Raw genomic sequence first — 72,089 nt, forward strand, 5'->3', positions numbered from 1 at the left:
GGTTTATATAGAAAGTATTAAAAATGAAAAGCTCCCTTCATCCCTGACTCAAGGTTTAATCACACTGATTCCAAAACAACCATAGAAGGACACTTCGTTATTGGACAACTGGAGGCCAATATCACTTTTTAATAACGATTATAAAATGTTTGCAATTTGTTTAACTAAAAAATAAAAGGTAACACTAAATGATATCATTGAGGAAACTCAGTCTGTTTTTGTGGCTGGCAGACATATCACAAATAATATTAGATTGGTACTTGATATTTTAGATTATTCAGATTTGATCGAAGACGAGTTTTATTCTTTTCTTAGATTTTTACAAAGCTTTTGATTCTATTGAGCACAAATTTATCTTTGCAATGTTGGATATATTTGGATTTGGTGACAATTTTTAAAAAATCCATTAAAACATTATATGCAAATGCAAATAGCGCCATAAAGCTTCCATTTGGTACAACTAAAAGGTTTGATATCAGCAGAGGGATCCGTCAGGGGTGTCCAATATCAGCATACCTTTTTCTTCTTCCTATGCAATTACTTTCTGTTCATTTAAAAAAATAGTAATATACAAGGCCTCACGATAACAAACAGGACATTATTAATTACTCAATTTGCCGATGATACAACACTTTTTTTGAAAGACAGATTGCAGATAGATAAGGCAATAAAAGTAATTAATGTTTTCTCTAGAGCCTCTGGTCTTAAATTGAACATGAAAAAATGTGAGCTTCTTCCAGTTAAGGAATGCTCTGATCAGAGTTTTTGGGGATCAAAATTAAGCATAAGGTAAAATATCTTGGTGTCATAATTGAAAAAGACCAAGGAGAAAGAATAACTAACATTTTTGTCCCATTATAAGTGCGGTCCAACAAAGATTCAATCTTTCGCTTCAAAGGGATTTAGCTATAAATGGTAGGATTTCAGTTGCAAAGGTTGAAGGCCTTTCTAGATTAATATACACAGCTATGGCTCTTAACGTACCAAATGGCGTACGTGTCAAGATAGACAAAACTTTGTTTAATTTCATCTGGAAGACCAAGGTGCATTATATAAAGAAAAATGTCATGATAAATACCTTATCTTATCTAATGCTCTAGACTTTTCTTCTTTAAATGCAACTTTTAAACTCAAATGGATCAAACTGTACTTTAAAACCCCAACTCAATATGGAACTTCATCAACATATTTATTTTCAAGCCAGTAGGAGGTTTAGAATTTTTGTTGAGATGCAACTATAATATTTCAAAATTACCAGTCAAATTGGCAAATTTCCACAGTCAACTTCTTTCTTATTGGTCAATGATATACAAACACAACTTCTCCCAACACAAATATTATATTTGGAATAATCAAGATATTCAATTCAAATCCAAAACTCTTTATGTTGAGAGATGGGTTCATAACAATATAATTTTAATTAGTCAATTATTTACTTATTATTTACGTATGAAGAATTTTGTTCAATTTATGGCGTTCCGGTTACACCTCGTGAATATTCTATTGTATTTGATGCAGTCCCAGAAGGTTATAGAAGGTTACTCATTTCTGCTCCAAAGGGTAGAAATTGTAACAGTCCAAACTTGGATCCAAATCAGTTGTTTATTGGTAATAGATGCTCACTTCTAAGTGATAAAGCCACAAATTGTTGTATAAGGGGAGTTTTTCAAAGGGATATGGTTTCTAAACCTGCAGCAGTTTTTTACTGGAATAATGCTTTTGCCTAGGAAATATCTAGCTAAAAACAAAGTGAGAGAAGTTTCTTTCAAAATACTTCACAGATGTTATCCTGTAAAAATCAAGGTGCAGAAATATAATATAAGTATTGACTCATTGTGTTCATTCTGTTCTGCTGAAGATGAAACAATATCCCATTTATTTTGGAACTGTGCTTACACTCATACTTTCTGGATTGATCTAAATAATTTTGTCAATTCTAAAATTGAACCCTCAATGAAAATACAATTTAGACATGTTCTTTTTGGATTATCGGATTCTGATAAACTGGCCTCAGATAAATTATATGTTATCAACCTGCTCTTAATCTTGGCGAAGTTTCATGTTCACTGTGTAAAAGTTATTAATCAAAGACCAAATGTTGATGTCTTTAAAGTTTTACTGTTGATGTATCTGAATGATATACAATTTTCTTTAAACCCCAAAGCTATTCGGACTCGAGGACTATGCAGAGACTGTGGCTTGTTCTGAGGAGATGACCTTGAGCTGTTTTCATTTGTATAATTTTATTTTTCTTTCTTCTCTTTATAATATTTATTTCTGTGGTTTAGTTGTTTTGCAACCCTTCATTACTTTTTTGCTACCTTATGTTCGTATATGTTTTTATGTTGTATTTCTGATAGACTTTACTTCCATGTTTTGTAATGTTTTGTACATTGTTGATGTTAATTAAAGTTTACAAAAAAGATAACGTAAAAAAAGAAACAGAAATGCAACACGACCTGACAAATTAAAAGCATGCATTTCAAAATAAGATAACAAACATCACGAACTCTAACGCTTGAAGAATTCTTAACATAGTTATTAACTAATATTACTTTGTTATTTGATGAATACAGTACTGTATAATGTACTTTTTTGCTTTTTTCATTTTTTTTCCCTTTTTGTACATTTTATGAATTATTTTTTATTTTGAATTTTTTTTAATTTTTCCTGGAAAAACTTGCGAAGTACCGAAACCGCGATATCTGAGACCGCGAAGTAGGAGTGATCGCTGTGTATATTGTTACGGGTGGGTTCACTCAGGCTCTCCAGTACCGGCCTGCTTTGTTTCTTTTTCCCTTGTTTGCTTGCATTTTTTTAGGTGTGCCCCAGCAACGCCAGGATTGGTCGGATCCAGGAAGGCCCATGATTTGCTGCTCTGGATCACACACCTGCTATATATTGAGCCGAGATGGCAGACAGCTCTCTCGTCCTCCTTCGCTCCCAACCAGCCACACATTTGTCCTGATATTTGTGGAAATCAAGCAGTAGGGGTGAACCGCCGTTTTTGTTGTGCATTTTCTTTCCTCCTGTTTTTGGAGCTAGGGAGGTAAGCCTATCGTCTTTTTTGTTTGTTAGGTTAGTTTGGTTATTGCACAGACAGATTTTTTTGTTTGTTGTTTTGGCCTTGGTTCACCCTGAGTTAATTGCTCCTATCTTTCAGTAACCCTTTTTTCATGTAAATAAATATATCTTTTGTTTTCCAAACACCTGGTTCGTCGGCTGGCTGCTTGGGAGTTGGGGAAGGCGGGGCCCTTTGCCCATGTTGTGTCCTATATATATATATATATATATATATATATATATATATATATATATATATATATATATATAATTTACACACATACATACATATACACACGTACATCCATGTACATTTGACCCCTCAGAAGCACACATACACAACATACACATTACTAGGCGGTCCATGCATTTCCGCATTTCACACTTAGGCCTTCAGTGATTCGACCTCGCAGAAGCACACCTACATATTACTGGGCAACACAGGCCATTTTGCGGAGCATTTTAACATTGATAAACTCGAATCAGCAATTAATCATTATGTATACAAAAAATGTAAAATAATAATTTTAAATTATTTGTCCACAAAATTTTATGAAGTCAACCAAGCACAGGCAAGCTTTAACAAGATTGTACATTATATTACAAATCGCAATGTAAAATAAGTGTCACTTCTGGGCATGAAGAGTTGGGAGGAAGGAGGGGATCCCCAATATTCAGGAACATTGAGAAATATGTGGCTCAAAAAATGAACTTTAAATACGGAAACGAGGCAGGACTGAACCAAGAACAAACCTGGACAAAGTATTAGTATAAATTTGAAACTAAAATTAACTCATGGGTAAGACAGGGAGACAGTGACGGGTGACTCGGAAATACGAGGAAGCCAGAGAGGTAAGATAATGACCCTTCAACTAAAATGGAACTTAAATACAATACTCACACCTACTTAGGAGAACACGAAACAGGTGCTAGCCTCATTCAAAAGAAATTATAAAAATCCCATTCAATAAATATACTGTGCTCTGTCCAATGTCATGGGTTGTCCAAAGCATGTATTTTGGGAGACATACAAGCTTTTCACTGGAAGGCAATGCCAAAAAAACAAGCTTTTAGCTGTATCTCAAGATATAGTTTAAATCTTGACACAAAATGTCCCTTAACCTATGCTATACTATAAAAAATTAACAGTGTGTCTCCCCGAAAGGACATGGAGCGTATGGTGAATTTTTGCTACAATTCCTGCTGATCTGCCAATCAAAGCCCATTGTTTCTGCTTTGTTCTAGCTTCAAATGGAATACTGGTCAATCTGACTGATCTGGACATGTAGAATCACGCTCTGCAGTTTGCCAAATGGCTGTGAGGTAGGTTTTCATCGCTCTGTTGTTTAATCTTTATCTAAATCCTGTGGAAACATGTGCTTGGGAACAAACAAAACATTGGTCAAGTTCCCCAGGTGAGTCAATCTGAAAGCTTTGGCTTGCCATGGATGTCTGCTGTGATCCAAAAGAAGATTACTGGAATCGTTTTTGTCTGCATTATCCAACGAAAAATATAATTTACCAGAGAATGCAGCAGTAAAGGAAGTTGTGATGATGTAATTGGCTCATGTTTAGTTTTATTTTCTTTTAAGTTTTTGAGTAGGCACATTTGGATTGGCCGCTGATTATCCAGTATTTCAAGTTTAAGAAGGATCACATTTTTTTATCATTTAGATGAATATTGAAGATGTATTTTAAAGTGTTCACAGGTGCTCATTTGAAACATAACACAGAAAAAAATTAACCATTTTAACCCCAGGCTGAATCATTGAATGTCACATGTATATTAAAGGCAGAAACAATGATTATTTATTAAGATTGAATGCATGACGCATATGTACCTGTCAGTTAAAGGCGTGATGACTAGGTGTGGCGTGTTGCCTAGATACTCATAGGAGTAATGGAAGTGGGCATCACAGATATTTGCAAAACAATGCCTTTCTTTATCATCTCATGAGTGTCTCAGCTGTGAAAGCCACAAAATGCCTGTGAATTCTCAACCTGAAAATCAAGTGAAGAGAAGGTGCTAATGTTCATGAAAATATCCTGAATAGTATTTCATATTCACTCTTCACTCTAACTGTCTCTAATGACATACTGTAACTTGCATAGATATTTTGGGTGCATTTTTCACTACTAACAGTTTGTTTATACACAGTGTAAGTAGGGGAAGAGTAGTGTCTCAATTTTGCTTTAACTCTTTCCTGGGCACAACTGCCGCTTTCGGCCGATAGTGTCACGTTCTGTTGTGGTTCTCTTCTGTTGTGGGTTAATTTTTTAAGTTAAGTTACAGTTCATTTGAGTATTGGGTTCATGTTGTGTTTCCCTTGCGTCTGTCGTAAGTGTAATTTTTTTGCACCTGTCATCCATCCGCGTGTTCCAGCCCCCGTGTCTCAGTCAGTCAGCCTGCCCTGCCTTTCGTTCCCATCCAGGTATTGCGTGTTTCTTGAATATTGTGCGTGTATTTAAGCCCTAGTGTTTGTCCAGCTATTTGTCAGGTCATTGTCCTATTTCGATGTCTACGCCACATATGTTCTGTCTTGAGGGGTCCATCATCCCCCAGTCTGCTGTTCTCCCGTGAATTTGGTTTCTGTTTTTAGTTTGTTACTTTACCCTCTTTTTTACTCTTGCTGGATTTTGCACATAATCGCCCCATAGTAGAGATAATTACACAAGCCAAAATCAGCACTGGTGGAAAACCAGCCAAAAAAGATCAAGAGGGAGAAACTTGAAATGACCTCCACTTGTAAAACCAGTCCTGTTTTGAGGGTTTTCTAATTGTTGCCACTGAACTGCAGATGGTTGTTAATTCCATGAATACCAATACAGCTGAAATGGATTAACCAGGCCCTCAGCTGCTTAACCAACCAGAACATTATCAGACAGGTATAAATCAATTCATCCCAGGCCCAATAAAAAAAAAAAAAAGTGTTGCTTTAATTTTTGTGAGCAGTGTATTTCCACAGTACTGGGTGGTTAATCAATGATCAATCAGTGGTTAACAATATTGTCATGTTTCTGTTGTGGTTACCAGTTGGGTTTTCTGTTTTGGGGGATTTTGTTATTTTCAAGCTGTGGATTTTCTGTTTAACACCGTTGATGTTTTCAAGTTGTGGATTTTTCTCAATTTTTGTCTTGTTGTTGTGCGTCTTTGGTCCCACCTGTTGCCCGTGTGTGTGTGTGTTCCAGCCCCATGTGCCTGCCAATCAGCGTTCCCCATCTCTCGTTCTGTCCAGCTGTTTCGGATTTGTTTAATTATCGTCCTGTCTATTTTAGTCTCAGCAAGTTATCGTTTTGTATTTGAATCATTGAGTTATAGCTCACACACTCACGTCTCATCTTGTCCCCTTGCCAGCCTGCCCGCTAATGTTTTTTCTGTTTCGCCAGCCCGCTTGTGTTTTTGCCATTCTGTTTTCCACTTTTGTTCCTGCCTGCCTTTCGAAAAATAAATATAGATCATTACATGGATTCCCGTCTCGGAGCCTCCCTCTGTTTGGGTCCACCACTCCAGTTATCACACCTGCTATCCTCCCTGCCATGCTGCGCCATGACAGAATGATCCAACCAAGCCAGAACCCAGCGGGAAGCTCGTGGCGGTGGACAAGGCGCCGCCCGCTTTTGCACTCAGCCTGCCGGCCAGCCCTGTTCCCCCCACGTAAGACCTCTTGTTTTTTCCTCCTTATTCTTTCTCTCTGAGCCCCCCCAGCCAGTTGGTCATCTCCCTCAGTCCCCCCAGCCTGTCGCCCCTCTGCCTCGTTCCCTCAGCCTGTCGCAAGTCTGCCTCGGTCCTCCCAGCCAGTCGCCAGGCTGTGTCCCTCATCCAAGCTTGCAACTGCCGTCTGGTGGCCTGCCTTCAAGGCTCCAGCCGGGGTTCCGCGGCCGGCTTCCAAGCTCTATGTCGGCCTCCAACGTCCATTTCCATCCCAGGTCAGTTCCCTCAAATCACCTCTGTCTCTGGTCAGTTCCCAGTGGCCGTGTCAGTCCAGCCTCCCACGACCGCCTCCACCAAGTCTCCGGCGGCCATTTCCCAAGCTGCCAGTCACGGCGCTGCCGCAGTCCCCAGAGACACGAGCCACGGTACTGCCGCAGTCCCCAGAGCCGCCTTCCACGGCGTTGCCGCAGTCTCCAGAACCACCAGCCATGGCGCTGCCGCAGTCCCCAGAGCCGCCAGCCACGTCGCTGCCGCAGTCCCCAGAGCCTCCAGGCTCGTCGCTGCCACAGTCCCCAGAACTGCCAGCCATGTCGCTGTTCCCAGAGCCACCTGTCAACCACCAATGACCTTTGTCCCAGGTCAGTCTCACAATGTCACTACTGTCTGTGGCATGCTCCCAATGGCCATTTCCTGAAGGCATCCAGCCGACACCTCTGCCTGCTGGCGTCCAGCCAACGCCTCCGCCTGACAACGTCCAGCCGACACCTCTGCCTGACGGCGTCAAGTCGACTCCTCTGCCTGATGGCGTCCTGCCGATTTCTCCGCCGGACGGCATCCTGACGACGCCTCCGCCTCTGCCTGATGGCGTCCTGCCGACGCCTCTGCCGTCACCGGCCGCCTGCACCCAATTTGTCATCAGGGGCTTTTTAAGATTCAGATTCAAATTCTTTAATCACTATTTATGTTAAATAACGTAGAGGAAAGTGTTCTGGCATTACCACACACACACACACACACACACAGATACACAAAAAAGTCAAATAAAATAACAACAGCGGATGGGATGGAAAGTGCAATAATGGTGCTGAAAAACTATAATAATTCTAATAACTCTCATAAAAGTCAATTTCATTATAAATGTATTTTTTTACTATATATATATATATATATATATATATATATATTGTCATGCTGTTACCTTCCACGTGTGATGGCGAAGCGTGGGTGGACAGAGTCACACGACAAAAGTTCTTCCTTTGTGCACTTTACTTGCCTCCAATACGCACACAAGTTACAATCACGAGTGAACGTTCTTTAAGTTATACTCTACGTTGTTCTTGGCCTCTAGCCCGGGCACAGACAGCGCTTAGCAGTATCCGTGCAGTGAGCCGTAAGTACCAAACAACAACCATAGAAGAACAACTCGTCTCGCGATGACAATTGCTAACTGGATACGAATGTTGCATTCAGTGACCAAACTTGGCTCGGAAAACTAAAACAAGAAATTGATACACAACTATAGATCGTCAACATCTTAACTGCCTTACACTATATATATATATATATATATATATATATATATATATATATATATATATATATATATATATATATATATATATGCTAGATGTAAAATTATTCTCCATATTGTTTTTTCGTGTCATATTATATCCATCTGGTTACACTCAGAAGTGCTGCAGTTTTAGTTTAGACTGTAGACCCCTGGTTTAGAGTTTTTAGCCATTGAATTTAGCTAACGTGTGTCGCCTGAGCCCTGAGGTGCCGGGCATTTGCTAGAATGAAGGCTTCTGTGCAGTGTGCAATGACATATTGTGTACGGGTCCATAGGTGTGCACGCAGCATTACGGTTAAATAAGTAATTAAAAAAAATGTTGCTCAACCACCTAACATTAGCATTAGCATACATCGAAGCCAGAGACGAAGACGCTTTTTTTTTAAACCCATAACGGCTGAAGAAGAGCAAAATGAAAATTAGACCGACGTGACTTTCAGCATTGGCGTCCATGTCAATTGAAAAAGATTTACAATTGGAAATGAAACGCGAAGACAAACTCTACAAGCAAGTCACGTCTTGTTGTCACGAGTCACGAATATTGTTTTTTCGTGTCATATTATATCCATCTGGTTACACTCAGAAGTGCTGCAGTTTTAGTTTAGACTGTAGACCCCTGGTTTAGAGTTTTTAGCCATTGAATTTAGCTAACGTGTGTCGCCTGAGCCCTGAGGTGCCGGGCATTTGCTAGAATGAAGGCTTCTGTGCAGTGTGCAATGACATATTGTGTACGGGTCCATAGGTGTGCACGCAGCATTACGGTTAAATAAGTAATTAAAAAAAATGTTGCTCAACCACCTAACATTAGCATTAGCATACATCGAAGCCAGAGACGAAGACGCTTTTTTTTTAAACCCATAACGGCTGAAGAAGAGCAAAATGAAAATTAGACCGACGTGACTTTCAGCATTGGCGTCCATGTCAATTGAAAAAGATTTACAATTGGAAATGAAACGCGAAGACAAACTCTACAAGCAAGTCACTTCTTTCTGAGTTAAAAAAATATGAATGGAGTTTGTACTGAAATAACTTCGGGACAGACGTTTTGGGTGAGTTCATGTTTTTGTCATTCATATCCAATTCATTCATGTTTGGTTGTTCTAAGTTTGTTGGGTTTTGTTCATGTTTCTGTTCCACTCGCGTCTGCCTTATTGGCTGCGTTCTCGTTAGTTTGATTTGGTCCACCTGTCTGGTGATACTTTGCCCAGTTTTGCACAAATTGTTGTGTGCTCCTATCAAATAGCTCAACTTTGTTTACTTCTCCTCATAAAAGTTTTCAGTAGCACTGTGGAAGAAAAGACTTATAGATAATTTTACATTTTCAAGGCTATTGTAGATAACCCAAGATCACATTTTACAACCTATTTATTAGGGGTGGGAATCTTTGGCTGTCTTACGATTCGATTCAATTTCGATTTTGGGGTCTCCGATTTGATGCAGAATCGATTTTCGATTCTCAACGATTTTCGATTCTAAACAATTTGATTCAATTACTTAAAAATGATTTCTGTTTCAATCTATACAAGTGCAAAGAATCATATTAATCACATTAAGTAAGGCGCACACACATGCATATTACCTCAATTGTTTTTATGTAAAGGACAAAAAAAAACTAGTAAGAAAACAAAGTACTTTTATTTTTCTAATAGCAAAAAAATATATACAGTATATGTTGTCCTTTCAACATTAAAGACCGATTCTTGCCCTGAAAAGATTGCCACCCAGAGTGTTTATTGTGTAATTTGTTCTAAATCTAAAGTTAAACTTTGTGCATCGTATAGTAATTTGTGGATTTGAAATTTAATCGATTCTTTATGCCCTTGTGGCAATCTTTTCAAGGCAGGAACCAAGCTTCTCATGAAGAGCTCATCTTCATCATTGGATGGCGGAGGAGATGAAGCTGTAGGAAAATTAACTCTTTGCTTCAAATGTTGAAGCATTGTGTCATTAATTTCTTTTTCAGTTCTTGTGGTGGATCGTTTCCTTTTCTTTCCAGAATACAATCAAAATAGGTTTGTAAAATTTGTATCAAATTACAAAAATTATCCAAGCATAAAATGTGCTGTAGTCACAATGACAAGAAAAAACAATTGTGTACAGTATACACAAATATTATATACAGTAGCTTTACTTTGTGGATGTGTACATATGTTGCACCTGCTTCATAAAATGCATCAAACACATTAGGATAAAAAAAAAAAAAACAATTGTGTACAGTGTACACGAATACTATATAGAGTAGCTTTATTTTGCGAATGTGTACATATGTTTCACCTGCTTCATAAAATGCATCAAACACATTAGGATATTTGGAAGAAAGAGTGGAAAATATGCCTGTGCACGTCCGCATCTTGTGGAAGATAATTACTGTACATACTTCCTGGCCGAACCTCTTGAGTACAGGGAGGAGAGCCAGAAGTTCCATCCTGTCCCAACTATTGCTGTGGATCATCTGTAAAAGTTAGAGATAGGAAAAATGCAGTGTGCGTGTTTAAAATCGTGGTTGTGTCGTCATGTTGACCTACCTGCCCTCCTACTTGATGCCGGCCGGCGGGCAATGGTGCAGCGGTATTGGAATCACTTGTTTCAATACCGCTGTATTCTACGATTCTGACTTGCTCCATGTTAGTACTGGTCTCCCTCAGGGACACGTAGGGCTCGAGAAAAGACAGACTCGCAGAGTAAGAGGATTTTTTGTCAGTCGCTGCAGCTCTGATTTTTTTTTTTTTGACATTTCTTTCCTTATCTCATGTAAACATGTGTCCCGTAAAGATTTCCATTTCTTGCGGCATTGGTCTGCTGATGAGAAAAACTATTTCAACATCGCAAATTAAGTTGCCGACACTGTCTACTGAACTAGAGCTACCGTGCTAAAAGCTACGATATGTGCTAAAATTGTGCTAATTCAGTACATACCAGGTATGCCAATCTCCTCACTGAGCACACGCTCCCGCTGGTTTCGGTCTCGGTAACCCTGGCAAAATGTATTATATAGCTCTGGGAGCTCAGAGACGGCTAATATTACTACCTTCTCCCCCATGTTGCTCTATCTCGACTAATAGAGGACGCTGCATGACGTAGAGCTATCCCGAAGCTGATTGGCTGTCGCAACGCAACAACGGCAAAAGTTTACATTTTTTAACTTCAACACAGAGGCGAAATTACGCGCCGCCCTGCGTCTCTCCATAGCGTCATCGCGCAAACTCCATTGACTACGATACAAAACCGTCCGCTCATCGCACTCCATCTGAGGAGCACGCTTTTTCCACAAAAATAGCACGTTCGCAACTGCTAATTTTTAAGTTAACTATAAAGTACTTACAGTATATAGTATAAAATAAGATGAAACAAAAAAGTAGAACAAGATACAGTCATTTCATATTCGGAAATATGATTTTATTAAAATATTAATTCATATATTTATATTTTTAAACTTTTGCCCAAATGAAAATTATTGACATTTATCAGTACTTTTATGATAAACAAGATATAAATATCAGTAGCCGGGGATTGGAGCGCCAAGGCTCCCGCCTCTGGCTGCCGCCAAGCTCGCACAGCACCCGACCCCTATGGCCCCTCCCACAGGTGGTGAGCAAATAGGAAGGGGGACCAATGTAAGCTCTTCAGGCTGAGCCCCATGGGTGCGAGCCCGGCCACCAGGCGCTCGCCAGCGAGCCCCACCTGAAGGCCTGGCTCCAGAGGGGGGCCCCAGTATCCCGCATCTGGGCAGGAAACTGTACTCCATTTATTTTACTCGTCATTAGGGGTTGATGGACCGTGCTTAGTCTGGTCCCACACCTAGGACCTGTTTGCCATGGGTGACCCTGCCAGGGACATGAAGCCCCAAACAACTTAGCACCTCGGATCATTGGGACGCGCAAACCCCTCCACCACGATAAGGTGACAGTCCACAGAGAAGACTCCTGGGGATCCCCCCCGGCGGAGGTGGAAAAGGAGAGGGAGAGGGAGAGGGAAATCTGGGCTTCCCTGGTAAGGTTGCTGCTCACGCAACCTGACACCAGATAAGCGGAAGAAAATGGATGGATGGATGGATGGATGGATGGATGGATGGATGGAAGCTATAAATATGAACTTTTTCAATTGATAGTACAGGTAAAGGTAAGGGGAACACTTCTGGAGCTTTATCAGTTGTTTGTAACATATTATTTAGTACAGTAGACACAGTATTTTTATTTGCATGTATGTGATTAATATGTGTTTGTCAAATAATTTGAAGTTTGCATACATTGTTTTGTAATTGTTAAGTATTGTAATGTTAAGCGTTTGCTTTATTTTCTGTATGAATATTTTTCCTTGGTTAGCTCATTTATTTCAATGGTTCATTCCTTGACAGCAAAGTGAAACTATATCGTCCTCACTGTGACCAAGCTGGACAGCAAGCTAAACCCTGAAGTGATGATGCGAAAGGTCCTCATAGTAGTTTGTAGCTTTTATTGCACATCTTGGCATCATCATCGGCAGTGAAACTAAAAATAAAGAAGATAACTCAAATCAGCCATGTTTTTTGATAGCACACATTCACAGCAAGTGTAAAAGAAAAACTTAAATTAGCTGACAATTCAACAATAACCTAAAACTAACATCATATGTCACTTAAGCTTTTAAATATGACCTTAAAAATTTACACAAACAATAGTGTGGATAGAAGCGTTGCACGTGTAGGAGTTCAATACGGGTTTTGATTGGCATGTATTCGATCATGTACTTTTTCCGAACACGCTCAAAAGTGCACCAAGCTTCCTGTTTGCACAATTTACGGCAAAATAAAAGTATAGCAAGAGTCGTCTGGAACAAATCAACTGAAAGGCAGAACTGAAACATTTAAACTTCGCGACCGTGGGAACCAGACAAGACTGCGTGAAACAGTGCAAATTTGACAATCTCTGAGAAGGCTGAGGTGACGTCATTGCAGCGCTTAGGACGGAAGTTGACAGGAAGCGTATCATTTTAAGTTTTATTTAAATATTGATTTATTCACCTTATATATCGATTTAAATCGTAGTAAATGAGAATCGTGATTCCGATTAAAATCGTTTTTTTGCACATCTCTACTATTTAAATTGATATCCAAGGGTTGACATTCCTTTTCTCACAATTGCAAGTGCAGTCCAGTACACGATGTGTGTACAGTGAACCCTCGCAATTCCGCGGTTCCACTATCGCGGATTTGCTACATTGCCGATTTTTCTTCGATGACGCAGATTCACAATATCGTTGCTGCTTCCCTTGTGTCTTGTGTTGAACTTTTGCAGTGGCTCCCGAGCCTGCTGCTCCTGCGAAGGCTTGTACTGAGTCTAAACGCCAACGAAAAATGATGACAATTGCTGAGGTGACACAGTGATCCCCCCTACTTCGCGGTTAATGGGAAGGGATCACTGTACTTCTCAATATGTTGAAGGAAGAGAGAAGTTACGTGGCCCTGGCCCACCATTTGTGAGTGAACAAATCCACCCCTTCGCTACATTACGAAGGACATGACGAACATTAGGAAGACAGCTCCCATCACCTTTGGCAATTCAGCGAAGCCAATTGTTACGGCTCATAATAAAACGATCTTCCGTTTTTAAGGTGCTATAGCAATCTGGATTGCCAACTGCCGGAAGAAGAACATAGTGAACCCCATTCCTTTGAAGTCTATTAGTAGCAGCCCAGACATTGAATTAAAGTCTCATCTGTACATGATCAAAGATGATTACAATGGAGAGTTTACACTTGAAATACCATTTTATTATAAAAGAAAACTCTGTAAGAGATTTCCAACGGTCTGGTGAACATCACCTGTGCATTTTAATCTACTCTGGCCCCCATTCCACCCCACCCCATAACAAGTACAGCATGAAGACTTTTCACAAAAAAAAGAATATATATATATATATATATATATATATATATATATATATATATATATATATATATATATATATATATATATATATATATATAATTTTTTTTTTAATGTGAAAAGTGGGGGCGCTACTTTCGGATTTTCAGCTATCGCTGGCGGAGCCGGAACCTAACTACCACGATAAACGAGTGTTCATGGCGTAGAAGAATTCCGATATAACTGCAGAATCGAACTTCAATGAAGGGTAGAAGCCATTTATAAGACATGAAGAAAATAGCATAAGTTGATTTTACCTTGCCAGAGCAGTCACAAGACTGTTTATAAGGAACATACTCCTCTTTGCTATACATGCCAGTCTTTGAGGGATTCCCATTTTCTTCTGGTTCAAATTGCATTTTAACCATGTTGTCAAATAGTTTCGACAGATGCCTCTGGACCTGCGAAAATGCAGAAAAAGTAAGCCAAGGTTCAAAGTAAAGAAGTAAAGTAGTTAATTGCAAAGCTATTTTAAACAGATGTTTTGTTAAATTAAAAAACAAAACAAAGAATGATCTGTTGACTTTGCCCTCTTTGACCCGTTTGATGGACAATATTGTTTAACAGAGTTTAATTTCTCCTGGGCAGGAATTCGTGTAAAAATTCAAGTCTTGTAGAATAGAGTACACGTTTGTAAACTATGAGCAACATTGCCAAAAACGTGGAAGCTTGTGGTACTGCAACAGGTTGACTGATTTCAACCTTGTGTTGGTTTTCATGCAGTTCTGCTATGATGTGGACAAGTACAGTGTGAATGTGGACAAGTACAGTATATTCACGCAGACTGACGCTGAGTAAGGCAAAAAAAAAAGTCGAATGTCACATAGCATAGTATTCACATTTAATAAACACTCATATTAGTAATGTAAACAAATCCAACAAAGTACAAAAAATACAGTAAAATACAAGAGCAGCCTTGAAGAGTTGCAAGAGGGCATGTCCTAAGTAGGGATGAATGAGTATTCATTCCAGGTATTGGTCCCAGACCGATACAATGCCAATACAAGCCAATTATACTTAAGAAAAATAAAAAAATCTGACTGAGTCTGTCCTTGCCAGCAGTTGGTACTGTAATGCAGGACATCAGAAAAATATAATGTTCATCGAAATAATTATTTGCCATTGTATGAATTTAAATTGTTAGTCAAATGGTATAGGTGAGAATAGCGCTCCACGATTATGGCCAAAATAATAATCGTGATTATTTTGGTCAATATTGCGATCACGATCATTAATCACAAGTATTCATCATGTTTAGTCCAACATGTCTATTTATTTCACCTTTTTAAAACAAGCAGTATACATTGTATAAACAAGGCTTGATACTTAAAAATAATAATAATAAACTAAAATAATAATAGTAAATAATAATTATGGCAAAAACTTGCTGGGTGCAAACCTTACAAAAAAAAAGAGGCCTACTTAGATCCAAGCACATAGCTACTAGAGCAGACCTGTAAGCTACAACAGCCTTAAACACAGCCTTAAACACAGAAAAAAAAACATTACAAAAGTACCAGAATCACTAGAAGTGAGGATGGACTTAGAAGTCAAAATGGGTTTTTTGGTAATTTCAAACCCAATTTTTTTTTATTTTTGCCAAGCAGATTTTCCAAAAAGGCTCTCAATCTAGTATGGTATAACAGGGGCTGAGAAAGGCCGAGGGTTTTGGCATGCAAACATGTGGTAAACATTATCATCTAAAGGCTTTTAGGGTGGAATGGAAACCTGATAGCTCTGGAGCACCAGTGAAACCAACTTGAGTGAGCGTTGTCATTGCGTCCCACTCTTGACATGTGAAAGAAGACATGTGGAATTTTGCCGGTTAGTAGATTCAAATGATCAAAATTTTTCCAAGCTTTTTTTGAATTGTTTTTTTTTTTTTTTTTTTTTTAATCAGACTCCTCGCCTCTGTGTACTTGCTCGCCGGTATTCACCCGTGAACACCAATAAGCAATATTTCATCTGAAATGTTTTCTGTCTGGTGTTTTCTGTCCAGTAAAATAATTCCAGAAGGTATATGCGTTACGGAAAATCTGACCAGCACTGACACCACGCAAAGTGGCATGGTTGCCAAAAAGACGTCATTTTGACGCGTGGAACCTCGTCAAACTTACGGGGCGCCTCGAGCATAAACCAAGCTGCAGACGTTCTTGCAGGATTTGCTCATTTGCTATTTCTTTGCTATGTCTTAACCTTGTGTTTGCCCCCTGGTGGTAGGATGACCGAAAGTGCTTGATTTGACATGTACTGATAGCCGGCTTTTAAAATGTTAATATCGCTGATTTTCATCTTAATCGTCGCAGACGATATCGAGATTAACATTTAAATAATCATGCAGCTTAAGGTTAGAATTTGTCAAAATACTTTTTTTGTTACAGATCACCCAACACATTTAATGCATGATTGGCGGTTGTTAGAGAAATCTCTAAAAGACTAGGACAAGCTTAGCTGCTAAGCAGCAAAAAGAGTATCTCAGACCAGCCAAGATTGACTTTTCTATACCATGGCATAGGGAAAACGCTTCGGCGAACAATCTCGTGGGTTCCTGGCACTAATTCAACTGCTCAAGCGCCCCTGCCTGGTTTTTTATTCATTCAGCAAAGCTTTGCGCATTTCAAGACATAACCAAAAAGAGCCAGTCGGGCGCCATCAACAGCTGGGCCAAGGTCCCAGCTCACACTTTCCTGCGTCAACAGCTTTATCTATGGACTGGGGCGAGATGAACTAGGACTGAATACATAGATAGCAATGCAGGTTATTCTAGACAAGAAATAAGCACATAATAACAACCTAATATATGATTTCCTTCACAGAGATGGAGAAAGACTGTCATCTACTCAAGCAAGGGAGAGTGTGTACCTTCTTTACCATTCTTCCACACTCTCCCTTGCTTGAGTAGATGACAGTCTTTCTGCACCTTCAATCTTTGTTACATTATCATTATACTGGCATGCCGTGACAAGTTGCTGTCTTGGGCAGGACAGCTTTGACCAGCCTGCTCAAGCTGAACCGCATACAGATATAACTTCACTTGTTGTCTACAAAATATTTTCCTGAGTGTCTTGATAAACAGAGTGCTTTGCCACACATATACTAATCATACACACATACTGTATAGAAGGACGAGTCCAGTGTGTCCGGCCATATAATAATACATCTTCAGAGAAGTTTATGTATGCAGAGAAAAGTTTGTGAGCTCAAGAGTGTTGTCCCCATGTGGTTCGGGGAGAAGATCACAATATACATTCCTGGCGTTTGCTGACAGCAAGTAAATGTTTTACTGTCCATTGAATGTACTAGTTAAAAGTGGGCAATGCCGTGTCTCCACTGCAGTCACTAAAATGACAATGATGATAATGAGAGCATCTGCGTGTCAGCTGTGTAACCCGGCAACAGCTCAATGTATTGTCTCACAAGCTGTGTCTCTGGCAGAATGGGGGCTGTATACAGTGATCATGACAGTAGAAAATTCCAATGGTGGGTGATATCGACATATTTGTACATCTAACAGCTCAATGTACAGAGGTATTCCAAATGGTAAGACGTCTGAGATTGCACCACCGTGCACAAACACAGCAATCCTGCCTCTCTTCTTTTGACTGCTTAGAGACAAATCTTTGTCTGACCACTGTGTTAAAGTCAGGTAATGTCACGCTAACACCTGTGCATTTTCATCACAGTATCTTTGGCTAGGTTTACATTGGAGCCTGAAGTGACACAATTCAGATTTTTTTTCGACCCAATCCAACCTTTTTTTGGATATTTTGATGTCAGTGTGAAAGACACATTAGATTTTTTAAAATGCACACCTGGTCACTTGGTACTAAATCCGTATCCGATCATTTTGCATGTGATTTCAATCTAAACGGCCAGGTCAAATTCATCTGATGCACACATAACAAACAAGTGACAAACATCACAATACTGCTCCTAAAAGGGCACAGGCAGGTTGGAAAAACCAAAACAACAATAATGGATGAGTTGAAGACAACTCAATGAAGGCCGTTTGTCTCTGCTCGCTAGGAGTGAGTGAGCCGCTCTCTCGATGCAAGCGAGTGAGACATTGCTGGCACTGCACATAATTCCATAACAAAAAATCTCACCCCCAACCCCTGCCCAAAAAATTTAAATGAATTTCACAAAAAAAATTGTAACTGAGTATCAAACCTTGCAGAGTAAACCGAGCCTTAGAAACATCATAAAAACATTTACTAAGAAAAATGCATACAAAGTAGTCTGGAAGTTCAAAATTATTTGGGAAACAGCTGTTGAACAATGTGCTGTTGTTAGTGTTTTTAAGTGTTAATTCAATTTCATGCAAATATCAAGTATTAATTCCAATGAAAAAGAGGCATCGAGGAGAAAAAACAGCATTAAGAACGGAAGCCATTTACAGAGATCCCTTGCTACTTCGCGGCTTCACTTTTTTTTTTTGGGGGGGGGGGGACTATAATGTATTGCAGAGAGATATGCTGTGACGGTTTCTTGCATGCCAGACAGACGAAGTAACTATAAATGCACTTGCCACGGGCCCTCCTCGGACGTGAAATTACTGCAGTACAGATACAGTGCGCCCCCAGTTTACGAACTCCGTTTTCTGAATTTTTCATCTTGCGAACGTGGACCGCGGCGTTTTTTTGTCCCCCTCTTACGCACAAACCTGTCGTCTTATAACAATCCAACATGCCGGTCAGTGTGTCCGCACTATTTTTATCGCTTTGCTGCGTCAACAATATTAACTATTCTCGCATGACACAGAAATGCTGATATGCTATTGGTCTTATAAAGTCACAGTCACGGTCTCAGTCACGGAGATGCCGATATGCTATTGGTCGATTAATGTCACAGTCCCGATCTCAGTCACGGAGATGCCGATATGCTATTGGCTGAACGCCCTCATCGAGCTGGTCGGTGTGTTGTGAAGACTTTGCAAACTTTATCTGTTAGACATGGCTTCTAAAATTGCAAGTGGCGGTAAAGGAAGAAGTAAGAGGATGATGACAACAGAAACCAAGCAGGAGATAATAAAAAAAATACGAAGGAGGCGCACGCATAGTTAACCTTGCTAGTGAGTATGGTCGTAACCGCTCAGCAATCTACTAAGGGCAAGACTTTCCTTGCCAGGGGACGGACCTCGGTCAACAACAAAATGGAGAGGCTTCTTCTATTATGGATTAAAGAGAAGGAAATCGCCGGTGATATGTTCTGCGGGTTCGTCTCTGCTCCCCTCCGCTTCCACCCAGCTCAAGTCACGTCGCCCCAAAGGTAAATGTCATTTTTCCTTTGTATATTTATGTTATTTAATTTAACTGTACAGTAGATTATGTTACTAATTTCTAATATGTGTATAAAGTCGTGATGTTTTTACCTAAGGTTTTTGCACGGGTTGCACGCATTCACTAATTAACATAGGTTTGGATTGCCCGTCATACGAGCAATTCGAGTTACGAGCATAGCCGCTGAACTGATTAAGTTCGTAACACAGGGGCCCACTGTGTGTGTGTGTGTGTGTACATATATATATATATATATATATATATATATATATATATATATATATATACATACATACATACACATATATATATATACAGTCGGCCCCCGGCTTACGAGCACCCTGATTTACGAACAATTCGCCTTACGAGCGTGGATCAGGGAGATTTTTGTCCTCCGCTTACGAACAAACCTCTCGCCTTGCGAGCATTCCGACAATCCAGCCATTGAGTATTTAAAATTGTTCTCGCATAACTGCGTCAACAAATTCAGCAGGTACGTCATCTAAAATCATCAGAAGATACTTATGGCGGTAACGTGAACGCTATTGGTCTTACAACGTCACACTGACTGTCTCACTCACGGTGTCTAAATATAATTACCATTTAAGTGTAGTGTTTGTACAGCTAAAGGGAAAAACAGCTGACATGAAATTAAATGTGCCGATTGCAGGACAAAGAATTGTCATTGGTTTAAATGTGTGTTTTTTTTTAAATTAATTGTCAATACATTCCAACCGTTTAAAAAAAAAAGTGCGAATAATTATCAGTCAGTCAAGGAGACACCAATATGCTATTGGTCGATTAAGGTCACCCGGTCTCACTCACGGAGATGCTATTGGCCGGCGTCACACGTCAATCACAGAAATGCCGATATGCTATTGGCCGAACGCCTTTATCTAGCTTGATGGGACAGGATGGAAGGAAGTAGACAAAATGAGTGAAAAACGGAATGTTTTGAAGACTTTGCAAACTTTATCTGTTAGACATAGCTTCTAAAATTACTAGCAGCGGTAAAGGAAGAAATAAGAGGATGATGTTTTAGTATCTCTGTGATTTGCACCCTGACTGAAAGAGTTACTGTAACACTGTAAGAACAATAGCATTTCTGCGTCGCCGCGATGAGTTCGAGCGTTGGTCCGCTCGCAATTACGGGTGGTATCATGGTACCATCTAATAGATGATTGACATATCTGCAAGTCATGTTAGTCGAACAATCTCCCAACATGTTTGGGGCAGCGCCACTTTTGCAAATCTGTTGACCTGGACCGAACAGTAAATTGTTGCTCGAGCAAGCTGTAAGTGTGGTGCCTTGTGGTGCCTCTCCCCTCCGCCACCACCCAGCTCAATTGACGTCGGGAAAAACCGCTGACATGAAATTAAGTGTGCCGATTGCAGGACAAAGAATCGTCACAAATTTAAATGTGTTTTAATCAATAAGATGTCAATACATTCCAACCGTTTAAAAAAAACGTGCCAATAAGTATCAGTCAGTCAAGGAGACGCCAATATGCTATTGGTCGATTAAGGTCACCCGGTCTCACTCACGGAGATGCTATTGGCCGGCGTTACACGTCAATCACAGAAATGCCGATATGCTATTGGCCGAACGCCTTTATCTAGCTTGATGGCACAGCTGGTTGGGATGGAAGGAAGTAGAGAAAACCCTGACTGAAAAAGTTACTGTGACACTGTAAGACCAATAGCATATCTGCTCAATAGTGTTGACTTCTGCTTATCTCAGCTCAAATCACATCTTTCCAAAAGGTAAGAGTCATTTTTTCCTTTGTATTTCAAATTAAAAGCATCTGTACAGTAGACTATGTCACTCAATATCATTATATGCATACAGCGTAATATGTTACCTAAGGCTTCTGCGCGCGTTGCACGCATTCACGAATTAACATGGGTTTGGATTGCCCGCTATACGAGCAATTCGAGATACGAGCGTAGCCGCTGAACGGATTAAGTTCGTAACCCGGGGGCCCACTGTATATAACATACATACATACACACACATATATATATATATATATATATATATATATATATATATATATATATATATATATATATATATATATATATACAAATAAAGAGAGAAGGCGAGTATTTGCTCATGCATGAAGAGAACGAGTCAGGACCACAGAAGCTGCAGTGATGCCGTGCTTTGAGGCCCTTCTCTCTCGTCCCCCCCACTTATCTTAATCCCTAGGTTACATGAAGGTTCCAGTCCTAAAAGATAAAAATGCATGGGGGAGCGATGTGTGAGGCTGAAACCGAAAGCTTTGAAATACACATTAGTGAAAGATAAGCACATGTAAGTGTGACAAAACATAATATGCAGTAACATGTTCCAGTAAGTTGAACGCTCAGGTCCACAGCACTTCCTCAAACGGCTTCCCCTTTCAGAGGAGTCTTCAGGTGGCTCTGGGCACTGGATCTGAGGCTGTTTCTCAACAGCGCTGATGACTGCCCTCTGAAAAGACCTCGACAACCATTATTACGAACACAACCTATAACGTATATGAAATATATGAAACATGTAACTGCTGCAAAGTCTTATGGTCTGAAAGGTGTCAAATGTATAATCGCCATATGGATCAACTATGAATCAACAGACACAAATAAGAAATATCAATAGATCAATAGCAAATAATTAACATATGTGAATGGTGTGATTGTCTAACACGATTGATTAACACGTGATATATCTGACTATTTATTATTGATTAACATAACATCGATTAACATGTTATTATTGATTGACATACCATTAATTAATTGATTAATTGGAATGATTAAGAGTTGATTAAAGAAGTGGCTAATGTTCTTTCTCCAACACCTTCTGACAGAGGACTTTGCCAGGCATTCCCAGTAGATCCTTACAAAATATTTGGGTCTGCCAGGTCTGACCGGCATCCTCCTCACCATTGAAGCCAACACACCACCAGGTGTGAATAGTTGACAGCTCTGCCCCTCTCTTCACCCGATTGTCCAAAACATGCGGCTGCAAATCCAATGAAATGACCACAAGGTAGATCATCAAACTACGGCCTGGGGTGTCCTGGTGGCAAGTGTACATACTGAATGGACACCCCTGTGTTTGAACATGGTGTTTATTATTGACAATCAAGTGACGAGCACAGAAGCCCAATAACAAATCACAGCTCGGGTTCAGATCGGGTCTAGGTCTCATTGTCATTGCCAAGTGAGCATTGAAGTCCCCTAGCAGGACGAGGGAGTCCCTGGAGGGAACTCTCTCCAGCACAACCTCCAAGAATTCGAAAAGAGTGGGTCCTCTGAAGTGTTGTTTGATCCATCAGCACAAACCACAGTCAGGACCCGTCTGCCCACCCAAAGGCGGAGAGAAGCTACCCTCTCGTCCAATGGGGTAAACCCCAACATAAAGATGCTAAGCCAGGGGGCAATCAGTATGCCCATACCTGCTCTGCCCCTCCCACCGCAGGCAACTCCAAAGTGGTATAGAGTCCAACCTCTCAGTCCAATGATCTGCAATCAATCACGCATACTTGAAAAGTCTCTCAGCACACATTGTGTTTGAGTATCTTTTTGAGTCGCAGAGATTGGGCAGTCGCAGAGATGTTCACATCCAATTTTGGGGCTGATTTATCCCTGTTTTGTTTTTTCTCTTTTCTTTTAAGCAATGTATGTCTAATAATTCTTAAGAGACAATGTGTGTCCAGTTGCTGTGTTGGAAAGCGGCAGGATGCCATTGCCATAATGCTCCAGTGGGCGTTTTGGAAGTTGCTATTTCCTCATTTCTCCAAAACAAATTAAAAAATTCAAATTGCAACAGAATATCATATTCCTGATTTAAAAATATATGTAGTGATCTTGTTAGTAAAAAATAGACCCTCATGTCTCAATAGTTCATTAAGGATCAACTCCAGAATCGATGGAATCATATTCTATTGCTAAATGTTTTCATAATCTGTACACATTGGTTGGCCACTAGCTACTATTATGAAAAAATGCATTGATAATGCTATATTGTCCTCAAGCAGAACTTGGAATTATTCTGAATGTGGTACAAAGTTTGAAGGAATGGAAAAGTTTAACGAGAAAAAGAATTGGTTCAGGTGTGTACAGGGTCAGTCAAATTTTTTGGGTTGTCTATTATTGGTAAGCTAAATATTATTTCACTTATGTAGCGTTTTCCTGCCTGAGGTGATCAAGGTGCTTTATACTAACTACTCATTTGCCTCATGATGATGCAGCAGAGAGCAACTGGTTGTGCAGTGTCTTGCTGAAGAACACCAATAGCCGGGGACTGAGCCTATATGGTAAGTCAAATAAATAACACACTAAACAACCCAAACATGGTTGTTTCATGCATAAAACAAACAAATAAAATGAATAGGTTATACATTCGATTAACCACTTTGGGTTAGAAAGTAGCAAAAAAAAAAAAGAGAGAAAGAAATCAGCTGGTCCCTTTCTTTAGATACCCAATTTGAGTTAATAGTTTTTTGAAGGGGGTGCTGTAAATAACCATTAATTTCAAAGTAACAGTTGCATTTTATTTTGATATTTTATGCCTTAATTGTAACTTCCAGTTTTATGATTATCTCTTTTATTTTTTCTTTGCATTTCCGGTGTTGTGATGTGGATATAATCAATCAATCAAATTTTATTTGTATAGCCCTGAATCACCGAAGTCTCAAAGGGCTTCACAGAAAAAAAGAGGTCATGTCGAGACTTCTTTTGAAAAAAAAATCATACAGAGACATCTTTTCGGTGTAAGGTACACAACAGCATACCCTGTCAAAGCTCCCAGAAAGGGAATGAAAAACTCAAAAACCCCAATTAGGGGAAAATCAGAAACCTTCAGAAGGGACCACAGGTGGGTGGAGCCCCCTTCCAGGCCCACAGGTTGAAGTGGATGCTGCATGTACCAAATAGAGACAAAATGGATACACATTACAGACAAATACAGGTACACAATATATATTACAGAAAACATATTGTGCTATATAGTGCAATGATGACTTGACAGCAGGCAAAGCCATTGGGCAGGAACCTTCCCACAGTCCAACCAAGTGGACTGCAGACGGTCTATCTCCTAACCCGGTAGGTCGATGAGCGCAGGGCCAAATGGGGGCGGTCAAGTCAACCTTCAGCATCTAGCTAGCCCCCTCTCTGAGCCGGCAGAGGGGGGCTGGGAAAAAAAAAATGAGAAGAAAGCTGCAGACAGGCCCATTAACTAAATTCTTTTGAGTATAAATGTGTTTTTAGTCGGGATTTAAAGATTTCTACTGAGGTGGCTGCGTGAACTTCCAAAAGTAGGGCATTCCATAGTACTGGCGCGCAAATGGAAAAAAGTCCTTCATCGCGCGGACTTCTTTTTAGCCCATGGAGTCGATAACAAACCAACATTTTGTGACCAAAGTTGTTGGGACGGAACATATAGTGATGCTAAGTCGACAAGATAGGAAGGAGCTAAACTGTGGAAAATTTTACAATTAACAACACCTTAAAATCACATCTCATGTGTATTGAAAGCCAATGCAGGTCAGTTAGAATCGGAGTAATATGATCAAACTTTCTTGTCCTTGTCAATAGTCTTGCTGCTGCATTTTGTACAGACTGCAGGCTTTTGACGCTGGACATGGGAAGCCCAGAAAAACAAAACGTTACAATAGTCTAGGCGCGACGTAACAAAAGCATGAATTAATGTTTCAGCATCGCTAGGAGAAATAATAGGGTGAATTTTAGCTATATTGCGAAGGTGAAAAAATGCCGTTCTTGTCGTGTTATTAATATGTGTCCGAAAAGAGAGAGTTGAGTCAAATATCACGCAGAGGATTTTTTGCAAAACTACTTTGAGAAATAGTAGTTATCCAGGCTCAATGCGGTATTCTAAATCAAGTGCTGATGACGATCAGGGCCAATAATTAACATCTCTGTTTTACAAGGGTTAAGGAGCAGAACATCGGAAGACATCCATTGTTTAATCTTGGCAAGGCAGGCCTCCAGTTTACTGCACTTGCACGGATCTCTTATTTCTAAAGGCATGTACAGATGGGTATCATCAGCATAGCAATGAAAACTAATAGCATTTTTACGTATAATATCGCCAAGAGGAATCATGTAGATGTTGAACAGTAAGGGCTTGGTCCCTTACTGTTTAACATCTAAATGTTTCCTCTTGGCAGCACTAAGGTCAAGCAATAATAATATTGATGTGATGTTGGAATCCATGGCTAAGAAAAGATCATTCGTCACTTTTACTAGGGCTGTCTCAGTTGAGTGGTTTGCCCTAAAACCTGTCTGAAGGAATTGAAATCTATTATCTATCATGAAATCGCTAAACTTTTGTGCTACAACTTTCTCAAGCATTTTGGCAATAAACGGGAGATGTGACACTGTTCTATAGTTAGAGCGATTTTCTATCTATATCCTAAGTTTCTTAAGTAATGGTTGAATGACGGCCATCTTAAAAGCTTCAGGGACAATACCAAAGGAGAGCGACAGATTGATAATATTCAAGTCTAATGACCCTAAGCTCGGGAATAAGTCTTTAACGAGTTTGCCCGGAAGCGGGTCGAGCATGCAGGATGTCGGTTTTGCTGCATTAACCAGGTGTGTAAGACACTCCAGGGATACCAAATCAAACTGGGACAGGGTTACCAGACTTTCATGAACCTGATTGTCCGAACAGGCATCAGCAATCACAGCCGAGGGGGTAAGTGGTGCTGCCTTTATTATTTCGTCTCTTATTAGCTGAATCCACTGAGTAAAGAATCGCATGAAATCGTGTGCTGAATGGAGGGAACTATGATTAATCTGCTGCTGATGCGTTAGCTTAGCTACCGTATCAAATACTGTAAATATTTTGGGTTGTTTTTATTAAGGCCAATCATTTTGGAAGTAATTTGTTTTTGCTCACCTATGAGCCTCTTTATATTTCAGCAAGCTATTGCACCAGGACTTAGGGAAAACCTCGAGTTTAGTTGTTCGCCATTTACGCTCAAGTTGTCTACTTAACAATTTAAACGTACGCGTTTCATCCGTAAACCACGGAGTGTACTGCTTCGGACGAGTTTTAAGTCTCAACGGCGCGATAGAGTTTAGGGAATATAAAAGAACTGTATTAACTGTTTTGTGAGCTTATTGACTGAATCAATGAAAAACGGAAAGCCAGCTGTTGAGAAAGGCAGTAGTTCAGAAAGTGCAGATGTGGTTGATGTAAATATCATGACTCTTAAAGCCTTGGTTGTGGTCAATAAGACCACACTGAGCTAGGACTTCGAATGTTATAAGATAATGATCAGACATAGCGTTAGTATACGGCAAAATTGTCACATTAGAGGCAGTGAGGCCACAGGTTAACACTCAATCTAAGACATTACCATTCCGGTGTGTTGCTGCTTCTTTTTTTTGTGTAAAACCAAATGCATCGATTATTGCTTGAAATTCCACAGTAAGTGGCTCAAATGGGGAGTTCATATGAATATTGAAGTCACCCAGAATTAACATATTATCTGCATAAGTTATGAAATCAGCCATAAATTCAGGTAATTCATCTAAGAATCCAGAGTATGGAACAGGAGGACAGTAAATAATTACCACATAGAATGGTGGTGAGGAGCACAACGAGAGCCTCAAATGTCTTCGAGGTGTAATTAGTGCTCGTGCTCAGTTTAAGATCAGATTCTGAAATTAGGGCGACACCTCCCCCTTTTTTGCAAGGACGGGAAATGTGTGAACCCACAAAGTTTGGGTGTGAGGCCTCATTTAATGTAAAAAAATCATTTGGTTTTAAACAGGTTTTGCAGAGACCAAGCACTTTAAGATTGTGAGCTGTAATAAGATCATTTACAAGAATGGCTTCCAAGGGGAGTGACTTATTGTTTCTGAAGCCGAATTTAAACTGGGAAATTTTTCCTGAACTATTCTGAGTCTTAATGTTGGTAGTACTAATGCTCACAAGATTTTAATGGCTGGGGCTTAGTTTGTATTTTGAGTAATTAAAACCTCGTCACAATGTTAGTCAGAATAGTATGTCAGAATTTGATTGTTGACGGCTACAACGCACGTATTAATATTAATATTCCGCCTAGTTACTATGTCACTAATCGGACCAGTTAAGGAGGCATGGCTTCTTTCCTTAATCAACACCACCTCACCTCAGCTGATTTCTTATCACTAAGGGATTCAGCTTTAGGTAATGAAACTGTGTGTGGATTGCAGTGACCTAGACTAAGTATATTATGTGTGTTGTTGCAGTACAGCTTAATGCCAGTTAACTCTAGCCTTATTTACTCCACACCCATTGTAGCAGGCTCGCTACTTGCCTGCGACCCGATATGCTCTAATGTGAGAAGTCATGAAAGGCTCAAACAGTAATTTATGTTTATAGAAAGAGTGATGGCGCCTTCCCAGTTAGGGTGGAGGCCATCCATTTTTAGAAGGTCAGAACGGCCCCAGGAAGAGGGCCATTTATCTACAAACTGGAAACCCAGCTCTCTACAGAAACTAGCCATCGTTGGAGCCGACATATATATAACTATATCTGAGTAACTAGTGTTGTTTGCTGAGAGGAATTGTAATTAGTGATGCTTCCCATAGCCGTTGAAAACCCAAATATATTGTGCAACCATGGTTAGATATGCTGTTTTTCACTAACTTGTTTTTGGTCAGGACGATTTGACCGCTTTACTATCTTGTTTCCATAACAAAGAAGAACATTGTCGTGGGAAGTTGACAGGTATTATTGTACAAGATGTTTTTGAGCAAGATGTTTTTCAGAGCCTGAATGACACACTTAAGTGTCAATATCAAATCGGGAAACAGGTGTTGCGGCGCCAGGGCGGACGGGTAGGCCACCTGTCCTTCCTCGCGCACGCAACTAAAAAGTACAAAAGAGAGATGCAGAGTACAAACAAGTAGAGTCTGCTGCGGGTTGCTACGAACGCCCAGCCGGTTGACAAGCGGAGCTCTACTTGGGTGTTGGCTCTCCACCTTCTCGGCATAGGTAAGAGGCTCATATGATGATTTCACGCAATGTCAACTGTATTTGAGAACTTGCATTTGGTCAAAATAAATATGCCAGTTATTTGGGCTAAATAGAATTTGGGAACGTTGATCTTTTGTTGAGTGTTGTCTTTGTCTCCTGAGCGCCGACCGGCACCGATCCTTTCAACAAAACATTTGCAATAAGCTGGTGTCTAGTAGAGGTAAGATTTTAAGCCCAAATCCGACCCGACCCGAATTTTGGGCTGGGTTTATTGCTGGTTCTCGGAACGGCACAGCACTAGCAAAAGCTAACATAAACACCGCTGTGCATGACTCTCTCCCTCTGATGTCATCCCGTAGCCCAGACGCTAACGAGTAAGCCATCTCACAAGAGGAATCCTTGTTATAAAATAAATCATTTGGATAAAACAGAGAAGGCACTGTAAGGTAATTGCTATTTAACTACTATAAGAGCCTAGTGAGCTGCAGTATTTCTAGGCGCAATAAAGTGCGCAATTAAGTAATTAAGTGACGGCCTTAAAATTTTCCCGTCAACTCTTAAAGAAATCCATTAATGATGGGAAATTGTCGGTTAATGTAACCTCTGCACAGAAACATAAAAGATGTAAATGTTTATACAGTCTTTTCAAACTTAGATTTTGTTACAAAAGGCTTTAAATTGTACTATAACTAATGTGCCGGACTAGCGGGTAGGCTACTATCACTATCAGATGTGTCCGTCTGATCGACGATTATCAAACTAGCTCTAGCTGACGGACACGGCCCTCTAGGAGAGAAAGCCTATCCATGAGAATGGTGCAGGTGTTGCAAGTGACCGATGCGGTGGAGGTGCACGAAGCCATGCTTACCTTAGTACAGCTGAGCGAATACTTACTCTAGCAGAGCAGCACGAAAACGAGGACAGACGGAGCTAGGAGCTGTTCAGAGAAACGGCGAATCACCAGCTAACGAAGAATGGAAACAGTCCTCAAAATTAAAGAAAAACGCCGGACACAGGTCCAACGGGTGGTCGTAAAATAGAAAAAGAAAAATATTGTTCGTTTCTCCAGCTATGGCTAAAACAGCGTCAGCAACAAACGCCCGCTATATCAACCTATAAGGTAGCTTGATGAAGGATTTGGCACGGAGCTTTTGAGTTTGCACATGGGTACAAGCAAATCTATTCAAAGAGGCAAAAGGTATGTTTTTAATGCATACTTCATTTCATATATGTTTTGTTTCTAATCGGAACGATTACAAACAAACGAAATATTACGTTCATATTTGTATGCGTTTAAACGTTATGTTACAGCCCTTACGGTGATCAAGGTGATGGTGATTGAGTTGAATACAGTGATGTATGTACAAAGTTGCTCATAAAAAGAAAGAAAAATCATCAGTAAAAGCGTCAACCTTGGTTGGGGGGTCTGCAACAGGGGATATCTGATAAAAACATTTAAACTTTTAGAGACACTGGACAAAATATAAGTCAAAAATGAGCATCGTAGCATCTCATTTTATGAGATCACCTTTGTTTATAATGTAGTCTAATAATAATTGCATGTGGATCTCAATGGATATGAGGTTATAATAATACATGTGATACTTGGCAGTACTGTATTCTATTTTGCTACCTTCAAAGTAAAAAGAAACACCAGGCAGGTGCCTGTCCCCTGGATTCTAGAGTAGCCATCTCAGAAGTTTAGTAACAGTACCAATCATTTATACAGACTCTCTGACATAAATAAGTATAAAACACCTAATCAACCATGCAATATAAAAGAATAAGATCATGAGATGTATCCAGCCATTTGTGTCCAGATCCTTGTTTTGATGTACAATTTGAAATGATGATGACAAAAAAATGGGGATTTTCTTTTGCATATGTCATTGAATGTAAATATCATTGAATGTAAATATTTGCAGCCCAACATACCTATTCAAACCGTGCTACTCATACAATGAACCAGTGAAGTAAACTATACACAAATATATACATATTTGTATATACATATATACAAATACCAATGAATGAAAATTCTACAAAAGTATCATTCATTTGGAAAGAAAAGGGTCACAAACCTGTCTATAAATATCTGTGTGAATGGCAAAAAATAAATAAATAACTTTTGAAATTGTAATACAGTGGGTCCCCGGTTTACGAACTCCCTCTTTTGCAAACTTTTCGACTTACGAGCGTTGACCGCGGCATTTTTTGTCCCCCTCTTACGCACAAACCTTTCGCCTAACGAACAATCCGACATGCCGGTCAATGTCCGTACTATTTTTTTGGCTTTGCTGCATCAACGAAATCAACTGTTCACGCATGTCACTGTAACGCCGATATGCTATTGCTCTTACAATGTCACAGTCACTGTCTCGGTCACGGGTTCAGTCACGGAGATGCCAATATCCTATTGGTCGATTAAGGTCACAAGAGATGCGGATATGCTATTGGCCGGCGTCACGTCAATCACAGAAATGCCGATATGCTATTGGCCGAACGCCTTTATCTAGCTTGATGGCACAGCTGGTTGGGATGGAAGGAAGGAGAGAAAATGAGTGAAAAACGGAAGGAAGGAATGTTGTGAATCCTTTGCAAACTTTATCTGTTAGATATGGCTTCTAAAATTGCAAGTGGCGGTAAAGGAAGAAGTAAGAGGATGATGACAATAGAAACCAAGCAGGAGATAATAAAAAAATACGGAGGCGCACGCATAGTTAACCTTGCTTGTGGCCGTAACCACTCGGCAATCTTCTAAGGGCAAGACTTTCCTTGCCGGGGGACGGACCTCGGTCGACATCAAAATGGAGAGGCTTCTTCTATTATGGATTAAAGAGAAGGAAATCGCCGGTGATATGTTCTAGTTTGAGAAAAGTTCTTGTTTAAGAAAATAAATCAATAAATTCTACGGGTTGGTCTCTGCTCCCCTCTGCCTCCACTTAGCTCAAGTCACGTTGCCCCAGAGGTAAATGTCATTTTTCCTTTGTATATTTATGTTATTTATTTAACTGTACAGTAGATTATGTTACTAATTTTTAATATGTGTATAAAGTCGTGATGTTTTTACCTAAGGTTTTTGCACGGGTTGCACGCATTCACTAATTAACATAGGTTTGGATTGCCCGTCATACGAGCAATTCGAGTTACGAGCGTAGCCGCTGAACGGATTAAGTTCGTAACACGGGGGCCCACTGTTTTCAAGGCGGAGAGCAAATGAATTCTATCAGTAGTGACAGGTCATGTATCTTTCCATGTTTATAGTAGTTGTTCTTTCATAATTTTTCACATGAATGGTTTAGGTGATGAGTAACATTTTGGGCAGTACTGCCAAGGATGTGATTAGTACACCTGCTTCATAGTCAAAAGCGGCTAAGTTCATATCTTGCTGACTTCTCTTTGGCTCCTGCATTTCAAAAGCATGACATGTTAGGTTAGGTGAAGGTGCTCTTACTGCTATGTGCCAATTTTATTAGTTGCACTATGGATTACTTAGTAGTGATTGACTTGTTCACTGCCAATGACAAATAGAAATGTCTAAGATCTATTTTCTGAGCTTGTGGTCAATACACTCATTCACTGCCATTGACATTTATATAAGGATAGCAGTGAAGTGGCAGCACAAATTTGAAGTAACCAGGAAAAAAAGTCCAAGATTGCACCTGTTCGATGATTGATCACAGAAGAAAAAGATGTGTAGTGTCAGTGCGTGAATGGTTCGTCTCTTGTGTGCCCTGCAACTGGCTGGCAACCAATTCAGGGTATCCCCTGACTCCTGCCCAAAGCCAGTTGGGATAGGCACCAGTAATATTTTATATATAAGGTAGTATTTTACTCTGCGCAAATTACAGTAATTCACGTTAATATACATTATGATATATAGCGCCCCCCCCCCCCAGATAAAAAATACCTGAACCCTTAAAATTTATAATGTTATTTAAAGCAGTTAATAGTATGAATGTTGTTTATTTGGTTGCCTTAAGATGGTGCTGATATATTGTTGGTATGCAAAGTTAAGTTGTTTTGTTTGTATGTTTTTGATAATCTTTTCCAGCGAACTAGGCATCATTTACAAGTCCACCGGGGCAATAATATTTATTTTGGGATCAATTTGAGCATGTAGATTTACTCAAGTTTGGGGTAAGGTCATTCCACTGGATGTGAAATGAGCGTAATGAGCTATTTAGAAAGGCAAATCTATATTTCCAGTTATGTTGGTGAGAGTAATGTAAAACTAATGCAAAAGTAGTGTAATGCCTTACCTTTCAAACACAGTAATATTATAATGTAACAATATACTTTAGATTCACTGTAACAGGTAATAAATAATGCATTGCATTTTGAAGTGACTTATTCAACACTGATGCCATATGTTTATTTTCATTTTAATCCTCACATCCTAATATTATTTTGTAGCCAGAAATTCAGAAGAAATGGAAACCAATTTAGCAACTTTTGTTACTGTAAGCACCAGGGGATAACAATATGCTTGCCTTTCATGCTGAGGAGGATATCTTACAAAAGGCTCATAACCATTGTTTTGCGGTAACTGCATCATTGGGAATGGAAGCCATTTCTTCTCATCTCCTATTATCACACATTAAACACATTACCCATGTGATTAGTCTCAGAGTCTTATTGCCGCTCTTTCCAAGTGCCTCACCTCCTTATCCAGCCCTCGAATATCTTTTGAGAAGCATTTGCACTTAAATTCCATGTCCTCCACATGAATTTCCCTCCAGGGAGTCACTTTCCATTCCGCCATGCTGGATTCAACTACAGTGATCATGTCCCACAGCTCCTTAAGCAGGCCCACCTCACGCCTAAGGGATGAATGACAGGAGATAAAATGAATCCAACCATATTGAGTCTGAATATAAATAAGGGTCACAGATTTAATTGCTCATTAGTGTGACATTTGGAATCAATTGTGCATTTTATTTTCCTTAGGCTCTCTTACCTGCATTGGAGAAGCTGTTTGTATTCAGGGACGGTCACCTCAAACAAGCTGTTCCTGAATCTTCCGGTGAAACGTATCCAACATCTGGTGAGTATTCTTGCTGTCAAATCTGAATGAAAGTAAACAGGTTAACATTAACTCTGGTGGAGGTCTTTTTGTTTTGTTTAGTTTAGTTTTGTTATTTTACTATGTGTGCAGCATAACATATCATCACAAATTGCAAACTACAATTAAACATGACTTCCAAGAAATAAATCAAAAGTAATCACTGTGCTATTAGGAGACCAATTACACACATAACTAATGTGACAATTAGATATGACTAAGAACCCCAGAAGCGACCACAGAGTTAAGGATCACAATTTTAAGATTCAATTAGCCTTGTCAGATGTGGGATTAGCAAGATAACCGTTGTAAGAGCCTCCGTCCTTTACGGAGCTCTCAAAGATTGAGCCTTGGATGGACCCGGTTGACGCGCCTTTCCTCCCTGACTGGTGTTGTGTATCAAACAATTTGACACTTGACAGGTGCACTGTTGTGTCCAAGAATTTATTTCAGCGGTGGTGAGTAATGATGTGACATGGAAGAATCTGCATTCTGCGTGTTCAAAACATAAACCAAATTTGAATATTGTGCAAATAAAACAATTCACCCCAAATGTTTGAAAGTGAAACGTCCCTGCGGTCAAAACCATTTGCCCTTCCGGTCCAATCCTCCCTCCCCTCACCCGTGACCTGGCATTTATATAGGCTATAGCGCCACCCCATGGATGCAGGTTGTATTTGGCCCTTACAACCGTTCTTTATGAATGAGAACTCAGAGAAAGGTGACATTCCTGCGGAAATACTGTAGGTAATAAACTAAAGCAAAAGTATATTGACTTCATGTATGGTATTACTCAGATTATTATTGTCTCTGTTATGCAGTCAGTGGGAAGCCTTTCTCCAGTAATTGTGCCGCCCACAGAAGCAGGTTAGCCTTGCAAAAGTCAGGGACAATGAGTGGTGTAATTTCCATAGTGGTTACGCAATATTTGTCTGAAATCCAATTTTTTGGTGAGGTTGTTCACATTTCCAAATAAACGCAACATGTACGTGACCTGGGTTTGGCCGCTTATTACCCCAAAACTGTCCAACATGCACATTGAGAATAGAATAATTTAGAAGAACATTTCTTTTCTTTTTTTTTTTTTTAATGAAACTGTGCCTGTGCATTCCATCCCTTACTGAGGTGTTGTGACTCAATGGCTTAACATGAACAATTGTTGCTATGACTGGCTTGACTGTATTCCTGACATAACCCTACTCCATCTACTCAAGGACTATATTCACTTCCTATAGTACAAAACATTGACCCATATATTTCCTATAGGTCTTGTCATCATCAGGGTCATCTGTGAGGTTGTGCCTATTCTAGTTGAAACTTTACCCTGGACAGATAGTGAAATAAACCATAGTTGTAATCGGTTAAAAAAAAAAAAAAAAAAAAAAAGTAAAATCATAACCACAGCTTCAAATTCATTTTTTTTCTAATTGTAATAATAAAATGATATGAATAAATGAAATGATGAAAATGAACTCCATGTAAAATGGAGGTCCGGTATAAATGCAATTACTGTATTTTCCGCACTATATGGCTCACCGGATTATAAGGTGCACCCTCAATGACATATTTTAAATCTTTTTCAATCACAATATAATAATACTCAAAGTAATAACAATAATAACTCAAATAATAACTCTAAACTCTCAATAGCATAATAACTCAATGTCAATATGACCAACCTTGTTCAACCGTAAACACACAAAAGAAACAGGTAAAGTTTACTTTATCAGTTCATTACCCATCTACGAATCCCAATCTCTATATTCATCATATAAGGCACACCTGATTATAAGGCGCACCATCAGCTATTTAAAAAACATAAGGCTTTTAGGTGTGCCTTATAGTGCGGAAAATTTGGTAGTCAAAATCATAATGTGAAATACTATACAGCCCATCAAATGCATAGATGCTATGGCAAGGAAGGTACGAAGGGAAGTGGGCTCTGCTTTCGCCACATGTAGTGTAATTGCACATTTGCAGCACCAGGTGGTGCTGTGGCATTCTTATAGTCAAAGTCTGTGCAGGGTTTTAAAACTTTAAAGTGCTGTCAACATTACACATTGAATGAATGAATGAATGCTTTATTTCGAACACGCAATTATACAAAACAAAACAAAAAACAACAAATGAAAAATGAAAACAGTTGAAACAACATTGACTTATCATGTTCGAAAAGGAGTAGGAGGAAGCATAAACTTATTTAATCCTACCCCTTCTCCACTTGATAGTTAATGTATCTTTCCTGTGTATCCTGTTTTTTTTTTAATCACATATTCATTCTACGAATGTTCCCAAAATAAGGAGCAAATAAATAAATAAATAAATAAACAAATAAATAAATAAACATGTAGACAGACAATATATTAGAACACTAGAACATTAGTGATCAAGGTGATTTTTAAAAAATTGAACAATACTTTATACCTTTTTCTTCACGTAAATATATTTAGGATTTTGGTGTTAATTTTCCAGATGAATTTACATGTATCAGTATTCATTTATTTTTACAACATATCATATGCTCGGAGCAAGCAAGAGAGACATAACTTATCTTTTTTTAGCATCAAATGTTTCAGTTGGTCAAAAATGTTCCTAGTTTGAATAAGGGTTTAATATTTGTTTTTTTTCAGGCACTTAGGGTGCACTTTAAATCTGCAATGTGTAGAATGAAGTAATGCCGTTTACTGGTGTTACATGAATGCAGCACCGCACACTACGGTGTCTCAGAGAGACCATACTTTGCAAGCCTACACCAAGTCAGTATTGATTTCAGTGCACAATAGCATGAAATATACAACATTTGGGCAATTATATGTCAACAATGGTTTAGTTACCGTGGACATAAATAAGGAAGCCACAGCCAGAGGCTGGCAAGACAGCAAGACCTCTGACAGAAATGCTGAACACTATATACTCTGAAACAAAAATTCCATACTTTTTTCTATACGCAATCTTAAATGCACTCTTACCAAGAAAGTAGAATGCAGTATGATCCAGGCACACAAGGATTAACAAAGGTCAAAAACATGGTGGATGTTACTGCCCGTTCGCAACCCAAGGGAGCCACAACCGCTCCTCTTGCCAGGGCGTTTTATGAAAGGTCTGGTATTATGCAATTTGCAAAAAGATTTATTCAAGCTTCATCCACTAGTACATATGGCACTGTCATGAGGGGTCACTGCAGTTGTAGAACACTATTATGTTCAGTGGATATGCTGTATTTTGAGGCTGTTGGCAACAGGAAATTGGCATGTGCGGCAAAGCTTAGGTTTGGGCACTGGGAGTGTCAGGTGGTACCAGGACTAGCACATCACTTCTGGAACTGTTCAGATTTGAAAATGTCAGTTTTTCATAACATAAACATAACATAAATGCAGGAAACGGTTGTACAGCCACGATGACAAACTTAGCATGTTGTGTAAAATTGAGGATAGGATCAGACTAGGTCTGCACAATTATGGCCAAAATAATAAAATAAATCATGATTATTAATCACGATTATTCATCGTTTGGTTGAACATGTCTATTTAGTGCCCTTTTTTTTTAACAAGCAGTATATAAACAAGGCTTAAAGGCTTGGTACTAATCTTACTACTAATCATTATAAAATAAATAAAGTAAATAAATAAACAAACAAATCCACAAGACATGGCAAAAACTTGGCACACAGGGCAACACAGCTCGCTTACTTGCTGAGAGCAAACCAGTGGTAGACCGTGGGGGCCAGCTAGGCTTTCTCTGCTGGCCGAACATAAACTGACATCATTGTCAGGAATACAGTCAAGCCAGTCATAGCAACAATTGTTCATGTTAAGCCATTGAGTCACAACACCTCAGTAAGGGATGGAATGCACAGGCACAGTTTCATTAAAAAAAAAAAAAAAGAAAAGAAATGTTCTTCTAAATTTATATGTAAAAATATTATTTAAATAACTGCCAAACTATCAACATTTTCAATTGTTGAATATAATTTTTAGTATAACTGAATATCAAAAGATTTCACAGCTTTAGCCCTCCTTTATATTTGTCAAAATTATTTTCAGCTCGTCAATAATAATAACTTCATATACAGTACCAATATAGACCGACATGCTTTTTTTATACGGGCAATACCGATTAACGGTAGTTCAAGGAGGCCGATAACTGATATTTAAAGCCCATATTCTTTTCAAGAACTCAAGGAAAGTTTGTTGCAGTAAAATTATAAAAAGTAAAATTGTTCAGTGAGCACTCGCACATTCAAAGCAAGTGGACCTTTCGCTTGGCGCAAGCCATAGAGATGTTGCTGGCACAGCCCAAAATTCTATGAGGAAAAACTTCAATCAATCAATCGATCAAATTTTATTTGTATAGCCCTAAATCACTGAAGTCTCAAGGGGCTTCACAGATGCCTTTCAGTGTAAGGTACACAACAGCATCCCCTGTCAAAGCTCCCAGAAGGGGAAGGAAAAACTCAAAAACCCCAATTAGGGGAAAATCAGAAACCTCCAGAAGGGACCACAGGTGGGAGCAGCCCCCTTCCAGTCCCACAGGTTGAAGTGGATGCTGCATGTACCAAACACAGACATACACATAAACAATATAAATTACAGAAAACATATTGTGCTATATAGTGCAGTGATGTCTTGACAGCAGACAAAGCCATTGGGCAGGAACCATCCCACATTCCAACCAGGTGGGCCACAGACTTCACCCTTCTTCTCCTTAATTTACTCCTTAAATATAACATTTGGCTTCACTATGACAGCCATTTTAACATCACCAGGTACTTCTGGAAACACATCAAGCACGCACAAATGATGGGGCGTGAGCTAGACTGCCATTTTTTCTGTCTCAGCTGCCAGGGGCACTTGGGACACCCAAGTGGATATACAGTATTGTACATCTAAGTTCGAAGGTAACAAGAGCTCCTCACTGCACTATGGTGCTTTTAAAAAAACTTTTGGCAAGACCCGAGCGGTTACACTACATCTCAGTGTGAAGAGAAAAAGACCATGAAGAGGTCGAGAAAAATCATAAGCCTTTTCTTTATTTATTCTTTCATTTTTAATATGTTTGTGTTATTTTATTTCATTCACATTCAATTAATAGTAAATATATAAAATTCTATAAAATAAATAAATAATTAATAACATAAATTAATAATTAATAATTTGGACTCCATACAATTTCATGGATATACACACTCGCATGAGGGGTATTTATTCGAGAATCTGACATCACAGAAGGTGTATGTGTTATACTCACGGACTGCCACTGGAGCAAACCATTGAAGAACATAAGCCTACTTAGAACCAAGCACATTATTTACTTTTAAGCAAATTTTAATCACTTAGTAGTCAAAATGTCATTTTTGACCCGAATTTAATCAATTTTTTTGACAATAGGATTTTTCAAAATGCGTCTCATTTGTCAGCTAACATGTTAATATTAGGAATTACGTAAACTCTGTTAATTCACAAAGATAAATAATATATTGGGAGAGTCTAGCTTTTGTTATGTAAACATATGGGAAACATTGCCCCTGGTGGTAGGATGACAAAGTACTTGATTTGACTGGTATTCATAAAAAAAAGTGTTCAACTTTTTAAATGTTGATATCACAGAGGATCAGCCTAATTAATCGTGGCAGCCAATATTGTGATCGCAATTAAAATTTGATTAAATGTGCAGCCCTAGCTCAGACTGGTTCTAATAAAAACGAAACAGACATTTTCGCCTGGATTGGGGTCGATCTCAATAACTTGAATCAAATCATCATTCAGCATAAGTTCAAAATGACTAGAAAAACAGGACTGTCATTTTTGCATCATTAAAGAGGGATTCACATTGATAAAAGAGCTTGCAAGATTTGAACATGAATAATTACCCCACAATGGCCAAAGACATGCACCCCACAAATGTGCACAACCATGAATGTCTAGGCCTGCATCTCATTGAGTCGTAAATGGTCGTGGATAGTCAATGTTGTTTTCGCTAACTTTTATAACGATTGGTTTGGGGTCACCACTGTCATTACCCACATAGCTGCCTCTCTGTCATTATTGACTGTGCAATATATGTCCATGTTTATTCCTTAATTACCAGTTGAATCTCCAAACAGGACACGACACATTCCTACTTCCCTTAAAGCATAGACATCAAACTTAAGTCCTTAAGGGCCATTATTCTAAATGTGCTATGTTTCGCTCTAAAATACACCTGATTAAAAAGATAAGGATCATTTAAAGCACCTGCTGAGCTTGCTGATGAGGTAAATTTTAATGAAGAGTGTGTGTGTGTGTGTGTGTGTGTGTGTGTGTGCGTGTGTGTGTGCGTGTGTGTGTGTGACTGTGTGGGGGAAGGTGAAAAACATACAGCATACTGGCTGAGTATGAGAAATATGCCATACCCCTGGATTCCACATACTGCTGTGCTCTCCTGCGCAGCGCCATAGCAAAGACGCCGCACACCCCTGCCCACTACATGCGTCTCCACTCCACCGCACCACGTCACAAGAGTCCCTGGAAGGTCATACTGCGCTTAGGTGGTGACTACCAACTCGTGAGAATAAATAAAATGAATAGTTTTCCAAACTTCCAGAAACAAACCAAGCTCCATTTTTGATAGGTCTGCATGCATAACACGTCATTACATGTTTCATTTACAATGGGTGAGTACAAATGATGGGAATTCTGTCTCTTTTTAAAGAGCCGGCTCTTTCGGCTCCCAAATGGCTCCTCAGTTTTTTTTGTTGCTTAAATTTATTTACCACCAAAAATAATGTAAAATTATGTGACAAATTAATTACTAATGTAAAACATCATACAGTATATCAAATATTTATTAATCATATGGCTTTATTTATATTCTCTACATGGAGTACAACATGGAGTGCTGCAAAAAATAAATTATAAAGTACAAAAACAAAGACCCATCTCAAAACAAGGTCAACAAGAAGTTGCGATCTCTGATAAGCTTTTAACTATTTACAGTAAAACAACATAAGTAAGCTTTGATTACAACACAACAAATTATAAATTTAAATTTAAAAGAAAAGAGCAGCATCCAGGTAAAAGTTTTGGCTGGTCTTTAGCTCTCTGTCTCTATCGAGCTCTCTGTTGTCTCACTGTTCGTGTGCTGCTCACTAGTGATGGGAATTCTGGTTCTTTTTAGAGAGCCAGTTCTTTTAGCTCGGCTCACTAAGAAGAGAGGTCTCTTTCGGGTCCCAAATGGCTACTCAGTTTTCTGTTGCTTAAATTAATTTACTCCCAAAAATAAGGTAAAATTACGTGTAAAACAGATTATGTAAAAAATATACAGTATATCAAATATTTGTTATTTATATAGCTTTGATTATATTCTTCTGAACATACTCAACGTGAAGTACAACATGGAGTGCTACAAAAAAAAAAAATAAAGTACAAAAACAAAGACCCATCTCAAAACAAGGTCAACAAAAAGTTCAAATCTCTGATTGTGTATAAGCTTATAAGCTTTTAACTATTTACAGTAAAACAACATAAGTAAAGCTTTGATTACCACACAACAAACTATAAATTAAAAATTGTAAAACAAAAAGAAAAAAGCAACATCCAGGTAAAAGTTTTAGCTAGTCTTTTGTGAAGATTGGCATTAAGAAAAAAAAAGTGCCTCAGCTTTGAAGGTGTTGGAAGGCAAGCCTTTGGGGTCCTTCCACGTGTTCGACCAATTCCAGGTTCGGTCAATGACTGGATTCCAGAGGCATAAAATATGATAAACGCTTCGACGTTTGAATGCAAAATATTCTGGGCACAAATGTGATGCAGGCAAAGGCTGCGATCGAGCAGTTTGTGCCAAGAGCACATTCAAGGCAAGTTCTTTTGTACTCTTAGCAGGGAGGTACCGAAACTTATCAAAACAAAACTGAAACTTAACAACTGCTTGGGTGTTTTTCCACCTGGACATAAATCAGAGCAAAACTGAATGCAGCTGGTTTGAGCAGAGTACATTCTGTTCCGAAGTCAAGGTCATACAGCACACAAGCATGGCTAAATATGTTATGATGCAGTCTTCACTATATATGTTATAATTGCAGTCTTCAAAGGGTTGATCCTGTTTCTCCTCTCTGTTCATATCTGCCCTGTTTTGGAGAAGATTCTCTCTGAGGCGACAGATACACAGCCTTTGAACTAGCAATTAAGTTGGAATGAGTCCTAATTTCACTGCGTTTCCTATTCATTTTGTCACCTTTCCACTTTCCACTGTGTTGTTTTTTTCTCTGTAGTGCTATCGAGCTCTCTCTCTCCCTGTCTCTCCTAGTGATGGGAATTCTGGCTTTTTTAAGAGAGATGGTTCTTTTGGCTCGGCTCACTAAAAAGAGCCGGCTCTTTCGGGTCCCAAATGGCTCATCAGTTATTTGTTGTTTACATTTGTTTACTTCGAAAATAATGTCAAATTATATGTAAAACGAATTACTAATGTCAAAAAACAATACAGTACAGCTATTAGAGCTGGCTCATTGAAGTGAACAAAGGGAGCCGGCTCCTAATATATGGAATAAGATCGCTGTCAAAAAGGGGATCCATGTTTTCAAATAGACGTATGCATGTTTTAAGATTTGTTTCCATGTTTTCAGATATGTATTTGTGTTTTCAGATTTGTACCCGTGTTTTACTACTCATATGAGTACGACTCTCGCGAGACACGTACGTGAATCTTCTTTCGGACGCATGGAACTGCCTTTGCACGCATGGATCTTTGGAATAAGATCGCTGTCAAAAAGGCGTATCCATGTTTTCAAATAGACATATGCGTGTTTTCAGATTTGTATCTGTGTTTTCAAATTTGTATCCGTGTTTTCAAATTTGTATTCGTGTTTTCAAATTTGTATCCGTGTTTTCAGATTTGTATCCGTGTTTTACCACTTGTATGAGTACGACTCTTGCGAGACACATGCGAGAATATCTCCTTTGGATGCACAAATCTTCCTTTGCACGCATGGATCTGCCTTTGGGTTTGAGTTGGATATGCAAATTGAGATGACGTCACTTCAACAAACCAGACAATGTCAGTCGATCTATGAGCCATCCAATGCCCCTGCAACAATCACAGAACGGAGCTTAATGCTACGCTACGGAAATGGACGGAGGTATGGGCAATTCAGGTGAAGAGCACAGTTGATTACACAACTATGCCACAGGGTTATTTGCCATTTGTTATTTGTTATTTAGCTTTTCTTGTAACAATTTCTTCAAAGAAGAAAAGGGGACCTGGAGGTATCAATGCCCAGATTGCTGCATTAAATTATGCGATTTATTGCTCGATATTGGCCACCTGAATTGTTGCAGAATCGTTGGATGGCTCGCAGTTCGACTGACATAGTGTGGTTTCTTGAGATAACATCTCAATTTGCATACCCAACTAAACCCAAAAGCAGATCCATGCGTGCAAAGGCAGATCAATGCGTCAAGGGAAGATTTGTGCATCCAAAGGAGAGATTCTCGCACGTGTCTCGCGAGAGTCGTACTCATAGAGTGGTAAAACACGGATACAAATCTGAAAACATGAATACGAATCTGAAAACACGGATACAAATCTAAAACCATGCATACGTCTATTTGAAAACACGGATACGCCTTTTTGACAGCGATTTTACTCCACACTAATAGGGAGCCACTCCTAATAGGAGCCGACTTTTTTTTTTCTCCTGTTTTTTTTCCCCCCTTCGTTAAAGCTCGGGTTACTCAAGCACGCTGCACTGAGGAAAAGAGGGAGGGGTTAGAGACACACACAGCAGCACACTGTGAGCAGCATACAAACAGGAGAGACTCATATTGTGTCATTCGCGAACGAAACGGCTCTTAGAGCCAGCTCTTTGAAGTGAACGACGGGAGCCGGCTCCTAATAGGGAGCTGCTCCTTTCGACGTTATTTGTCCATATTCTGGCTTTTATTCATTTTTTTTCTGTGTTTCATCAAAGAAAAAGCATTGGAAAAAAATACACTTGGGAGCGAATATTTCTCTAGGACAGTAAAAACATGTGGAAGTTCAAAATGCCACTTTGCTGCAATTTCTAACTTATTGCAAACAGGTTGGGGAGATTACACTAAATTCTTGTAATAATGCCATTTTCTGGCTCATTGACTCCCATGATAAATCATCATTTTTGATATGCTGTAAACCTGATGTGTTATAATGCATTTTCCGTAATTACTGATGCAATCCCTTCTTTGGTGAGTCAACAATATGGAAATAGAGGAAATTGTGTGTTGAGCGTCTTAACACTCAAAAGTCACAGGAGGGCGCCATAGGCCAAATACACGAATTTGCTTGCAAAGCCTGCTGCAGAAAATAAATGCGATAAAAACAGTTGGCATTACAAACAATTTAGTGTGGATGTGTATAAGCTCACTTTCAGCCTCTTTGTGCATGCATATTTGCAATTTTGCACGTGTGCACAAGACAATAAAAAGGTACTGCCCGCAAAAAAAACAAAACAAAAACAAAACACTTGTTTATTGTTATTGTTTGAATGTCAACTCTTACAGGGTGGGTGTTTGAACTTCTTTACTCTCATTGGCTCTGGGCATTTTGGGGTCTTTGTTCTTGCGACGATCACTATTTTTCATTTTTACATACCATCACAAAACTGTACAACACTGTCCAAATCAACAAATACAAAGCCAACAGGTTCAAAGAATCAGCAAGAATCAACATGCCTACTAGGTGAGTACTGCTACTATTGTCCACAGGGGGCACCATAACAAAAACAAAATAAACAAACTATACATGTATAGATAGGTCTGATGCTACGGAACATTTTGAGTGGTAGAAAGTGAACACATATTCAGAAATGACTTATCACACTTAAAAGGTAAGCCATACTTTGGACAAAATCACAAGAATTTAGTTTGATTCAGAAAACCGCCATTGTGTAAAAGTTGGTCATGCATAAAAATTGTTGTTATGACTTATGGAGTTATTTGGGCCTCTAACTATGTCAAATATATATATATATATATATATATATATATATATATATATATATATATATATATATATATATATATATATATATATATATATATATATAACACATATATATATATATATATATATATATATATATATATATATATATATATATATATATACAGCAGCGTGAGTTCTGCTGTTATTGCCCATAGGGGGCATTATAATATATTTATAATATATTTAAAAAAATAAAAAACTAAAAAACTATATATGTATATAATAAAAACTATATATAATAAAAACTATATATGTATAGATAGGCCTGATGCCAATGAATATTTTGAGTGGTTAAAAGTGAAAAAGTATTTAGAAATGACTTAGTTATCACACTTCAAAGGAAAAGCCATACTTTGGACAAAATCACAAGAATTTAGTTTGATTCAGAAAACTGCCATTGTGTAAAAGCTGGTCATGCATAAAAACATTCTTTTATTATGCCTTACGGACTTAATTGGGCCTCTAGCTATGTCAAATAAATTATTTCAATTAGACTTATTTATATATATATATATATATATATATATATATATATATATATATATATATATATATATATATATATATATATATATTGGGGGGCGTTGGAAAAAAAAAACACTATATATGTATAGATAGGTCTGATGCCACTGAACATTTTGGGTGGTTGAAAGGGGAAAATAATTTTCAGAAATGACTTAGTTAACACACGTCAAAGGAAAAGCCATACTTTGGACAAAATTACAAGAATTTTGTCAAAATAAAATAACGTCCAAGGGTTAATGGGAGCCGACTTATTTTTTCCTCCTGTTTTTTACTGTAGAAGAGGGAGGGGAGGGTTACACACGCAAGCTGCCATTTGCATTTTTCACTAGTTCAGTCTTTGCCAGCACTAATTGGACATTCAGCCACACTAGTTGTGCTTTTTGTCACACGAGTTGCACAGAAACTCTCCCTAGCCACTCATTTTCAGCCACATGTTAACAAGTCAAATTCGGCTTATTCTAATATTTAACTTGTGACCTGTGATTTGGAGCACAAGCTCACTAATGAGAGCTGGAACACTCACTAGTGACTCTAGTGACAGACAAAATACCGACAAGTTAACTAGTGTACGCCCCTACACGCTTCAATATCTAACTAGTGAGTGTCAAATGTTTCACTAGTTAAACTAGTGATGCGCCAAATACCCAGCAGCTACACTCGTGTGACAGTTTGACCTCACTAGTTCAACTAGTGAGATCCAAAAGGCTCACTAGTACAACTCGTGGATGCCAATCTGCTCACATGTTAACTGGTTACACAAAAAATAATGAGGAGGTGGGACAGACATGTGCATCCAGGAATTCCATTGGCTCCACAATTACACCCAGTCAGGATTCGAATTTGTGATTAGCCCACCCACTTTATTTGCATGTTGGACACTAGCTTACAAGTTGTCCTGAAGAATTGCAGCTAGGTAACTAGGCTGCCTCTTACAGTTTACAGTTAACTTGTGAATGCTGAAACACAGATTGCTTGACTACTTGCAACCTATTTTGGCCATACATGCTATCTAGAAAGGCTCAAAATGTGAAATAGTTCACTAGTAAATCTTAATGTATCCACTAGTTGCACTAGTTTGTTGCATTTTGACCTTACTTGTTTTCTAGTGAAACATGTTTTCTTACTAGTAACACTAGGTAAGGTCAGAGTTACTCACTAGTTTACTAGTGACACAGATTTTCATCTCACTAGCTAACTAGTGGAATGTGTTTTGTCTCACTTGTCAGGCTCAATACTGAACTTGTATGAACTTTGATTGAGCATGTTTGACGACATTTTGCACAATATATAGTTTCTGGTGTGATAATTGAGTGATTTATTAGCTGTTTAAAACTTAGGTTCATTTTACAATTTGTCATTCTTACAGTAAAACAAAAAGACCAACTAATGGATTTTCTTAGAGAATGACTTTTAATTTTTTTATGCCGCTGCTCATGGAGTCTCCTATATGCCTAAGGTAGGTGCCCGTTTTGGTTTCGGTCGGTAGCTGCTTTGGTTTGGAAACTATTTAAATTTTAAGTTTTTGAAAATAGGCCCACTACAGATCTGCCCTGGGCAGTAATATTGAAGTCTGTGACTAGGCATTTAAAATGAAAAAAAACTAGTGGTCTTCTTTTTTTCTTCCCCCATGCCTGTTACCATACCGTACAGTACAGACAAATTCTGACCACACGATGGCAGTAGACACCACTATTGCAAGTTCTTTGAGCATATTTTTGATATCAGGCTTTGCATATGCTAGTGGCTTGATATCAAGTTAGTGACGCTCGTAGTGCTTACAAGTTAACAAGTAAGCTCCACTTTTTATGGAATGAGATCGCTGTCAAAAAGGCGTATCCTTGTTTTCAAATAGACGTATGCGTGTTTTCAGATTTGTATTCGTTTTTTTCAGATTTGTATCCGTGTTTTCAGATTCGTATCCGTGTTTCAGATTTGTATCCGTTTTTTACCACTCGTATGAGTACAACTCTCGCGAGACACGTGCGTGAATCTTCTTTTGCACGCATGGATCTATGGTGTAAGATGGCTGTAAAAAATACATATCCGTGTTTTCGAAATTGTATTTGTGTTTTCAAATTTGTATCCATGTTTTCAGATTTGTATTCGTGTTTTCAAATTTGTATCTGTGTTTTACCACTCGTATGAGTACAACTCTCGCGAGAGACGGGCGAGAATCTCTCCTTTGGATGCACGAGTCTTCCTTTGCACGCATGGATCTGTGGCGTAAGATAACTGTCAAAAAGGCGTATCCGTGTTTCAGGCAATGTCAGTCGATCAACGAGTCAGTGTGTGTTGATAAATGTTTTTTTTAATATTTATTTACTTATTTAGTGTTGAGGTTATGTGACAGTTAATCCCTTACCAAGTTATAATTTATATTGATAATTTTCAAACAATATATGATATATAACAATATAACAATCTGTCATTACATCAGCAAGCATCTGCTCAGTAGGACAATACTCCAGATGTATCTTGCCGCTGTTTACAACTTCCCTGATGAAATGATACTTGACGTCTATGTGCTTGCATTTTTGTCTATTTACAGGATTCTTTGCACGCGCAATAGTACCTTGGTTGTCTTCAAACACTTTTGTTTGCGTATACTGGTACTTGTCCATCCCTTTAAGTAACTGCTTCAAATATATACATTCCTGTATAGCTGCTGCTAAGGCAATGTATTCTGCTTTGCACGTAGAAAGTGCAAATGTTTGTTGTTTTCTTGATTTCCATGAAATTAGAGAACTTCCTTCACTTAGACGAACACAATAACCTGAGATCCTATGTCTGCTCTCTCTGAGGCCCAGTCTGCATCACTGTAAACCACAGGTGTCAAAGTCAAGGCCCGGGGGCCAGATCCGGACCGCCACCTCACTTTTTGCGGCCCTTGAAATGCTGATTTGACTTCAGGTTTCTGACTAAAATACCAAAATTGCAAGTTTAAAAAATTGGGGGAAGAAAAACAAACATTTTCTTATCCTCCAAATCTCTTTTGAACAGTTTTTGCCGGCTTCTGATCAAATGTGTGATCAACACACTTAAAATGTATTTGAATTCACAGTCATTCCGGCCCTCTGACAGAAACAATCACTATAATGCGGCCCAAAATAAAAATTAGTTTGACACCACTGCTGTAAACTTTCAAACCAAGTTTACTTGTTTCATTTCTTTTGAAACATAGGCTGTGTTCTGCGGTACCCTTAAAATTTTACAGTGCTCCAGTGTTCTTCAGCTGGATCATCAAAATGCTGTGAGAGTTTACTGACTACAAAACTTATGGCTGGTCTAGTGCATGTGGACAAGTAGAATAAACTTCCCACTGCCTCTCTGTACTTTCTTGAATTTGTCATTTTTGTAGCATTTTCTGAATAGTCAAGTTTTGGTTCACATGGGGTGTCTCTTGCCCAACAGTCTTCCATTTCAAATCTTTTTATTATTTTGTTCACATATCTTTTCTGTGATATACCAACTTGACCTTCTGTTTGTTCGAAGTCTATTCCTAGAAAGTGTCTGAGTCTTCCCAGATCTTTCATTTTGAATTTTTCAGTTAGCATTGTTTTCACATCTGATAATACACTTTCATTGCTAGTTGCTATTATTTCAAACCCATATAATGAGGATTGCCTTTTCATCACCATCCGTAGCTTGGTCAACGATGTGTATAAACTTATTATTCTTGGCTTGCTTTTTCCAGTATAATGTTCTTTTAATATCTTCAGTGCCTCCCTGCCATTGTCAGCAGCGTCATGCCTGATTAGTGATAGGATTTGTTCATTAATCAATCTTATCAGTTCAGCATAGCAGTCAACATTCTTCCTTCTGTCTAGAGCTAACTGCTCTTCATTAGCATTTGTGGGCTCGCGCAAAATAGTCTCTTTCAGATTCAAGCTGTGTAAGTGACCAAGAAACCTAGTTTCCCAAAGGTCATACTTATCTTCTGTTCCGTCAAAAAAGACTTGCAGTGATAGCATTCCTGCCACTCCCTTGCTCGCCATCTCTGCACGTGTTGTAGCAGCCAGTCTTTTCTTTAGCTAGCCTTTGGCACTTAGCTTTTAGCTCTGGTGGTCGCGTAATGCATCGCGGCACTCCCAAAAACTTTGCTTGGCACTTATCTTCAAGTTGGCTCTCATTCACTGCCACTTCTCGACATCAGTAGCCGCTAGCGCTGTCCGAAGCTGCCTGGGACCATAACCTGTTGATTATTTTCATTCAGACTCCACTTTAGTATAGTTTACATACATACAAGCCTCATACAACTTTTCCGTGGCAAGCTACACATACGTCACATCCGGGATTGGATAAAAAAAAAAAAAAAAACTTCAAAATAAAATACTGTACATAACACAATAAGTAAAGTCACTTTATTTTATATTGCTTAACAACTTGTAAACATGTGAGCTGAGAAGTTCGGCAACTGAATCTTACTTGTTAACTAGTATGCACTACGAGCGCCCACTAGCTTGATATCAAGCCTACGAGCACCTACTAGCTTGAATAAATACTCAAAAGGCTTGTCGTACAGATGAACGCCCACTAGCTTGATATCAAGCCACGAGCATGCAAAACCTGATTCATGCTGCGTTCAGATGGAGTACGTTGTTTATGCTCTACGCGAGGCGTTTTGTCGCGAGGTCAAGATGAAGTTTACTTTGCATGCAACAGTATCACGCGAGGGGAGGTGAGTGAGCTTGCTGTGCACTTTACAGTGCATACGCTTCCGCCTTTCTACAAGCCAGGTGAGTGCTCTTGCTTGGCTCCGTCTTGTATTGAAAGCTCAGCTGGCCGCGTTGGATAGCTCCCGGTGACCGCAAAGCAGCAGTCATGATTCGTTCCTGCCCCCTGTTTGAGACGTTGAACGTTCCCGAAGCTGATTGGCTGACGTGACAAATGTTAAATTTTTTTAATTTCTTGTGTCACGCGTAATTACGCGCCGCGCGTCGCTCCATCGCCTGCATCACGTCGCTCGCTGCGTCATCGCGCCCGTCGCATGAACTCCATTGACTACAATACAAAACCGTCACTCTTCGCACTCCATCTGAACGCGGCATAAAAGCTCAAAGGGTGATAGGACGCGTTGTCGCTCCTCCTATATTACCCAGGATGCATCGGTAAGGACGGCAGCCAATCATGATGCAGTTGGTGGCAACCAGCAACAGACGAAGCTGAAGAAAATACCTTTCAAAGGTAACACTTGTTTTGTTTTTATTCGTAAGTAATGTTTTCGTACAAAATGTCGTTTTACGATTCGTTTTCAGATGTATTGTTCGTTTTGTTTTTATTCGTCAGTAATATTGCCGTACCAAAAGTAGTTTTACGATTATTTTTCTTCATAGGTAATGCTCGTTTTGTTTTTATTCATAAGTAATATTGTTGTACAAAATGTAGTTTTGCGATTATTTTAGGGAAGACAGTTGTTGTCTAAACGTCAAATATGCTGTAAATTTATCAAGATATAGTCTGCTAATAAACTTTCTCCCAAGATTGCGGCGATTTTGGGTGTCCAGTTTTGACGCGGTAGTCAACGTTCTCAGTAGCCGTCAAGATAAGCCTCGTGTTGGCAGAATTTTATGAAATCAGCCGCTGGCTCTGACTTCTGTAGCCGTTAAAAAGCAATTTAAAAGTGCAGTTTTTGGGACATAATATTCTTATTAGTATTTGTTACTTTTGTATGTCAGAATTCTTTTTTTTCCTTGCTTGTATCCGTGAAGACACTCACTAGTTCGATATCAAGGGGTAGGCTATAGGGGAGCACACTAGTTAACGTCAGTAATTTGTCATTAGTGGGTGTTCCAGCTCTCACTAGTAAACTAGTGGAGGAAATCAGAGGTCACTAGTTAACATGTTAGAATAATCTGTGTTTGACTAGTTAACATGTTGACAATTTTATGTCTTACTAATTAACTAGTTAGACTTTGCACATGACTAGTTAGATGTAAAGCGCCACAAGTGCATCAAAAAGCGGACGAGCTGGGAAATTGGCACTACAAGTGTGTTGATGTGTCTTGATGTCACTAGTTCGGCATCCTATCAAAACATGTTGGACAACAGTGCCACTACTTGTTGAAAATGAGCCACTAGTCGGCGTTTTTGTGCAACTAGTACGACAAAGCTAATAACTGGTGTGGATGAATGTCCAACTAGTGCTGGCAAAAACTGAACTAGTGAAAAATGAGTACGCCTGCCAGCGTACTCATGTAGTACTCTTCCATACTGTGCACAGCAAGCTCGCGCCACTCCCCTCCCCTCTCCTCGCGCGATAAAAAAAAAAAAAAAGTGGACAAAAACTACAACAGCGACAGAAAGACCTGTTCATACGTTTGTGATGTGGTTTTTAAAGCATCAAGCCCCAGACCCCCCTCCCGCCGGTCCGCAATCTAAATCAATATAAATCTGAGGCGTAGTGACAAGGATGATGTGGTTTTTAGAGCAGACAGACCCCCCCCCTCCCCCCCCCCCCCCCCCCCCAGTCCGCAGTCTAAATTTAAGCCGTTGACCGTGCTGCGGTGATTTAAAGGTTGGGAACCACTGAAATAAATGATTGCCATTGCACACTAACAAGAGAGACAGGAAGAGGAGAGCGAGCTCAATAGTTCTACAGAGAAAAAAAACACGGTGGAAAGGTGAGAAAATGGAGAGGAAACACAGTGAAATTTGGATTCATTTCAACTTAATTGATTGTTCAAAGGCTGTGTATTGTGCATCTGTCCCCTCAGAGAGAATCTTCTCCAAAATAGGGCAGGTATTAACAGAGAGGAAAAACAGGATCAACCCCTCAAATCTGAGGCACTTGTTTTTTCTTAATGCCTTAAAGACTAGCCAAAACTTTTACCTGGATTCTGCTTTTTTTCTTTTTGTTTTAATTTATAATTTGTTGTGTGCTAATCAAAACTTACTTATGTTGTTTTATTGTAAATAGTTAAAATCTTATAAATATACACAATCAGAGATTGGAACTTTTTGTTGATCTTGTTTTGAGATGGGTCTTTGTTTTTGTACTTTGATTTTTTTTGTAGCACTCCATGTTGAGTATGTTCAGAAGAATATAAAGCCATGTAAATAATAAATATTTGATATACCATATATATCATTACAGACACGATAACAGGCTACATAAACATTTGTTTGGAGAACACTATCCCTGTCAGAACAGTCAAGTGCTTTGCAAATAATAAACCGTGGATTACCCCTAAAATCAAAACTCTGCTGAAGGAGAAGAAGAGAGCTTTCAGGTCAGGGGACAGGGTGGAGCTGAGAGCTGTAAAGAAGGAGTTGAGAAGGAAGATCAGGGAGGGAAAGGCGAGGTACAGGAGAAAGATGGAGGAGAAAGACCAAGGAGATGGTGGTGGATCTCCGCAGACACCAGTCAGCCCCCTCACTGGTGAACATTCAGGGTATTACACTGAGAGAGTGGCCTCTTACAAGTACCTGGGTGTGCACCTGAACCATAAACTGGACTGGACTCACAATACAGATGCACTGTGTAGGAAAGGTCAGAGCAGGCTCTACCTTCTCAGGACAATTGAGGTCTTTTGGAGTGCAGGGGGCACTTCTAAAGACTTTCTATGACTTTGTGGTAGCATCAGCCATTCTGTATGGTGGGATTTGCTGAAGCAGCAGCATCACTGAGAGGGAGAGGAAGAGGCTGGACAAATTCATCGTCGAGTCCAGCTCAGTCCTCGGCTGTTCTCTGGAGTCAGTGCGGGAGGTGGGCAACAGACGAATTCTGGCAAAACTGACATCTATGCTGGACCATTAGTCGCACCCTCTGCAGGACGTACTATCTGGGCTAGAGAGCAGCTTCAGTGGCAGACTGATCCACACTCGCTGTGTAAAGGAGAGATTCCGCAGGTCTTTCCTTCCTTCTGCCGTGAGACTCTATAACAAACACTGCTAAACCCCTGTTACAGTTACAGTTACTGATGCTGTACAATAGTTTATTATCAAGTGCAATAATATACCTGCAATACAAGTGCAATACATGTTAAATAATATATTTACTCATTGCAATGTAATTATTTCGTATATACAGTATAGTGCAATCATTTTATTATGTATTTGTTTATTATTTATTTTAGACACAACACATATATAGTCTGTAATTTTCTTTTTTATCTGGCATGTGACTTGTTTTATCTCCAATGCGCTTGCCAATGCAATTTCCTCTGTGGGACAAATAAAGGATTATCTATTGTGATTTTTTATATTAGTAATTCGCTTTACACATACCTTTACATTGTTTTTGGTAGTAAACAAATTTAAGCAACAAAAAAACTGAGGAGCCTTTTGGGAGCATAATATCTCGTTCCACTTTTATGCCAATGACAGCCAGATTTATGTCCCTCTTAAAAAGAGGGACGCTTACTCGATCGCTACATTAGTTAAGTGTCTTGATGACATAAAAGCCTGGATGTCATTGAGTTTTCTAAATTTTAATGAAAAGAAACTTGAGGTGATGGTTTTTGGTGGCTCCACTGGAACACCCCTTCCAGACCTGGGCTCCTTGGCCCAGCATGTTAAACCCACCATCACCAACCGAGGAGTAAAAGTCGATGCGGAGCTCAAATTTGACAACCAGATCAGGGCGGTTGTCAAATCGAGCTTCTACCATTTGAGGCAGCTGGCCAAAATTAAGCCAATTCTTTCAAGGCAGCAGTTAGAGGTCGTTATCCACGCCTTCATAACTACCCGGCTGGACTACTGTAATGCCTTTTATGTGGGGGTCAGTGCCTCGGCCATCTCCCGTCTGCAGATGGTCCAGAATGCTGCAGCACGTCTTTTAACAGGCACACGCAAGCATGAGCACATTTCCCCCATTTTAGCTTCACTCCATTGGCTGTCTGTACATTTTAGGATTCATTTTAAAATCCTTTTATTTGCTTATAAATCCCTGAACGGTCTTGTCCCTCCATACCTCTGAGCTTCTGCACCCCTACACACCTGCTCGCTATCTCAGGTCAGCTGATCAGTTGCTCCTGAGAGAGCCGCAAACTAAGCGGAAGCTCAGAGGGGACCATGCCTTTGCTGTTGCTGCCCCAAAACTTTGCAACAACTTTTATCCCTATCATTTTTATTTGCTATTTTATTCTTTTTATCCTTAATTTTATTCTATTTTTGACCCTTAAGTTGACTATAGAAGGAAGAAAAAAAAGTGAACAATGAAAATGAATCTCATGACATGAAACACAAGGCTGGTTACTGTCTTGGCCTTTGTTTTACAGGCACGAGGGTCCCTCTCCTAGACTGTGCACCTCCTTTTCCTCTGCCCAAGGTTCCAACATCATCGTTGTGGTCACCACAGCCACCACATGCCCTGATGATACCACAGGAGTCGACACTGAGACCACACATATGTGAACCTCAAGGGGCATCACGAATCATTCTTCCAACAATATGTTTGAGTGACTTGCCTGCCTCCCCATCCACACTGAAGGTGTCTTCAACCTCTGTATGTTTCCTCACCTGCACTCATCGACTTCGTGAGAAGGTAGAGAGGTAGAGACTAAACCTGTGGAATGTGTCAAGGACAAGAACATTTCACACAACACGGAAAAGGCTGTTACATCTGTGGAAATATGTACCACTGGGTCAAGAACTGCCCTCAAAGGTCACGAACCCAGCAACGCTGTGGACAAGGTGGACAGGGTCCCCGGGGAGTGGTTGACCCCACCAAAACTAGGAGTCTATCCAACAGTTCCAGTCTGACTGAGGTCGAGTGGGAGAAGGCACGGTCGAAAGAGACGAAACCTCAGCCTCCAGCATTAGAAAAGGGAGGTGACACACATTACATCAACAATACACACATTTAAAAGAAAATTGCTACTTACGGATGAAGATTTTAAATGTTATTCAGACACCTTCATTTATTATTTTTTAATTGTTTTGGACATTTGGGAAAGGATATCACATTTTGATTCAAAAGCTACACATTGTTGAAATAATGTCTGATCTGCCTAATTGTCAAGTGGCCGGTCATCTTATGTGTTCATCTGGCACTGGGGGGAGTTCAGTGGAGGACAGGTTCACAAAATTACTAACGGTAACTGACAATCTACTTCCTGTAACTCAAACACATTTTTTGTTCTTTATGGTTTATCTAGTCAACTTACTGGGGAGAGATTTGATGCTCGCGATTTGATGGTCTCAATCTAAGGTTTTAAGGTCACTCTGCCTAAATGTTCCCGAGTTTCCTTTAATATTTTGTAATGAGCTTTTTTTATGTTTATCAATGGGTTTATTCCATAATTCATTTAATGTAAATTGCGGGGACAAACACAAAAAGTGGTTTTGCCACAGGCTCATTTTATGTAAAATACTACCCTTCACTGTACTGGCCACATTGACTGGGGCCCCAATTTATGATTTTGAATGTTTTTCTTTTATGGGAATCTATTCACCTGCTATCTCAATTTCTTTGACACCCACACGACTACAACTTTAGGAATTCCTGGCGCCAGGTCACATTTATCTCACACTTCACCCTAGAACACTTTCGCTATAAAAAGTAACACCATCACTCTTGCCGGGTAATTTTTACCAGATATTATATACCCCAAAAACACTTGTTATAAAAAAACAGATTCAAATGTGAATACACATGATATATTACAGTTGTTTTCTTTCATTTTCAACTGTAGTATGAGTAACAAAATGGAACAGGAAAACACAGGAGCAACCTAAAAACACGCTCCCAAGTTGCGAAAAATTAGACATTTTAGAATAAAAAAATGAAACTATAAACATTGTCTTTGCTCCACCCATTCCTGGGACCTGTGACTTCCCTGGTGAAGGCACAGACTCCTAGACATACCAACAGCTGCAGGAGAGAAGCACAAAAAACACCTTTTTTTAGTTAAGTAAAGATGACCAATTGACTTAAATAGTCTTCCCCATAAGAATTACCTTTGAAATCAACCTTTATAAATTAAGTACAACTAAAAAAAAAAATAGTATACACATTCCAGAGCCACTCTTGCTTGCCTATTTTTTAAATGCTATCAGTACACACAGGGTAGTAATGGCGTAACACACCAGTCATGGCAGACAAGATACCTGTGTCTTGTCTTCCTGTCTGAGCCTGTGGGGCAGTCAGCACCCCTAACTAAGGGGCTTTTATGGCCTGCTATCACTTGGCCTCATTTGGAAGCGTGCCAGGGATAACACTGGCGACCACGAAGGGACCTCTAGCACATCACCAAAAAGGAGTGGTGAGAGCGGTGAACGAGGCAACCGGGCTAGATAGCCGAAGCTAAGCTAACGTCCGATGGCGGCTGCTCGTTACCCCCGTGAGATGAACGGAGTCGAAGCTGATGGACCGCGCATGTAGACGAACGAAGTTTCTGGAAGTTCCGAGTGGATTGAACGATCTAAGACTGAGACTGTGGCAAAATGTGAGCACTACAACCCGTTTACGTGTGGTGCAAATTGTACCGTCCCACGCGCCAAGGAGGAGGAGTTGCTGGCGCCACCACCGTTCCACTGGTCGAATCCTTTTGCAGAAGACGTTCGTAAAAGTCGCTTTAACGGCCCGGACAACTGTGCGCACGGTTATTCAGCTCCCTCTTCACTCCTGAAAGTCCCCAATTCAAATCCATTCACCTCTGCTCATCAAGGTAGTTTTGTACACAGCACACCTGTACCAGGCAAGCCAGTGGAATATGAACATGTCGATACAGTAACTTGCCAACACGCTCCTGTGTACCGCTCAAGAACTAGTCAACCTTTCGTTTCTCAGCACCAAATCCACAGTAATAGTAATGAAGAGGATGATCCAAGAGAGCGAGTCCCAGCTCTACGGCCAGGTGAATATGATGGCAGCATGCCATGGAGGGAGTTTCTGCATCGATTTGAGAGCTGTGCTGAAGCAAATTATTGGTCCGAAAAGACTATGGCAATACAATTGAAATACTGTTTAGTAGGAGCAGCAGGTGCCATTGTACATCGTAACCCGCGCTCCTGGAAGTGGAATTACCACCGTCTGGTGGACGAACTTGAAACCGCCTATGGCCCGTCCTCTGATCATGCCGCGGCAGTTGCTGTGGAGTTAAGGCAGAGTGTGCGTAAACCCGGGGAAGCCTTGCACGTGTTTCGAGATGAAATTTATGGGAAAATAGCGGTGGTTTATGGCGATAGATCTGAACGAGAGCAAGACTCCATTGCTGTTGAAGTGTTCACGAATGGTCTTGGCGATGCTGGAATGGTCGAGAAGCTGTTAGATGGACGTCCTGCAACCCTAGCTCAAGCATATGAAATAGCCCGCCGACACGAGACTACCAAAAGGGCTGCGGCGTATGTTACTAACGCCATGCAGTCAGCCCCACGCTACGCTGCCGGATGTCCTCCCCGGGCCGCCATAGTCCGTGAGAAAGAGGAATCTAATGTAGAAGTGCCACCTTCAATCAGCTCCTCACCACACACTCTGGTTTCACGCACGTCACTAAAACCGATTCAACTTAAAAACAAAAATCGCCGGGTTCGCTGTCATAATTGTCAAGGCTGGGGCAATATTCAAAAGCAATGTCCTTCCCCTCGGAAGTCCACCCAAGCGCCAACGTCAAGTCGTAGCCCTGGTGACTGCATTGAATCATCTACAATCCATCTGAAGGCGCAATATAAAGAAATGTGCATAGCTGTGCGTCTCTACGAATTGGAGGTCCGCGCTGTGTTGGACAGTGGGGCCAGGAGAAGCGTGCTACCTCTGCACTACTACAACTCCATACACCCCGACGTAAGGCCCCCCCTGCAACCGTCAACTATTGAGACCTTGAGCGGCGTGGGACTAGAAGACGTGCCTGTCCTTGGGGAGGCGCACGTGCCAATGGACATTTGTAACCGTCAGATAACTGTTGACCTAGTGGTGGCGGATATAGCCGGCAATGAAGTGCTGCTTGGGCATCCTTTTCTCTCCCAGGCTGAAGCCCGCCTTGATTTTGGCCGGTAACGTATCATTCTATTCGGAGATGAGGTGCCATACTACCAAAACGAGGCCAGCTCGAAATCATTGGCAGTGAGATTGGCCAGAACCGTCGTGGTGGAACCCGGGTAAGAGTACATTGTGAGGGGTGGCGTGAGTTTCAGTGCAGCAATTTCTGGGAGCATGATGCTAAGCCCCACAAAAGGGTTTGTTGAGAAACACAAAGTACTTGTTGCCCGGGTCCTGGTCACCACCAAGCCATCTAGAGTAGTACCAATTCGGCTCTTCAACCCTGGCAACAAAGCTGTGACTATTAAAGGGGGATCCATTGCCCGGATCCTCCAGCCCGTTGAGGCTGTGCAAGCCACCAGTGGACCTGCAGCCGATGACACCTTTGCCAATCCACTGACTGTCCCTCTACACCTACAAGAACTTTATACCCAAAGCTCCACCGACCTCACTGAAGGTGAACAGCTTCGCTTCAAGGGTCTGCTGTGCAATTACGGACATGTGTTTTCCACAGGGCCAACGGACCTTGGTCGAACCAGCCTGGTGCAGCACGATATCCTGGCCCGTCCTGGTGCTCCTGTCAAACAGCCGCCACGGAGAATGGCGAGAGGGAAACAACAGAATGCTGACCAACAGATCTGCGACAGTCTGCGGAGCGGTGTTGCCCAGCGCAGTCAGAGCAGCTGGGCTTCTCCAATTGTTATTGTGCGTAAAAAGGATGGAACATATCGTCTCTGCGTCGACTACAGGGCCCTTAATGACCGCACCATAACCGACGCATATCCATTGCCCCGAATTCAGGACACGCTGGACACACTCTCAGCTGCCAAGTGGTTCAGCACCCTCGATCTTGCATCCGGCTACTGGCAAGTGGAACTGACCCCGAGAGCACGAAAAGCTGCTGCTTTTTGTACCAGAACAGGCCTCTTTGAATGGAACGTCATGCCATTTGGTCTTTGCAATGCCCCGGCGACATTCCAACGGCTTATGGACCGTGTTTTAGCTGGCCTGCAGTGGGAGACCTGTCTGGTCTATTTGGACGACATCATTGTGCTGGCCACGGATGTGGCGGAGATGCTAGAATGGTTGGGCAAGGTGTTCGACAGGCTTCAACGAGCCAATTTGAAGCTAAAACCAGCTAAATGCTGTCTTTTCAGACGCCAAGTGTCCTATCTAGGCCACATCGTATCGGAGGAGGGCGTTGCCACTGACCCGGGGAAAGTTCAGAAGGTCCAGTCTTGGCCTACACCAACGTCTGTTCAAGAGGTCCGGCGATTCATCGGCCTGGCCTCATACTATCGCCGATTCGTAAAAGACTTCGCTTCAATAGCAGAACCACTCCACAACTTGACTAAGAAGAATGCCTGTTTCCTATGGCAGGCCGAGCACCAAGCTGCCTTCAACAAGCTCAAGCATCTCCTCATTTCCGCCCCCATTCTAGGCTACCCACTTGATTGTGGTGAAATGATGTTAGACACCGACGCCAGTGACGCGGGCATCGGTATTGTCGCAGATGCAACAGGGCGTGGAGCGAGTCCTGGCTTATGGCAGCCGCAAGTTGACCAGGACTGAACAGAACAATTTGCACCACAAGACGAGAGTTACTGGCCATCGTGGATTTCACGTCCCATTTTCGTCAGTACCTACTTGGACGACAGTTTAAAGTTCGCACAGATCACAGCAGCCTACGCTGGCTCACCAGAATGAAAGAGCCAGAAGGACAGTTAGCTCGATGGCTCGAGAAGCTCGCGGAGTATGATTTTGAGATAATCCATCGTCCTGGTCGTGCTCATACTAATGCTGATTGTTTGTCCAGGAGGTACTGCCGCCAGTCCTGCCCATGCAGGATGCGTGATCCTTCCTCAGGTCCTGTGCACGTCAACCACCAGGTAATCCAGTGTGAATTGGGCCCGAACTCCATCCTCGCAACACTGAGTCCAGTGGGGGTGGAAGGAACACCCGCCCGTGTGCCAGGTCCGGTGGGGGTGAGTCTAGCCAAACCGCCGCCAAGTAGGAAGGCGAACCAGGACAATCCACCCAATGAAAGCTCGACAACAAAGCTTTATGTGACTCATACTCCTGATAATGCTTCTTCGTTTCATGGCTGGACCATGAATGAACTGAGACAAGCTCAAGAGGCAGATCCTGATATCGCACCAATATGTGCCTGGATGAGGGCCAGCAACGAGCGCCCCCCATGGACCACCATTTCGCCATGCAGCCCCACCGTGAAGACTTACTGGTCCCAGTGGAAACGACTCTACTTCAAAGAGGAGGTACTGGTTCGCCGTTTCTATTGTTTGGACGACACCCAATTCTATCCACAAATCGTGCTGCCACGCCAACTTCAACCTGAGGTGATGAGACAGATGCACGATGGAGCTGTGGGTGGACATTTTGGGGTAGAGCGGACTGTGGCGAGACTTCAAACCCGGTACTACTGGTACCACATGAGGGAGGACGTTGCTCTTTGGTGCCGCACTTGCACCCGCTGTGCATCCATGGCCCGTCCTCACAAGCGACCCCAAGCTCCCATGGGAACTGTCCGGATAGGAGCCCCCATGGAGCGCGTGGCCTTGGACATCATGGGGCCACTCAACGAGACTGAGCGCGGAAACAGGTATGTGCTTGTGATCCAGGATTACTTCACAAAATGGACGGAGGCATTCCCCATCCCTGACGAATGAGCCGTGACTGTTGCCGGGATTGTTGCATCACAGTGGGTTTGCCGCTACGGAATACCTCATGCATTACACAGCGATCAAGGACGCAACTTTGAATCTGAGGTGTTCCAAAATATGTGCAGCTTGTTCGAAAAGACGCACACCACACCGTTCCGACCCCAGTCGGATGGGCAAGTTGAGCGTTTTAATGCAACCCTTCAAAAGATCCTGGCTTCCACTGCAGAACGTTGCCATTGGGACTGGGACCTCATGGTGCCTTACGCAATCATGGCCTACAGAGCAACCAAACACAGTGCCACTGGTTTTACGCCAAACTTCATGATGTTTGGCAGAGAAATGAGTGAACCAGTAGACTTGGTTGCAGGACTGTCCCCTGATCCAGATGATCAGCGGTAGGTCCCGAGTACATCACACAGAAGCGTGAGCGACTGGAGCTGGCCCACCAGGTTGCTAGAGAAGCCTTGGGCGAGGAAGTTATGCGTGCAAAAAGACAGTATGACAAAAACTGTTGTCACACGCAGTACAACGTTGGTGACCCGGTGTGGTATCTGATGAAAGGTACTCGTCATGTCCGGAACCGAGTGAAGAAGTTTCTGCCGTCATATGTGGGGCCCTTCTTTATCCTTGGACACTTGGATGACCTTGTGTACCGTATCCAGAAAAATCCTAGATCCAAGGTGAAAGTCGTCCACCATGATCAGCTGAAACCTTACCGTTGTCGTGAGCCTCTAGATAATGCCTGGGTCCTGGACCAAGCCCGAGGATGGGCGCCTATTGAAGTTCCTGCACCCACTGTGAATGGTGACCCGAACGACAATGACTTGGGTTTGCGGGGGTTGTTCTCATCTGCTGGTGATGACAGCATCAAAACCACATCTGTGCCTGCGTCTGGCCCTGCTCCGGGCGTGTTCATTCCATCACCTCCTTCCCATGTAGACCTTGACGATGGTGAGGGTGTGGTGGGTGAGCCCCGGCAACCGGGCCCACATGTCCGACGACCGAGACGTCACCGCCAGGCGCCTGACCGTTATGGTGCCTGGGTCATTTAGTTCAAATTCACAGTTGGGCTGTTTGCAATGTTAAAAAAAAAAAAAAAAAAAGAAAAGGGAGTAATAATCATTTGCTTGTTCACTGTAATTTGCACTGTTTTGTGATGTGGCCGGTTGCTTTAAAGCGATTACCAAGGTGTAATTTAACGCCAACTCTGACCAAAAGTATGTTGAGAAATGAATGTGGCTTTTCATTACTATGTCTCGCGTTACCAGGTGTATTTCGCCCTTTCACGTTGCAACTGACTGATTTTGCTGTGCTGGAGTGGAATTGTTAAATTGCCATCCAGAGTGGGGGTAGTGTTGCGGAGAGAGAGAGTGGTTGATCACGCGAGAGAGAAGGAGAATGTGAAAAGAAGACGACGCATGCGCATGAAGAGTTCTGTGTCTGAAATAAAACCGCGTTAACGTATAAAAACATCTGTGTAAGTGCTGTGCAGCTCTCTGTTGTATTTACTAAAATAAAAGTGACGGTTGAGACCGCCGCTGCCTCCCTGTTGCCGTCCGTACCGTTCAAGCCGTCCTGCGAGGGCTATTTACCCGGACGGGCAACTCCGGCCCTGGAAATGAGGTTTCCCCCGTATCTGGTATCTACGGCCACCAGATGAACGGGAACGGATAACAGGTTCATGCGTTTCATTTTACCCAGCGACCCACGATAATTAGAAAAATGCAACATATTGAAAATCATGTAAATATGTTTGCTCGGGTGAAAATCACCCGGCGATAGAGCTCTAGCATGCAACTGTTACGGGGTGAGGATGCTCACGAGTAAAGTGGAGCCCAAATCAGACTGGACTAAAAGTTAGAATTGAAATTGTTTAATAGCAAAAAGAGCACGTAACACGCGAGGAGAAAAAACAAAGGTGAGCCAGAAAGTACCAAATGAAAAGCACGGTAGAATTTGCACAGCTACAAAGTAACAACTGAGAACGTTCATAAAAGATATCAATGGAATGGAGCAACTAGAACCAGCTACTCACAGGTAGGGCGGATCAGCCGTAAGACGCTGTCGGGAGGCAAAGGGAGGCATAAACGCAACAACAAAAAAATGTACACGTGGCGTGACATGGAAAAGAAAACCAAAGTATCAAAAACGTTTAGTGCAGATTTAGCCGAAAAGGTACTTGGGTGGAACGAGGCACTTGGGTGGAACGAGGAATGTGATGCAATAATCCGACGGCGTCTGACTGTGCCGGCTGCGTTTAAGTAGTCTCAGGATTACTGATAGGAGACAGGTGCGCAGCTGGTGACGCCGCCCTCCCAGGATCGTTCCTTGCTTTTCTGCAATGCCCAAAAAGGCCTGCAGGGGAACACCAAGAGCAGAGACCACAATAGCAACTGAGCATTTATTATTTTATTTATCCACTAGATGAAGCCGCAATAAAGGGAATGTATTAAAAACAACTAGCTAACTCATCAAACTTTATTCATAGAATATAAACTTTATTAATACAATATAAACGTTCTCACAACTGCCAAAATGTATAAACAGCTAATTTATTTTAGTACTACCTGAAAAATGGAGGACAATACCCCTTGATTACATTAAAAGACTGTTTAGATAAATGCCAAAATGAATCAGTTTAAAAATATATAATTATGATTAAATATTAAACAAAAATATTTTAATCGAATTGCAACCAAATATTAAAATATATTGTTTTGTGGATTTAAAAATTGCTATTTGCTATTGGTATGGCGTTGCTGCGTTTACAAACACATAGATTAGATTGTGCAGTCAGCATCTCTTGACAGGCTTTATTTTGGAGGTGCAGTCAGGAAGTCGATGTGTGTTGTGACTTGTGTGAGGTGTCCCAATGTTTTCCGTGCAACTAGTAGGAAAGGTAAAACCCAGTGGTAGGCCGTACAAAAAGGCCGTACAGGCCAGCAAGGCCTTCTCTGTAGGCCTAACATAACCTCACATAATTATCATAATAAACTAAAATAATTATAATAATTATAATGAAAGTCAATTTCATTTCAAATTTACTTTTTCTAAATATATATATTTTATCTAATTTTTTTTATATATTTATCAAATTCCATCCATTTTCTATAGCCTATCTCAGCCGGCTTCGGGAGCCTTGTGGATTTGAACCGGGACCTTTGAACTGTAAGGCGGACTTGCTATTCACTGCGTCACAGAGTATTTATCAAATTACTCTCCATATTCTGTTCTTTTCATGTCATTTTATATGCATTTGGTTACACTTCTTCGAGTGTTGTAGTTTTAAGTTGGAGTTCTTAGCCAATTAGAATTCAGCTAACTTGTCGCCAGGGTGTATGTAATCTGCCTTAGCCAGAAGCCAGTGTATTCGCATCAACACAGTGCAGCCTTCTGCATAAGCACAGATGGATATGTGAGCGGCCCGCATAACTTAATGCAGTGGTCCCCAACCCCCGTCCGTGGATAAACTGGTATCGGGCCGCGTGGGCTGCACCCGAAATAATGTTTTGGAGATGATTTAGTTTAATGCTACGTGCACACCAAAACGCGTACGAGGCGAAAAAGCGGAGAGTTTTGTATTGTAGTATGGAGTTCGCACGAATGCGCGTTGGGCGACGCGAATGGAGCAACGCGAATGGCCGCGCTCGGTCACGAGAAGCGAAATTTTGCCTTTCGCATGAAGTTAAAATTTTTTAACTTTTCGCGTTTCGCGTCGCGTCAGCCAATCAGCTTCGGGAACATTCAACGGCTCATGCAGGGGGCAGGAATGAATCATGGCGGCCGTTTTGCGGTCACCGGGAGCAATCCAACACGGCCAGCTGAGCTTTCAATACAAAACAGAGCCAAGCAAGAGCACTCACCTGTCTTGTAGAAAGGCGGAAGCGAGAACTTGGGACAACTGGTATGTGCAGCGTTTGCTTCACTTAACAGCTGTTGAACCGTAGTTACTGTGCTAAGCTAACGATAGCGCAGCATTGTCAGCAAAATATTTAGCACGGTCTCGGCCACTTGATTGCGAGATTGAAACTTTTAGTTTTTGGCAGGCGAGTACTGCCTGCAAAGAATAAAGGTGCTGTCAGTGAAAATATTGGCTCTGTCACATCCCAGAAAAGTAAAAGTTCTCAGCAATGCTCTTCTTTCCGGATTTACCGGAAAGTATACAGCAAGCTCGCTCCACTCCCCTCTCCTCTCCTCACGCGGCAAAAAAATGGCCAAAAAGTACAACAGCGACAGAAAGCCCTGTGAATGAGTGTAGTGACGCGAACTTTTGCATTTGGTGTGCACGTAGCATTCATACCTTAGTGCTTGATCTTTGTTTTTTTGGTGCCGCCTCTGGCCGCTATTGACCAGCCAGCACCCCCCTGTTCCGCAATATAAATCTAAGGTGTTGACCGTTGGCCTGTGGCCGCTGTTGATATTACATACATAGTGAGAGCAAGCAATCAGTCTTTGCAGGCTTTGGCAGGCTGATTGCTTTAGAGGCGTAAGCGTAGCTATGAGCTAACCTGTCCCGACTTGGCCATATTTCTGACTGGGCTACCAGGGGCGTGAGCTAACCCTGGCAAATAGATCTGCTGGGAATGCCATTTGTTTGCAAAGGATCGATTTGGTGTTTGGAGCTACACTGGATTTGCAAACTTCAATTGTTTAACCAAGGCCGCAACGAGACACCAAAGCACGGCTGGACACACATGCTACGGTGCTTTTAAAAACTTATGGGGACACCTAAGTGGATATACAGTATTGTACATCTGAGTTCATAGGTAAAGAGAGCTCCTCAATGCGCCACGGTGCTTTTAAAAAACTTTTAGGAACACCCGAGTGGATACACTCGGTGAGAAGAGAAAGCTTGATCATGAAGAGGTCAGTAAAAATCAGGAGATATTGAAAAGACTGATCTATTGTGACCACCATTTGTTTTAGTGAGTGGCTTTTCTCTATTTATTGTTTCATTTTTAATATGAAAAGCCAATGGAACACTAGGCATAATATGAGAGAAACGTAGAAGAGCCATAGGTAACAACGTGGAGGTGGCGGAAAAAGCCTACAGGTGGCTCTGGTTGAAGAGGGGAGACCTGTGGTTGTAGTGGGTTTAGCAGCCACTTGGACACAGGCCTCCTCAAAGAGGGTGTCTGTTGTAACACATGAAACACCCAGTTTTTCTACAGAAACAATAGGGACTTTGCAGTGGTCGCTGCTCGGGCCCTAATAATATGTATGTGTTACTTTGTGCTCATTGCACACGTTCTGTCTGTTTTAGGTGATATGATGAAGCCCTGTGGATGGTTTACAGCCGCTGAATAAACTATCATAATGGGTCCACATCCGATGTTTCTAGTACATTGGGTAGCTTTAGGGAGCTATTGCAAATTTTTAAAAAAATCCTTGAAGTCGTGGTGCGTAATTGAAAAAAAAAAAAAATGGAAAAAAAATCTGCCATGTGGTGAATCCACATAAAATTGCGATGTAGCCAATCCGCTATAGTGGAACTGCAAAGTTGCAAGAGTTTACTGTAGTATTTAAATTACCGTATTTTTCGGACTATAAGTCGCGACTTTTTCCTCATGATTTGAGCCCTGCGGGTTATAGTCCAGTGTGGTTTTTCTGCTGTTTTTTCCCCACCAGTCAAGCAAATGTGTGTATCTGCTGAAGTCAGTTTATGAAACAACTATGAAATAGAACTGCAAAGATGTGAATAAATGGCTTTTTAAATATCTGATTAAAAATATATTTTTTAAATATATTATTAAAAATATTTTTTTTAAAAAAATGTCTAAATTGAATAAGATTTTATTCTGCCCTTCAAAATCCAGTACTGTACTACCTTTGTTAAGATTTGTACATAGACTTAGAGCACCCTCTTCTGGTAGACAGTACCTCTTTGCAGCAATACTCGCCTGCCAAAAAATAAAAGTTTCAATGTCGCAATCAAGTGGCCGAGACCGTGCTACCGTGCTAAATATTGTGCTGACAATGCTGCGCTATCGTTAGCTTAGCACATTAACAACGGTTCAACAGCTGTTAAGTGAAGCAAACGCTGCACATACCAGATGTCCCAAGTTCTCGCTTCGGCCTTTCTACAAGCCAGGTGAGTCTCTTGCTTGGCTCTGTTTTGTATTGAAAGCTCAGCTAGCCCCCTGCATGAGCCGTTGAATGTTCCCGAAGTTGATTGGCTGTCGCGACGCGAAAAGCAGAAAAAGTAAAAAAAAAAAATTAACTTCATGCAAAAAGCGAAATTTCGCTTCTCATGACCGCGCGCGGCCATTCGCGTCCATCGAGTTGCCCGACGTGCATTCGCGCCCAGTCACGCGAACTCCATTGACTACAATACAAAACTCTCCGCTTTTTCGCCTCGTTCCCGTTCGGTGTGCACGTACCATTAAACTAAATCATCTCCAAAACATTATTTCAGGTGCAGCCCACGCGGCCCGGGACCAGTGTATCCACGGACCGGTACTGGTCCGCGGACCGGGGGTTGGGGACCACTGTTATAGAGTATATTAATGCATACCTTAATGCATACCTTAATTAGAAAAGTATGTGTGTCGTCGTATGTCATTGAATATGTGTGTCCAGGCCTATTTGTGAGCTCTCAGTCATGTTAAGAATCTTGTCCAAGTGTTCACAATGTGCATGTAATGTGTGTGTGTTTGTGTTTTCTGTCCGAGTCAAACCCCCCCCTTTGGCTTCTCTGTGGAGATGTGCCTCCTGCTTGCTTGTGCTTGCGTGCATGTACAAGAGATGTTGAAGGAGTAGTGTAGATTTAAGTTGAATAATAAATATGCAAGTAAAATTTGTGGTTACAAGTCTATTGCTGATTTGAGCATGAAACTCACCTGAATTAGTCCTCGGGATGATACATTTTTGAAAAAGGGAAAACGGTGACACGTGGAGTAATTTGTGGGTCATTGTTGGTTGCTCATCGAGGAACTGCAATTGGCTTGCACGTAGTGCATTTTGTTCACTGCGAAATCATGTTCTGATTAATGTGAAGTTCGTTGTTAGTCATTGTTAGTTAGTGTGTGTGTGTGTGTGTGTGTGCGTGTGTGTGTGTGTGTGTGTGTGTGTGTGTGTGTGTGTGTGTGTGCGTGCGTGTGTGTGTGTGTGTGTGCAGCTGGGAATTGTAAGTGCGTCACAAACGTTTGGTTGACAGTGTTGCTGTCACAGTTAAGAGAAGAATAGAGCTTGGATGGGAAAAGGAGCTTGAATATTTTGTGCTGAGATATGTAGTATCGGATTGCGAATGTGTTTTTGTTTATAGTGTAGGGAAGCAAGTTGTATAGTTGTATGGGTGATCGGATGTGAAGAGAAGGAAAACTCTAAAGAGTGTAACTCAGAGCGGTGGGGTTAACTGCCCCCGTGAACGCTGACAGAGCCGGCAGAAAACTTAGATTTTTCTCATTTTTCTAGAAAGCTGACAAGTGAGATTTGCTTTGAGGAGTGATTTCTATTTGTGCAAGCAAGGTAATGCAAATGGCATGACATGGAATTGGCATATTATCAATTGACGTGTAATGACGTTTTAAAATTGCAAAATCTTGATAGTCAAAATTTGGGAGTTGATTAAAACGAAAAAAAAAAAAGAGTGAACGGGTCAATAACTTCCATAGAAATGACTAAAGGATTGGGAATGCTAGAAGTCAAAGCTAAGTTAAGTTTCTGAATCAAGCAAAGACAATTTTAGCATATTAGTCAGTGACAGAATAAGCAAAAATAAAATGAATACATATTATTATAAGCGAGAACATGGTTTCTTAATTTTAGTTTTTTATTTATATCCAAAATTTATCTTCACAATAAATTACATAAATGTAATTTACTCCCTCAGGATTTGCTTTTTCATGTAGTTTGGTGACCTTTCCAAATTTATGGATCTTTCATGAAATAGGAAGAATACATAAGTTGGTTAGGAAGGCTAATCGGCAACTATCTCAGTAGAACCACTTATAAAGGTGAATCATTGTGTGGGGAATATGTTAAGCAACCAGAATAATGAAAAAAAGGCTCTCTCGCGTCAGTGCTTAAATATTACAGTGCTTAAATATTACTTTGACATCTGACATGTAGTGGCTGGAGAGAATTTGGTTTTGAGAAATACTGAAAGTTATTGATTATTTGGGTACATTTTGCTGGATTATGTTTTTCCTCTTTTGCTGTTTAAAAAAAAGAGGGGGAGGAGAGAGATCATAAGGGTTTAAAAGGAAATACCACAAACATTTAGTGAATTAAGTTTTTGCCCATTTTCAGGGGCTGTGCAGACCTGGAGACAAAGCTAAAGAGAACCAAATTGATTATGATGCTTTGTGCTCGAACAAAGTCCGTTAATGGTCATTTGAAAGCTGGCCAATGACTTTTGTTTTTGAGTGCTGATTCTCAAGCTGAACGTGGAGGATGGGAATATACTTATGTTTAAGTCTTAAAAATATTTTGATGTTGCAGTGGCGTAGTCAACTTTGATTTGGTAAGCTCTGATGTGACTTATGGAAAGGATTTAAGTCGACAGGTCTGATGAGCACATTTCAGTTCATCAAAAGGCGAAGGAGAAACCTGTTTATTCGAAATCTCCGGACGAGGTCTGAGCAAGCAAATTGTGAAATTGTGGTCTGAGTTGTGAACTTGATTCTAATTTAGGAACTTTTGCCACGGGGGGGGGGGGGGGGGGGGGGGGGGTCTGAATCTAATAAGCGGTGGACTTCAAGCAGACAGGACGCAGGTAGATAGAATGAGAATGATTTATTACAAACTAAAGGAGCATGTAACACGCGAACCAAGCATTATACAAAAAACTGAGAGAGCAATTAGAAAGTACAACCAAAAGTGACACTATGAAAACAGTGTGGACGGATAGTCGAAAAATAACTCCACTTACTACGAGTGGAGGAGATGGATCGGATAGGAGGGCGCCGTTGGGGTATGCGGACGCTACACGTTAGCGGGAGGAGAGGCACACAGCCAAGAAACTCGGACTACAAGCAAAGTAGCCAAAAAATGAAAGACACGAGGAATAGTCTGACACGATTTTATCCAGGATTTCGCAGGTAACTGCGGTCGTCGCAATAAGCAATAGCCCGGCGTCATCGTGAGGTTATGGCCGACCTCATATAGTGGGTTGCTGATGCGGTGCAGGTGCGCACCCAATGGTTCCGCCTCCTCCACTCGTGTCGATACTGGTCCTGTCAATCACACAGCAAAACACAGATTAGGCATGGCGTGTGACAACTTTTCAGTGGTAAATATTCTTTGGCTCTCATGACCAGCCATCTTGACAGACATGCATTTTTGCACCTGTTTCGGGACTTTGGCTGGGGAAAAGGACAGGTTAATGCTTAATTAAGTGATTTTATGTTTGGATATTAGCCATTTCCCTTTGGTTTAGGGTCCAAGGAACCTGAAGGGTGGAATGATGTTGACTGATCTTTTTACTATGGAGGTCAGGCTGACCGCCATGAGTACATAAAGTTAAGCAACTGGCGGAAGGTTGACCTAATATGGTTAAATTTCATTGTCTGGTGATGTCTTATCAGGATAATAAAAAGTTCCGACCCATGTTGTTGTGTAACCGAAACTATATAAGCTAAACTTTCCACAATAAACGGGGGACTCTCGCTCTCTCGTTTGTTCAACCAGACTGTGTGTGTAAGTGACTACAAGTTTTTGGGTCCTCCCCAACATTGGCCCTTATGGCATGGGAGTATGCGGGACTGACCTGACAGGCCCAAACGTATCGTGAGGGTCTGCTGGGAATGTCAGAAGGAGTTTCAACACGCACCTCTGGCAGAATTTCTCCCACATCCCAGGGGAGGCGGGTGACATTGAGTCCGAATGGACCATTTTCCGTGCCTCCATTGTTGAGGGTTAGGGAGGGCCAGAGGCACCTGACTGGCCAAGCGGTATGCGGCTTCGGCGGTCGCCGATGCCAAAACCTGGCTGTTGAAGGAGATCAGTGTGGCTATAGAAAATGACTTCCGGACGGCTTCGAGAAAATTCTGGTCCACCATCCGGCATCTCAGGAGGGGAAAGCAGTCAACTCTGTGTATAGTGGGGATGGGGCGCTGCTGACCTCAACTCGGGACGTTGTGAACTGGTGGGCAGAATACTTCAACCTCCTCAATACCACCAACACGTCTTCCCTTGAGGAAGCAGAGTCTGCAGGCTCTGAGGTGGGATTTCTAGGTCTGATCTCTCGGGCTGAAGTCACCGAGGTGGTCCTTGGTGGCAAAGCCTCGTGGGTGGATGAGCTCCGCCCGGAGTTCTGTGGGGGTGCTTCAGGAGTATGGGGTACCGTATGCCCTGATACGGGCTGTTCGGTCCCTGTACCACTGATGTCAGAGTTTGGTCCGCATTGCCGGCAGTAAGTCGAATCCGTTTCCAGTGGAGATTGGACTCCGCCAAGGCTGCCCTTTATCAGCGATTCTGTTCCATCACTTTTATGGACAAAATTTTGAGGCGCAGCCGAAGTGTTGAGGGGGAGGAGGTGTTCTGGGCATGTCCCACTGGGAGGAGGTCCCGGGGACGACCCAGGACATACTAGAGGGACTATGTCTCTCGGCTGGCCTGGTTTGGGAGCCTCAGCATTGTGTTTTTGCTTTTTGTGGGTGATGTGGGGCTGTTAGCTTTTTCAGGCCGTGACCTCCAACTCTCACTGGAGTAGTTCGCAGCTGAGTCTGAAGCGGCTGGGATGAAGATCAGCACTTCCAAACCTGAGACCATGGTCCTCAGTCGGAAAAGGGTGGAATGCCCTCTTCGGGTCGAGAGGAGGTCCTGCCCCAAGTGGAGGAGTTCAAGTATCTTAGGGGCTATTTCACAAGTGAGGGTAGGATGGAAGTGAGATCAACAGGCGGCTCGGTGCAGCATCTGCAGTAATGCAGACTTTGTACCGGTCTGTCGCGGTGAAGAGAAAGCTGAGCCGAAGGGCAAAGCTCTCTATTTACCGGTTGATCTATGTTCCTGCCCTCACCTATGGCCACGACCTGTGGGTAGTGACAGAAAGAAAGAGATCCCGGATACAAGCGGCCGAAATGAGTTTCCTCCTCAGGGTGTCCGGGCTCTCCTTAGAGATAGGGTGAGGGGCTCGGTCATCCGGGAGGGACTTGGTGTCGAGCCACTGCTCCTCCGCGTTGAGAGGAGCCAGTTGGTGATTCGGGCATCTGGTTAGGATGCCTCTCGTCTCCCTGGTGAGGTGTTCTGGGCATGTCCCACTGGGAGGAGGTCCCGGGGACGACCCAGGACATACTAGAAGGACTATGTCTCTCGGCTGGCCTGGGAACACCTTGGTATCCGCCTGGCAGACCTGGATGAAGTGGGAAGTCTGGGCTTCCCTGCTGAAGTATCTGCCCCCGCAACCCGACCCCGGATAAGCGGGAGAAAATGGATGGATGGATGGAAAATGTATGAACTTCAACATAAAGTGTATTGAGTTTCATTAAGATCCATCAATTAGTTTCTGAGATATGGG

At 41.0% G+C, this 72,089-nt stretch overlaps 1 protein-coding gene and 1 long non-coding RNA gene across 7 annotated transcripts in view; both read right to left on the minus strand.

The window, feature by feature from the left end:
* Nucleotides 1-9,904: 9,904 nt before the first annotated feature.
* Nucleotides 9,905-49,237, minus strand: dnah9 (dynein, axonemal, heavy chain 9). 6 transcript variants are annotated; one of them, XM_088438171.1, is made up of 8 exons: nucleotides 39,906-41,764; nucleotides 33,410-33,518; nucleotides 33,113-33,272; nucleotides 29,318-29,413; nucleotides 24,316-24,375; nucleotides 14,448-14,591; nucleotides 10,814-12,775; nucleotides 9,905-10,740 (listed from the first exon to the last, which is right to left on the minus strand). In XM_088438171.1, the coding sequence occupies exons 1-4, from the start codon at nucleotides 39,946-39,948 to the stop codon at nucleotides 29,345-29,347; spliced, it is 381 nt and encodes a 126-aa protein (XP_088294297.1). In that variant the 5' UTR covers nucleotides 39,949-41,764; the 3' UTR covers nucleotides 9,905-10,740; nucleotides 10,814-12,775; nucleotides 14,448-14,591; nucleotides 24,316-24,375; nucleotides 29,318-29,344. The 6 variants fall into 6 exon arrangements, 4 of the variants coding, with proteins under 4 accessions (XP_088294297.1, XP_088294298.1, XP_088294296.1 ...); XR_015868301.1 differs by lacking the exons at nucleotides 24,316-24,375; nucleotides 29,318-29,413; nucleotides 39,906-41,764 and adding exons at nucleotides 32,943-33,036; nucleotides 48,962-49,237; XR_015868300.1 differs by lacking the exons at nucleotides 24,316-24,375; nucleotides 29,318-29,413 and adding an exon at nucleotides 32,943-33,036 and having other exon boundaries at nucleotides 41,147-41,757.
* A 20,115-nt stretch (nucleotides 49,238-69,352) lies between these two features.
* Nucleotides 69,353-72,089, minus strand: part of LOC148409195 (uncharacterized) — a 7,122-nt gene continuing 4,385 nt past the window's right edge. Inside the window, exon 2 of the long non-coding RNA XR_015868379.1 lies at nucleotides 69,353-69,807. This is a non-coding gene — a long non-coding RNA (uncharacterized LOC148409195). The remainder of the gene's footprint in view (nucleotides 69,808-72,089) is intronic.

The sequence above is a fragment of the Hippichthys cyanospilos genome, chromosome 17 (assembly GCF_059441005.1).
Source record: "Hippichthys cyanospilos isolate Australia breed blue-spotted pipefish chromosome 17, RoL_Hcya_1.0, whole genome shotgun sequence".
NCBI lineage: Eukaryota > Metazoa > Chordata > Actinopteri > Syngnathiformes > Syngnathidae > Hippichthys > Hippichthys cyanospilos.

Coding starts and splice junctions, on each gene's coding strand:
- dnah9 (XM_088438170.1), bottom strand. CDS start 39,948: ATGGCGCTGCGCAGGAGAGCACAGCAGTATGTGGAATCCAGGG. Junction 33,273..33,409: donor AAACAGCTTCTCCAATGCAG/GTAAGAGAGCCT, acceptor TTCATCCCTTAG/GCGTGAGGTGGGCCTGCTTA. Junction 14,592..33,112: donor TTCGAGGGCTGGATAAGGAG/GTGAGGCACTTG, acceptor GCATTTTCGCAG/GTCCAGAGGCATCTGTCGAA.